This window comes from Microtus pennsylvanicus, chromosome 10, assembly GCF_037038515.1.
Source record: "Microtus pennsylvanicus isolate mMicPen1 chromosome 10, mMicPen1.hap1, whole genome shotgun sequence".
NCBI lineage: Eukaryota > Metazoa > Chordata > Mammalia > Rodentia > Cricetidae > Microtus > Microtus pennsylvanicus.
Window position 1 is genome coordinate 77440406 of NC_134588.1, and position 72089 is coordinate 77512494.

General features: G+C 39.5%; 1 pseudogene; it reads right to left on the reverse strand.

The window, feature by feature from the left end:
* Nucleotides 1-1639: 1639 nt before the first annotated feature.
* Nucleotides 1640-50999, reverse strand: LOC142858144 (protein SET-like; annotated as a pseudogene).
* Nucleotides 51000-72089: the final 21090 nt, after the last annotated feature.

Genomic DNA, 72089 nt, shown 5'->3' on the forward strand with positions numbered 1-72089 from the left:
GACTCTTAAAGTAGATACATCTGCAGCGTGGCTGGCAGGCAATTCCCAGTGCCTTGTAAAAGGGACTTGTTTACTCATTCCCACAAAAGAGTAAAGAGGCAGCAGGTTGTTATTTGGTGACTTGCAGAAGGAAGGACAAGAAGGCCCAATCAAAGGAGCTGATAACCTAGATTTCTTCCCAGTTCACAACTGTCAACTCCTTCGACCTGGCCAGAGGATGTGGGGTCCATGTATCCTAACAGTGAGATACAGGGAAATTGTTCTCTGCATCTTTGTGCTTGACCATGATTAGAATGGCATCCTAGTTCAGAATTTTGCATATAAAATCTCCTTTCTCTCCAGACTGAAACTCTCAGTAGCTTATTACTTCCACTAGTATGCACAGAGTCTTGAAGTAAGTACATGAGCCTCGGACGTGCATCTATCTTTGGTCTAGAAGTGAGTGTACCTTTAGTCTGTAGGCCCCCTCCCTGGCCAGTGACAGCTTGGCATGAGCAAGATCCCTCAACTGGTTCATCCCTAAAGGTGGTTCACACTGTTCTTGTAAGGCCTGCACCCAGTACTTGGGTCTCACCACTCCACTCGGATAGGGATTCGTGGGCACGTGTGGCATTTCCACCTGCAGCAGCCTGGCATAGCAGCTACAGCTGTGTCTGGACCATGCTGGTCAGGGCCATTACTATTTCATGAACTCCAGAAGGCCAAGGTTGAGAAAAACATGAGTGTAAAGTGAGAGGAGCAGACCGTAAGTAAGATGCAGAGGAAGATGGTGCTGAGGCAACGTGTGGAGAGACGTGCCAGAGTGCTGGATTCTCTCTCTTTATAGCAGTTCTGTTAGTGATTGGGCATTGGCTAGTGTTAAGGTGGGCAAGGGCGGGGAGCGGTGGCTGAAACAAGGTAGACATGTTGACCACAGGTACAACTGAAGTGCCAAAATGCTTGCTATAGCAGCCCTCATCCATGCCTTCTCGGTTGCCACTTCCTATCTAAGTAGTAAAAGAAAGGATTCAGACTCATTACCGATTTTCATTCCATACTCCAGACCCTTCTGAATCATGCAGTAACATCTGGCCCTGTCTCACTTTTGAGGACCTAAGATTGATTTCCATTTTCTCTGTCAATAACCATCTCTTATTAAACATAAATGTAAATTTTTGCTTTATTTCCTTTTTAAGCCTCAATCCTTTACATTAATGAAACCTTTGTTGCTGTTCTTTGTTAGAACAACTAGTACTCTGCTCCGATTCAGTAGACATTCAAAGAAGTTTTTTAAAACTTGCAATAAAATTTTCACATATTATTGGGAATCATATAATGCTTTAATATGTGTACACATGGGGGCATGTGTATCTTCTCAATCCTTTAAATATATAAATATCCTTAGAATAATATAAATTTATCCTTTCTTTACAGTGAACACAGTAAAGAAATTCTTTCCCATTGTATTTTGCTCAGGGTATTTGCCCCTAAATAAGTAGAGAACTATGGTGTTGAGACGAGAGAGACCTAAAAAAACAGGGCAATTGAGCATAAGAGGGAAAGAGCATGCAATCATTCAACTTGCTGCCATGGGCTGGAGAAAAATTAAAGACTAAAATGAAGGCAACATAAGAAGGTTGATTTCAATCAGTGTTCCATGCTAATCAGACTTGCCTTCATCCTGCTCTTCTTCCTCTACATCATCACCTTCATCTTCTTCACCTTCACCTCCTTTTCATCAGTATCTTCCAATTATTCATTTTTTTCTTCATTATTATCCCAGCTTCGTCTTCTGGCTCTTCCTCATCTTCATCTATTATCAGAAGCCAAAGAATGCTATAAAGGACATGGTCAAACATTGATGACCTCTCTTAACTCATCAGCACCTGCATCAGAATGGTTAGTAAGCTGGATAAGGCAGCTTTCTTGGTCCTTACACCACCTCTTCCTCTTGGTCTCATTCTGCATTAGACGCAAAGGTTTTATCAAATCCTCTACAGATTTCCAATTGATTTCAGTGAAATTTGAAGATGGGTTGCCATTCTCATTCAGATGAAATTCTTTTCTGATAACTTTATTTTCCAAGTAACTATTTCTATCAAAATAATGATCTATTCTCTAACTGTATTTTGTGTCTGTCTCTTCAACTCTGGTCAAATACATCAGAGCCTATTTGTCCTCCTGTGCAAGCAATGCAGACACTCGTGGATGGTTGGCAATTGTTACACCGATATGTGGGATTTTGGCAATAAATTCTGTTCTAATTTCTGTCCTACTTTCAAAATTTCCTCGTTGGTCTGTTCATTAAATCCATCTATTCTATTTTGTACTTTGTCAATATGTTCAATTGCTTCTTGCTGTTCTTTTTCTCATTGTGGCAGGCCAGGAGATGTCAACATGTCCTCTCGTTGGGCAACAGAGTGTCTGGATTTCCTGGAATGAGATAGGAGTACAGACTGCCAGTTCAGGTCCATGTCACAAGGGGTTGTCTAGAAGTCAGAGGCCGGAGCTCCTACCCTTGTGCTCACCACAGGAATAAACTGGCAGGAGCTGAGGTGGCCTCAGGTGTGGGAGGTTTAAAACAGCATATATTATAGTGAAGACATTTAAAATCCTTTTTTGGAGCTTTTTGAGATATACTAATTCATTATTATCTATAGGCTCTCAGTCAGCTTTGTTGAATAAACAAACACACCAACTTTGTGCCTGTTCAGAATGTAACTATTCTTATTGTCTAGAATGCATTTTTTTGTAACTCCAGAGAGATAGACCTATGGAACTTTTTAAATTCGTTTGAGCTGAAGAAAAGTGCGAACCGAAACCAATTTCCTCTAACATAATGAAAGGGCACCTCCTTCTCAGTTGGCCTCCAATCTAAAGAAGCCCACTGTGAGTTGCAAAGCTTGTGAGGAGTCCTGCGTGTTGTCATTGTGGTACTCATGCCTCATCTCTATGCTACACACTGGTCACATACCTGTTCAAGGCACAGATTCCTGAACAGAGCAGTGGTGCTGATTAGGCCCTTTCAATACTCTCAAGGTATAGTTGTCTGAACTCCTGTCAGAGTTAAAGCTGTGTCAATTGGGCTTCACTCTATCACTGATAATCACTAACAATACCTAAAAATGTGGATAATAATTACTATCACAAAACTTAGTTGAGAAGCTCACCAAAATCACACACATACACACACACACACACGCACACACACACTTATTTGCACTTATACATATACACACAATCTTTAATGTGCAGGTTTTTTTGCATTACCTTTATTTTTCTTTACTTTATTTCCATATAGACAAGAATACTTTGTGAGTAAAACAGACACTAAGTAAATTTAAGTTAAACACACTTGAGTGGAATTTAGTAGTCAAAGGACATGAAATGTCAAGGAATAGATTTGACTCAGGTACGAATATACTCAAAATACCAAAATATTATCAGGAAAATGATCAAAACACAAATCTAAGAGTTTTCTTCTGTGTTCTCTGTTGCCTGTGAGGTTTTTTACACATCCCCCAGAAGGGTTGCCTCTGGGTCTTTCTTGGGCAGGTGTTTTCCACATTTAGACAAGATGCTTATGAGAGTTAGACTTATAACTGACTAGCCCAATGTACAGGCAGCAGAAATTCTCTTCTCAAAGCCCCCCAGGGAGCCCTCCAGCTTGGTCTGGAAAATGCACGGCTGGGTTGCCAGGCTTTTCCTGACCTCTGGTACGGATCCACCAGACCTGATAATATGCGCGCTCATGACTTCATCAGAGAAAGCCCTCAGTCTCACAAAGACGCGTGTGGTCAGAGGGAGGGAGACATTGTGAGGGAAAAATCAGAGTTCCTGAAGAAAATGGAAAACGCTGCAGATAAAAATAACAAAATCACATATTAAATAGCTCTATTCAACCTCCACCCATTTGTTTTCTGTGATATTTGGGGTCCTGGGGTTCTAGGTCTAGCACACAAGTCTGTTTTCTGTTTTTTGCTCTTTGTTTTGTGAGGATTTACATTTTCTGTCTTCCCAGAATGGAAACTTTGTTCCTCCTCTGGGAAAACACAACACATTCAGAATGTGTAATCCTAGACTGAAGGGTGCTTCCTGCTTTTCCAGAGCTTTCCCATGGCTCTTGCCATCCATAAAGATGCCTGAATCTGGTAGTGGAAATGAATTCCCATGGTTAAGGCACTGAAACCACTCCATTGGGCAGGGCATGGGCTTTATGCATTACCAAGGAATTTTGAGAAGATTTTAATTCTACTTCTGACGTCTAACTGTTTTCCCATCTAAAAATTATCAGTATGTGTTTCAATATAAAATGAGTAGATATTCATTAAAATATTTGGAAAACATAGGAAGTTAGGAGGGCAGAAATAGCGTTGGTAATCTTACACCCCCAAACAACTGCTGCTAATATATGTTTCAGAGTACCACCATGCTTCAATTTCATCATGAATGGCTTTTAAATTTTTTTGTTTGCTTTACATAGCAGTAATCATGCTGTATACACAATTCTGTATCCCTAAGTATAAAATTATACTGATCACATAGCAGAAGCCTTCCCTGTGTTATTATAAGCGGTTCCTAAATATCCATTGTGAACACTACAGTTGATTGCATCATTTCCTTTCTATTGGACATTCAGGTTATTTGCAATGTTTGAATAAAGCTGTGATGAACATTTTATAAATAAAAAAAATTCCCCACATGCGGGATTTTTTTTTTTTACTTAGTGTAGGTTGAATGGAAATAGAGCAACTGTGTTCATGTATGTACAGTGCCTTTGCCAATCACTTGTAAGATACAGTGCAAATTAGAAAATTATGTCCTTTTCCACCAGAAACTGTACTGCCACCTGTACTAGAAGTATCTCTTAAATGATACCTGGTCCTTACAAACGGATGCCACCTCTTGGAGCTGTAGAAAGCACAACTTGCACACCTCAAGGTGAACGATCTTTCTAAGGTTCCCATTTTTTCCCCAAGTTGTATGTTGATTTATTATTTTTAATAGTACTCTATGAGATACATCAATCACCCTATTCAGTGTGTAGAATTTTAAAAATTCTTATTTTTATTAAGGAGGTGGTACTTATTTTTAATCTACTTATCTTTATGTAGATAACTAACGAGACTATGGGTTCTCATTTTTATTTGTTTTCTAAACAACAAAAACAACAACATTCTATTTGACTACAGATAGCCTTTTCCTTTTTCACAACAGAGACTGTTAAATAGAAGTTGACTATGGCAGATACATCTGGTTCATACATAGACTGAAGGTATCTTGTGGCACACACCCACGATTTATGCTTTTAGTCTCTGAAGCTGGCCACACGCAATTGGATCATTCTGCTTCCAACCTTCCCTTGAAAGATAATCCCATTTTGTGTTTCTCTGTTATTTGTTGGATTGACGTCTGCAGAAGCCCATGGCACATTCTGAGGGATCTAGAACAGGAGGATTTAGTATGACCTGACCTGATGAAACTCTTTCTCTACCTAGATGCCCACCAGAAGTGTGGGGTAAGATGGTCACATACCAAAGCCAATTCTGTACTACAAAGCTGCTGGCCCCTGTTCTAAGGCCACTGCTGAGCAGAAAGCCGTGGTGTATCTGTGACCCTTTTCAGAAGCACTGTCCCATCACAAAGTCAGTTCAACATCTACTTGTCCACTCTATGAGAAAAGGTGAGGTACTCTTAAGTGGTTAGGGTTGCAGTGACTTTTGAATGATAGGTCAGGTGATCACTTCTAAAGAGATGAGCCTTGAGTTGAGACACAAATGACCTTGTAAATGACTACATATATAATGAAGGAACAATTGTCTATTTAGACATTATGATATACTTTACAGAGATAGTTTTATTCAGCTCATCACTCAAAATGCAAGGTTGTGCCTGGAGCAGAGATAAGGGTTTTGTGGCTTTTTAAACAACCAGAGACAAGTGAGTGTGAGTCTTCAGCTTGTTCCTTTTCCAACATCCACATTGTATCCTATGGTAGATAAGATGGGAGCTGCAGTTTTAGGCACTGGTGAAAGATGACAAAATCAAGGATAGAGGTATTACTCCCCACTTCCTATTTTAATCTGAAACTCCCCATGATTGTAACAGGAATGGACTTTAGTAGGAATGTCTGAGTAAGGGGAGAAAGAAATATTATTTGTTGGCTCAGGAAATCTTGTATGTGACCTTCTCTACTTCCAGGGACAGTCGTGTACTGAGAAGACAAATGAGAGCTTTCTGTTTATCATCTTGGACATTAGTGCATGGGAGGCTTTGTCCTAGTTGGACTACCCAGTTGGATGGGGGCTGGTCCCATATGCTACCCGTTCTGGCAGGGCTATGATTTCTAGGTGTGAGTTTGGGTATGGGCTGCTTCTTACATTCTCTTTTGAAAGAAAAAATCTGGAAGGGATGAGGGACGAATAGCTAGATGGACAATATCAACGGGGGACCGAAGTTCTGGTTTCCTTCCAAAGTAAACCATATATTTACCAATGCTTTCTCATACAAAATGTAGAAAGGATGGAACCGGGGTCACCTGACTTGGCAGGCACTGTGGACAACAGGAGAAATAGGAATTCCTGAGATTTACTGTGCCCAGACCCAGCAGGGTCCAGCAGGAACTTTGACAACTTAATTGTGTTCTTACTCAGTCACCCACAGCTAATGCATCTTCCTGGCAAAGCAGGTGTCTTCCATAAGGAGCACCACGGGGCAGATTGTTATCATAAGAGCCTGCCAAAGTCTGCTCTAAATTGTCCCTGGACCAGTTATAATAAACCAAATAGCTACAAATAGACACCAATTTGCAGAAATGTGAACGGTACAAAGTGTGCCTTCAGCTTGGGGATGAGAGGAGAATGGGTGGTGAATATCAGCCTTGTAGGGAAGAAACTTCAGGTGATCATGTGGGATGGCAGGTGACACCACTCTGAAAGAGCGAATTGCTCCATCCTTTGTGCTTTCTTGAGTTTGTCTGCAACCTGCCCAAATAGGTGTGTACTATTACATTGGGTGATTTAAATCTTGGGATGCTTGGACCTTTGAGAGACAAAGTATTTGAATTCCAGTATGAGCAGTGTGGAGGGATGGGATGCAGTGCGATTTTTTTCTTGTTCTGCATACAGAGGGAAGTGAAACTCATGATCCCTTTCAAAGAATGCAGTGGATCCAGGCAACATCATTCAGTAACACTCTGTTCAGTCCAGACTTTACTCAGTATTAAAAAGCTATTCTGGGTCTTGATGGTAGAAAAGGGTAAATCCTACCAATTGTCTAGATGCTAGCAATTTAATTAGCTAGATGTGAGGGCACTCTACCTCACTCACCAGCAACGCACCAACAATGTATGTCCTGCAACACAGTCACTCTAGTGGGGGCCAAAAGGAGAGAGGGGAAATTAATGCTGTTTCCTTTTCCCCATCAGCTCATATATTATCATGTCTTCCTTTTAAAAAAAGTAAAGTCAATTACTTTATTAAAATGTGTTTTAGAAAATCTAGAAAGAAAAGAAGAGAAGAAATATTGCCCACAATTGTACTATCCAAAGACAGGAGATAGCATGTCAGTAAACTCCCTTTCATTGCTAATTAATTTTTACCCATATTTGATTTTACATTATGTGTTGTTACTATCTCTTTATAAATAACTTTAGTGACTACAAAATTTCACAGCAGATGGGGATAATATAAACTAGCAATTACTGAGCACATAGTCTTCAAATCTCCATTTCCACAGGTAAGTTAGAATGCACTGAATACCTGAAGATAAAATGTTTTTGTGGATTTGGAAAAATTTTCTCAGGACAGAGTTTTAAAAATGTACAGATACTGCATCAAAGTGAATTAAAATACCTACTATTCTTTCTTCCTTTCTGTCTCTTTCAGAATTGAGTATATTATGGTATTTGATTCTTACAACTAATCTAACTTTTGACATATACATGGTGACATCATCAATATTCAACACCACTGAACCAACTCTAGTCATCAAGGACTCATTAGGTTTCTGGAGTTATTTGTCCTACAATGCAACACTGTATCCTTCTGCTTAATATTCTTGATGTAGCAAAAGGATTGAGAGTATGTTTGTGCATGTATATATGCATATGTATATCTAACCTGTCTTGTGAAAGTATATCCAAACATATATACATTTTTCTAACTTTGTATAGTACAATGACCACAACTATAACAGCCTCAATGTTGGTATGAAATTGATTTTTGTGTTGGGAAAGTGTGAAATACTTCTTCAGCATTTTACAGAGTAAAGGACAAGCACACGTGACAGCTGACTATGCTTGTGAGTCAACAGCTTTCACGTGCAAGCCTTGTCTGGTGGGGAACGGGTGCTATACCAGAGTCTCTGATCTGTAACCCACAGAAGTGCAAGGTTTGGGATGTCCAATAGATAGAGCATGGTGCCCAGCAGACGGAATGCAGAGTGAACATATCTCATGTGTACTCATCCTGGTCAGGAAGAAGCTCCCAGGCAACACTAGTGTGCAGAACATGCAGACCATCCTCGCTTCCACACCCATCTGATCATGTGGCTGGTGTGCTGGTTAGATTTCTGTCAATTTGACACAAATTATGATCATCTGGGAAGAGGGTGCCTGGCTAGCTCAATCAGTAGAGCAACGTGGGTTCGAGCCCCACGTTGGGCGCCATTCTGTTGTATTGAGCGGTGGGCTGCATTCCCGCCCAGCTCTTTACTAACGATGAGTGGGGGAGGGCCTAGAGCATTGTGGGCAGTGTGTCCAGTAGGCAGGGGGTCTTGGGTTATGTAAGAAAGCAGGCTGAGCAAGTCAGTAAGCAGTGTTTCTCCATGGTTTCTGTCTCTGTTCCAGTGCTGGCTTTCCTTGCTGACAGAAAGCTACCAGGAAGAATGAAGTGAAATAAGACCTTTCCTACCTAAGTTGCTTTTGGTCAGTTTTTTTAATCATAGTGACAGAGAAGTAAACTTTAAACAAATTATAAGTCAAATAAATAAAAATTTAGACTAATATTTTTGGTGCATTAAGTTATTGGACACTCAGGAAATTCTTCTAAATTAGTGACAAACAATATGTCTGTTTGCATAGTATTTCTATTTAAGCAATGATATATAAAGACATATTTAATTTTAATTACTGGCTCATATATATATACATATATATATATATTAGTCAGAGTACTTAAAGTGTATATTTACAAGCATTTAATTCTGTCATAAGCATAGGTACTATATATAATATATACAAATACATACATGTATGTAATATTCATGTACCTACACAGAGAAAGGAACCAGGAGAGAAAGAGAGAGAGGGAGAGAGAGAGAGAGAGATAGAGAGAGAGAGAGAGAGAGAGAGAGAGAGGAGAACTTTTTGTCTCCTTTTCCTCAGGCATATTAAACATTCCATTTTTCTATTAAATTATGCTCTTTTAGTAGCTGAGAATTCATTACATTGCTCTTACGAGCTTTTTCTGAGTTTAACTCCCACCACAACTACAGCATCGAGAATGAGAATGCACAGCCTGCATTTACCGTGTACTGTATGATGCATGAGTATTTCTGTGTATTTCCCCGTTTGATCCCCTTTGGCCATTTGGCATTGTCTCCAGTCTATAGCTGAGTTGACTGATATCTTGAAGTTAAAAGATTAGCTCAGGTTATACAGTGAGTAAATGCTGCAGCCATGGGCACCATTCTCGGTGTAAAGAAATAATGAAGAATCTTGTGGCTCCATTCCTGTGTATCCCTGCTTGGAAATTTAGAAGACTTTCCGGGAAGAGCTTTACTAATTGAGAATGGGGCTGATGTCTGTGTGGCACTGACCCTTCAGGGCTGCTCTTTAATTTAATAGGTCCAATCAGTGTCCTTTAGGGTTAGTGTGCCCCATGGCTGAAGCTTGGAGAAGGGGATTATTTATCTGCCAGTCATCCCAGAATAAAATATCGAGGATTATGTGCACTTGTGAAATTTATTCTAAAAGTTTAGATTTTTTTTAAAAGAAGTAACTGTAAAGATAGAACTTCCTTAAATCATAGAGAATGCAGGGGGAGCACCCAGGAACAAACAGCCTTCTTAGGAGCAGTGGCGGCACCTTGAGGGTCCCTCCTCAGGCTCTCATAGCCAATGGCAGACACTAAGAGAAGCGTCTCAGTGAGCTGAGGGGTCTCCAAGCACAGGTGCTGGGTTCACAAGTCAAATGGCAAAGCTATAGAAAAAGGCATTGAGCCTGGTGTCTATGCTGGTAAATGACACCCCGAGCTTCAGCAAAGGAACCCCTTAAACTGTTTCCTAGTTCTGCTATGTGGACATTCCAGCATGAAAGTTGGGAGCTATGTTTCTGAATGCTGCATGTTCTATTGTTTGTAAACTTAATTTTGGTCTATTAGAGTTCACATGATGCTTCTTACCAATAATTCAGTTTAACTAATATTTCCAAATGCCTTTGGAAATGTATTACAAGAAATATGTATTCTATGTTCAAAACTTAATTATCAGTCAATCAAGGGATGAAATGGGCTAGACTATGCCGTTTCAGGCGAGAAAGCAATGATCACCTATCATGCCAGACCCTATGATAGATGCTGATGAGGAAATTTCATAGCCTCGAGAACCTACATTTTTAAAAGTGAAGAGAAAAATAAAAGCATTATGAATATTAAAATTTAAGAGAACAACAAGCTACATGAAAATGCTAACAGAAATGGTCCTGGGGGTGTAACTCAGTGTTACTTTGTTTGCCTAGCATGTGCAAGGCCTGGGGTTTGATGGCCAGAATGGAAAACAAAATTAAGACGTGAAGAAAGGAACAGAACAGAACAGAACAGGAAATAAGTAAGTTGTCTGGCCCACAGATTGCAGAAGAGGAACACCGTGCTGTGGAGTCAGCCTTGAACATTCCTGGAGTTCTCTGCCTTAATTTTGCTCTGTGGAGTGTGAAAGACTCACATTGATCAGAAACATGCTCTATTTCTTAACAGATAAATTCCAAACTTCAAGTTGAAATTTAGTTACCATTATGGTCTTAAATGATAGGATTATGTTATAATCTCAAACAATTTAAAATAAGGTTTTTTAAATTTTTTCAAATAGAAGTGATTAGGCTATGGAGGCAGACATGATTAATGTGGTTAGCATAAGGTAGAATTATCTTGAAATCAGATTTCTGATACAATGTTGAGTTCAGTTCAATTCCTTATCTCTCTTACATGCACATGCCCTCCCATCATGTCATGGCACAGCAACAAGGACCTTATCATTTGACCTCATTCTCAAACTTGTAATGCACTAAACTTAAGAAGTATGAGCCACATAAGTGTATATAGTTTATGAGGTACTCTGCTATGGCCCCAGAAAACTCACTAAGACATGGGGCTCCCCTGAATGCCTGAGCCTGAATCAGCGGGTTTGCCTGAGTGATGATGAGCTTGATAATGATGATAGCGGTATGATCTGCAACTCCTATATTTACTGAACAGGACTTGGTGTCAACAACCTTGCTCCATTATTTTAGCGATCTCATAGCATTTGATACCATGAAAACAATAGGCTGAAATCTCTGCCTTCCTGGGTTTTCAGTCTAAAAGCAGCTGCTCAAAGTCCTATGGAGTACAATTTTGAGCCTTGTCTATACTTTCCATTACTTTTAACTTGCCTCCATTAAAACTGGAGGCAGCAGAGGAAAGAGACTATTTTCAGTATTAACATACATTGACTACATGGCTACGTGGCCCCCACATGCAGTTATTTCTTTCAGGAGGTGGTTTATTAAAGGACAGTACAATGTCTGCTGCATAAAAGAACTTTGTAAACACCACCTAGTGATGTAAATACTCACTTTCTAGTCATCTGTTCTTCACCTCTTTCGCCTCCCTATATGTGTGTCTTGTACACTGGAGTCTTACACTTCTGCATGGTGAAGAATTTGATGTCTGGCCCTGGTCCTTGAATTCTGAATTCTAAACAGTTATGTCAAAATCTTTGAAAAACCATGCCCACATGCCTTAAAGGACTGTATTTTTGAGAACATTGAATATGCTTATGAATGAGTTAAATGGGGACTGGTCATATTTGACAGTCACTGAGTTGGAAAATATCAACAATATATGATGGGGAGTCTGTAAACCGACTTTATAAGTGCTGGAGACTCGGAACAACTATATAGATCATATACGACCATGGCAACTCTTATAAAGGAAAACATTTAATTGGGTCTGCCTTACAGTTTCAGAGGATTAGACCATAATCATCATAGCTAGATATGACAGTGTGCAGGAGACGTGGTGCTGGAGAAGGAGCTGAGAATTCTGTATCTTCATTCACAGGTTGCAGAAGGAGACTGTGTCACACTGGGCATAGACTGAGCATATAAGACCTCAAAGCTTAGCTTTATAGTGACACACTCACTCCAACAAGGTCACACCTACTTCAAAAATGCTGTAACTCCTTATAATGCCACTCCTTATGTGTCAAACATTCAAACACATGACTCTATGGAGGCCACACCTATTCAAAACACCGCAGTGTGTGTGTGTGTGTTCATATTCACATGTAATTGTCGAGAGAGAAGCAGTGTTCTGGCTCCACAAGGAGAGGGAGTTGGACATTCTGTGCCTCATATGCCTCTTGGACTCTGCCCTGTGTGCTCTGCTTAGCTTGTCCAGTCTATCTTGTCCTCTTGTTAAACCCTAATCTTGACTATAACAGCTTCAGCGAGATACCTACTTAAGCATAAGAGTTATTTTTGAGACCCCTTCTGTATTTTGGCTGCTTTTTTCATTGTTGTTTTCGAATACCTAAGAAGCAACAACTTAAATGAAGAATGGTTGTTCTGAGTTCAGGGTTTTATGATGGGGTTCTGGCCTTGCTGTGGGAACCTACAACTGGTCACTCTTCAGCAGTAGCTGGGACACAGAAACTCAGGTAGCGACCAGGGATAGGTCATAATCCATAATCTGACCTTAGTCATGCGTTTCCACCAGCTGCTACTTGCCCTCTTAAGATTCTCTCACCTCTCCGAACTGCCACCCATGGGAGGAACTATTCAAATCGTTGTTGGTGAGTGGCATTTCTCAGTCAAACCATCAGCACATGCCAGTTTGTGATCAGTGTCAGAAGCGAGGACAGTATTTTAGAACATCTGCCCCACCCCCATTGTGTAGTTGTCCACTTTCACTACTCCCAAACATTCCCAGCCTCACTCAGGAAACGTTAGATTGAAAAGGACCATTCATAATCTCTAAAAGACACCTATAAAATTCAAATATTGGAACAAAAAGTGAACCAAGTGTGAAGAAATAAAATACTCCACTTTCAAGTAGAAGCTAAAGGTCAATGATGTGGAAAACCCCAGTAGCGGCCAAGACAAGCTGTCTTGGGAGTAGAAACAACAGGGTTACAAGTTCTCAACCCATCCCTTGGCAGCTGGGGCTGTGTGTCTGATAATGGTGATGATGCCTCTTGGGGTCTGCCTCTCATTCTCACATCTCCTTTGGTGATAATCATTTCTTCCCCACTTTAAAATGCTTTTCTTATTCGACTATTTATTTACATCCTTCATCATTCTGAAGGGATTTGAAGAAACTTGGATATATACACACATATCAGTTTTCTTGTTTCCTTATTTTTGAAGGAAACAAGAAAATGATGTGGAAGCAGAAAGTGAGGAGGTGTGACAATTATGTAAGTTAGGAGGAAAGGGGAGGCGGGTTAAGATTAATGTCTAAAGTGCACGCTATAAAAATCCCCTGCACATATTCATTACTCCATGGGAAGCCTCTGCGTCTTTATTTATTTGTTTGCTTGCTTATTTCCTTCCTTGTGCATTTGTTTTTGGGTTACTTGAGCTAGCTGACATTTCATAGCTCCGAGACCCTTCTACAGCAGTTGCTGCTGTCAGCTTGCCTCTGCAATCCTAATGCTTGCTGCTCTAAACTTTGATGCTATGTAATTCATTTTCAAAGGTTCATGATTGTTAGGTCTTCATTATGGGCTGTACTTTCTATCTGTGGGAAGTAACCTTTTCTCCATTTAATGCATTTTGCCTTGATTTCTACTTTGACACAGAAATAGCTACCCTGGAGTTGTATTTACTTGTGGACAGCCAGTATAACCTTTTAATGTTAATGTTTCAGATTCATTTGGCTTGGGTGGTATCTTGTAAAAAGCAGCATGTATTTGTAGTTTGTTTTTGACCTACACTGAGAGATGTTGATTTTGAGAGGAAAATTTTAAATTGTCCCATTTTTAACAGACTTGTTGGTTGGTGTTTTCTTGTAGTCACGAGAACAACTCTAAAAGGGGATGCTGGCTTACTCCTACCTATTTACCACCCATTTATCTCAAATGAATATACCTTCATCTTTTTTTAATCCATAGCATCTGTGACATGACATCCAATTTAGTATATCTTTTTGGGTGAAAGTGAGTATGATTTTCAAACAAGAATTTCTTCACTGGGCACAGATTCTCCCGTGAACTGGAGAAGTATGGATGTAAACTAATCTCTTTGTTGGGTTTGTGGACATAAAACAGGTTGCCAGACCCCTCAACTGTCAAACAGTACCAAGGGCTTTTCTTGGTAGGTTAAGTGTCTTCTATCCTCTGTGTTTCCTTTAATAAATTCCATTCCTTCCTCAGTGTCTACTCATAAACCTCATCATTGCTTCAATCTACAGCTTCTTGTTCAGAGATTGCCGCATTTGTATTGGGGACACTTTTCTTTAGAGTACTCTATTGACATTGGAATGAGGTCAAACCCTTTCGTTTCCAGAAGCTCTGGCTTTTGTGGGAGGGGATATTAGGAAAGAATTACCTCTACAGTTAGGTAAGATTGAAGGTCTAAATCAATCCCCTAGAGCATTGTCAGCATTTCTGTCTCTCTGGCTTTCTCTGTGTGTCAGCATGATTTTTGTTTAATCCTTAGGTATAGAGTCTCCTAGGTTATGTAAATATAGATTTTGATTGCTTCTATTGTTTTGGGTAGTTGACTATTATTTATATTACTCTGATTCCTCTTTTAATCCTCTTTCAGATGGCTCTCTATTTTTGAAAATTAAAATTCAGTCCAGTGAGGGTGATGTCTTGTTTCTAAGAACTGTTTTGTTTAATGCTACTAATGGATGTCATGTCAAGGTCAGCTTTTGTGTTTCTCTGTACAAAAACTTGTTATTATCTTAGACCTGCCATATTTTTGTATTCTATTGAGAATATGAAAAGTAATATTTAAAAGCTGTCCTCTGTTCTCCAGAGACAATCGTGTTGAGAGAGCATCTTTCTCTCTAATACTCTTATGACTTGCAGTATGTCTTAGTCCATGTATTGGCTCCTCACCTTATCTGACACCTGTGTTTTTTCAATTGCTGACCATTCAATGCCAAGCCATTTATTCAGCCAAATAATTTTTTTCTGAGAAAACATTCATTTTTGAACTAGTTCAGGTCATAAGAACAATATTGCTTGGCCAGAAAAGTTGCACATAAATTTCCTAATTCCCTTTCTTTCATTGGCTTGGCCATCCTGAACTTCAAGTAGCTATCCAGTACCTTTCAGCTGTTGTCAGCAAGTTGTACTGATAAGCCTATAAGAAACAGAAATATAACATCAGATAATAATAACAAACTTAAAAATCATGAAAGCAATGGACAAGTGTGTTTTTCTCCAAAGTAGGCTTGTTTCTCAAGGCTTTCATGGAATGAGATAAGTGAGGCAAATTCTACAGGCATTAAGTTCTTTGGGGTGAAAAAATGATTCTGTATTTTTTTCTGATGGGTCCAGTTAAAGTCATAGATAACTTACAGATAAAAGAAGAAAGCTAGAAAACTAAAGAGATTCAATGGTATACTATTGGCCCTGAAGATGATGTGTTGTTTCTAAAGAAGGAAGTGGATCATGAGTCAAGAATATGGGCAGCCTAAAGAAGCTGGGAAAGGAAAAAAAACATATTCTTTAATAAGTACAGATTTTGAGACTAGGAACATGAAAATGTTCTGTACATAGGTGGTGGTAATGGTTGTAAAATAATGTAAATTTTCAACAGAAACTATACCACATGCCTAAATATAACGAAATGTTAAAATTAATGTTAGTTACTTATATGTCATCAAAATCTTACATGTACCAAAGAAATAACTCTCTCTTAAAGTTTTCATAAAGTTGTCTTGATTTTAGTCCATCCATGCTTCTGATCTCCCATATTAAAAGATAATAAAGCACTGATCGTGAATTCTTGATTATAGCTTTCAATACCAGTAAGTGGGGTGGGGATGTGACTCAATGCAGAACTTGCCTGGCATGCTGAAAGCCCTGAATTGGTTTCCAGAGCTGTATAGACTGGGCGTGGAGGCTCATGGTTGTAATCCAAGCATGGAGACAAGGTTAGGAAGGCCATTTATGGTTGCATAGTAAGTTCCAAGCCAGCTTGAACTTTAACTCAAAGAGCAAAACCAGAAACAAACCCAATTTTTTTTTAGTATGTTTTCTCACTTGTCAAAATCTTAAACGGGGTGCCATTATTAAAGCTAACATTGGCATGATATTCTTAACTAAACTTCACCTTTATTTTGATAGTCCCAAATTTTGCAGTAATGCCAATTCCCTCTCCTATAGCCCAGTTTAGTACACGGCCTTTACACTTAGCTGTTAAGGTTTTTTGACCTTACAACCTTTGCTTTTGCAGAGTCCTGGCCAGTTATTTTAAAGGCTGTTCACCAAAAATGGTATGATTGATATTTTCTCTTGATTTCCTCCCCAAGTTGCTTTTGGTCATGATGTTTCATTGCAGCAAAAGTAACTCTGACTAGGACACAGGCACACATAAAAATGGCCATACCCATTGTTTTATGTTGATGATGCTCTCTGAACTCAGGCTCTCAGGCTTGCATAGCAGGTGTTTTTTCTCACCGAGTCATCTCTCCAAGTCCCATGCAAGAACGTTTAGAGTCAACAAAACTAACTGTCAATGCCAGATATGCCACTTTCTAGCTTTAACAAGCTGTAAGCCCTTCCCCCAACAATCTCCATACTTTTCTGGCCCTCCTCTATAAGACTGAGAGGGTGATATCTGTTCTCACTGTCCTATGGACCAAATGAGATAGCAGAGCTATTTATCCAGCCTGCACTCATTAACCATCCACAAACTAGTAGGAGGCATTTTTAGTGAAAGTGATGCTGGAGTCACCCTCAGCAATGAACAAATGAGGATAGAGACTTTGCCCATGCGTGATCATAGCATGACAGGAGAAATGAATTATTGAATGAAGACTTACACGTGTTACAGCTGGGGAAGCGCAGAGTACCTGGCTGATGCATAGTAAGAGGATCTTTTGCAGGTATTGGGAAAGTCACTTAGCCCAACGCCGGGTAGATGTATGCCCTTGAAGGTGTAGGAGGTCTACGCGAGTTCCCCTTTCTTCTCCCTGCCTGAATCTTTCCCTCATCTCTCAAACTAACAGGGTCAGATAACAAGGTGATTGTCCTTTGTCCCAGTAGGACTGAGCAGCGTCTTTAAAGTGCTAATGTGAGGAAAAGGACTTGCTTCTTAAGTGCACATGACAGACGGTCGAACCCATTTCTTCCTTGTCACTTGTCCCCAGCTTGCTGTTGTATGGCAAAGTGTTACCAAATGCCACTTTAGTGCATTGGTTTCTGGAGATGGCCGAGATGAAACTCACCTCAAAAACCCCAAGTTCCCAGCATGCAAAGACTTTCACAGGCATTTCCCAAGGACGCTTCAGCCATGCACATTCTCAATCTGCTCACCTATGAAGGACAGCTGAACCTTCCCGACTATTATTGAGATATATGCACACAATAGCTAAAGCCTTTTAAAAAACTTTTAGATATAATATAAACTAGGAGATAAACAAAACTTTAAATAAATCCTTACATATTCCTCACCAAGTTTCAACAATTACTGTGTTTGCTTCATATATCATTTATCTCTTTTTAATTTCTTTGGGGGCTAAAATATGCCCTTGAAGGGGTAGGAGTTATATGTGAGTTTCCTTTTCTTCTTTCAAAGGGTAAATTTGATCATATAACTCTAATTTCTTTGATACATACTCCCAAACCATGCACACCTATTGACCATCTATTATCTAATCTAGCACAAACCCAATAGTGATTGATTGGAACCATCTATGAAGAGTTCAGAGCTTGGAAAGTCTCACTCAACTGTTCTAGAATTAAGCACAAGATTGGCCTACTCATGAGATATGGACTGTGACTGTCTTTCTTATCTTCTGTGCATGGGAAGATCTTTAAACACTACCTTACTACATCTACTTCTATCTCGACTCTGAAAAGGGAGCTCATTAGCAATTGTGGGGCAGGCTGAGGAAGATTGGAGACAAACATTCTGAGTTCATAAGAAAGGTAGGTTCTCAAAACAAAAGAGTTACTTCTACATGGAAGATGGATAGGAAACCATGAGAAAGACAGAGGGCTCACTGTTATGCCCACAGGATTCTATTTTTTCTCAAGGGGAGACTGACAATATAATTAACCTAAATAGGAACAGGGCAATTCAGCAATAAGCTTGCTTCATCTAAACTATTTAATGACATGACATTCCAAAGTAAGACTTGGGGGCTTGAGAGTTTGCTCAGTGGTTAAGAGCAGTTGCGGCTCTTACAGAGGACCAGAGTTTGATTCTCAATGCCAATATAGTAACTCAAAATTGTCTATAACTCCAATTTCAGGACACTCAGTGCCCTCTTCTGACCTTCATAGGTGCCAGGCATGCATCTGATACACAAGTAAATATTCATGCAAAACACCCGTGAATATAAAGTAAAAATAAATATAAATAATGATTCCACCATATGCGTTCTAGAAAGAGGGGCAGCCAAACAAAATGAGAAAAACCTGAAACCCTCTCTAGTTTGTTCTTCTTCTCCATATTATTAGAATAAATGTGCTTTTTACTCTACTACATTTATAAATAATAATAAGAAGAAAAATAAAATAATAATAATAATAGTTATTATTTTTAGTTCTAAGCTTGAACCTTGGCCATTGTACCTGAGAGAAAACACTGTGTTCCTTCCTAAGCTGTAATTGCAGCCATCCAAATGTGGTTGACATTTGGGTGACATGGAGTCTGGATGCAAGACTGACTTAATTATTCAGATCCTCCTTAGTCCACAGAATTTGTCTGTGGGGGTTTTGCCTTTTCATTTATGATCCCATCACATTCCTTGAGTCCGTGAGCCAAACCGGTTAGAAAATCACTGGTCTGGTCAAAACAGCTGGGCACTAAAGAAGAGAAAGTTGTTTGGGGGAAATTCTAAATTGCTTTGCCTCACTGAAGAGCTGAGGGATGTGGCTGTATGTCTTCTTCCTAAAGGGTCTGGGTTGACCCACCGTATTATAGACGTCTGGCAATCTGACTAATTTCCTGCTGCCTGGCTGCACCCCTAGACCATCATGTGGTTGGATTCCAAGCTGAAGGACGAGCCACTCCTCTGCCCCTCATCTCTCAATAGAAGAGGCTTTGATTGAGTGCTGCCTAGCTGTGGGCTTCACACTGGAACAGGACCTCCTGACCAGGCAGTCTATTTAGCTGACAACTGAATAAGCCTGGTGAACAATGCTTAAATTGCTTACTGTCCTGGACAAACAGGAAAATTATGGCCTTCATATGTATACACTTGTAACTTCTGTTATTTACCTTAACAAAGCAACTCAACACAATTAGTGCAAACGACCAAAGGCTCCTGGTTATATTTAGCTAAAGGATTCCGTTTAAGGAGCATGTAGCTAATGATCTGAAGCACAGGCTGCTCTCACAACATCCCTAATAAGCTGGAAACCATGGGGGAATAAGCATGGGACATTTACACGATGGGGGAGAGATTGGACCTGGAAAGGCACCAACAGGCTCCAGTCAGTGTCCTCCACCATTTCACAGAGACTTGCCTGAAATCTGGTGGACACACAAGACTTTCCCTCTCTTGCTTTTTTTTACAAACAACCATCACTTTTCAAATTGCAGGAATCCTGGTATGAATCTCCTGGATTCAGGCTTCAAGAGGGTAACGCAGTCCTGACAGAATTTAGGGAAAAAGGAGGGGTCATGGGGTCAATAACACAAAGAAATTGGTCACTGTATGATACTCAGATGTTAGGGAAAAAGTGCTAGGGAGATCAAAGATGGCGGAGCTTAGAAGAAAGACTTGAAAAAGTGGCTTTATCACAGCTGTGGGAGGGAGTATCTAGTTGTGTAATACAGACAATTGTAAAGTCAGGACAGTAAGAGCCATTGGCATGAGGATGTAAAGCAGTCCAGGACCAAAGGCTTTTGTATTGGAGAAAGATCAGGGCTTTGCAGTTAGGCCAGTGTAAAGTTTGACTCAAACTCTAATTAATTTGGGGTAGTAGTGGAATGTTTGCAGGCTCACATTAATTTTTAGAGGAGGTCCCATATGGTTGTCCCTACATATCCACATTAAATGGTTAAACTAACCTCAGATAAAAAAAATATTCTGGATACTAGTTCCTTTTGTTCATGATCTGTAGAATAATTTTTGTCTTAAGACCTAAACAATACAGTATACAACTACTGATATTGTATTCACACTATATTTGGTATTTGTCTTAGTTAGGGTTTCTATTTCTGTGAGGAGACACTATGACCACGACAATTTCAATAAAGGAAAATATTTAATTGGGTGGCTTACAGTTGCAGAGGTTTAGTCCATTATCATGGTGGGACATGGCAGCATGCAATCAGACATGATGCTGGAAAAGGAGCTGAGAGTTCTACATCTTGTAGGTATGGGAGGTAAACTGAATGTCACATTGAGCAAAGATTGAGCGCAGGAAACCTCAAAACCTTCCCCAACATAACACATTTCCTCCAAAAAGGCCACACCTACTCAACAAAGCCACACCTCCTATAGTGCCAGAGCCATGGGATAACTAACGAGGAAACCTGCTTATATATAGGAAGTAGAACCAGTCCAAAAAAAAAGAAGTGTGCTGCAGTCAACAAAACTTAAAGGAGTTGGAGAGCCAAAGATTGTTCTGACATCAGACATGGCGATTCAGAGTTTGGTTTTGCCCAGATGGTTTTCTGTCTTGCTTTAGTTCAGTATTTCCTCACTATACCCCCTTCCCTACTTTTTGGATTAGTAATGTATATTCTGTGCCATTATATGTTGGAAGTATGTCATCTATTTTTTATTGTAATTTTATAGGATATTGCATTCAATACAACTTCAAATGTCCCCATTGTCTAGCACAGTCTCAACAATGTTTTAAAGTCCAAAATTCAAAGTGCCTTCAGAAATTCATGCAGACTTTTAACTGCAATATCCTATAAAATTAAAATTAAAAAAATAGATCATTTTGGAGTCTCCAAGGCAATCCAGGCTTCATCTTCACAACTTCACACAATGACCTCTCGAGGCCTCCATTCAGGGACACCCCTGACATATATCTGACCTCATTGGCCTTCCTTACTAGTGAATGAAGGTTCCATAATGCCTTCCTTCTGCCCCTGAAGCCAGAACCATGTGGCTAAAGCTACCATGTTCTGCTGCTTGCTGGGATTGGAACATGGGTCCCTCGTTGAATTACCTCTTCACCAGGTTTCTGATTTCCTTAACTGACTAAGCTTGGTTGTTCTAGAACTTGTTCTGTACACCAGGGTTGGTCTCAAACTCAGAGGTCTGCCAGCTTCTGCAGTGGTAGGATTAAAGGTGTGCAGTACCATCACCTCACCTAAGTTTTTCTTTAATTTCTTTGCACAAGTTAGAAATTTACCTGGGTGGGATCTTGTCCTGAGGTCACCACTCCCTTTAGTCCATTTTTTAATCTGTGTATCCCCTTGAACACAAGTTTTAGCCTGATTCCACTTCCTGGTGCCCTTTTTCTCCTAAAATTTGCAGTTTATCCTGCTCAGCTTGCTCCTTTTCATTATAAATCTTCATTAGCATTATCACTAATATCCACATGACAGAGCCTATACCAGGTTCTTTTGAGATTTTTTTTCTGCCAAGGAAATTCATCCAAAACTCTTCACTTTGGCCTCAGGCAGACTCTTTTGGCAAGGGCAAGGGGTAGACACATTTGCCTCTAAAATATCACAAGAACAATCTCTAGGCTAAATATTAATGTTCTTTTCCCCTGAAATCTCTTGATGCAGGCACCCACAGTTCAAATAACTCTTAGTATTACTGTCTTCCATGCTCCTACTAGGTTGGCCCATTAAGCAGTGCTTAAAGCATTCCACTGCTTTCCTAATCTAAAGTACTGAAGTCCAAATCCCTCCAAATAAACACATGGTCCAGCCTATCACAGCAATACCCCACCACTAGTAACAATTTATGACTTAGAGTTCTATTGCTGTGAAGAGATACCATGACCATGACAACTCTTGTAAATAAAACCTTTCACTGGGGTGGCTTGCTTACAGTTCAGAGGTTCAATCCATCAACACCATGATGGGACAAGGCTTACAGGCAGACATGGTGCTAGAGAAGTAGCTGAGAGTCCTACATCTTGCAGGCAATGTGAAGTGGTTTGATATTACACTGAGTGAAGTTTAGGTATATATGAGATCTCAAAGCCCGGCTTCACAGGGACACACTGGGACATACCTACTCCAATAAAGACATACCTTCTAATTTGGGACCATTTTCTTTCAATCCACCACATATATCTGTTGTCTTTGATCTTGATTAGTTTCAACAAGACTTTGTTTCTTTTACCCCTGTTTCTGTAGAGCCAAGTTTAAGATTAATTCTGTCATTTTCTATTTGCTCATGTCTTTTTGTTTGTTATTAGCCTGTGTTGTTTCTCCTGTTTTTCCCTACAACCTTTAGAGGAACACTTGCTTGTGTTATTTTTGCCTTTACATTTTTCTACTGTAGAGATGCTTATTGCTCTAATTTAACAAATGAAGTTTGTTAGGCCAGTAAACTATAAGTGTTACTATTAAAATATTTTAATCATCTTACAACTTTCAGTTTCTATTTTTTTATTTTCTAGGAATGCAACAAAGTATCTTCATAAAGGATCAAGGATGGTTTCGTTCAGTTTCAGAGAAGCAGGAGCATGGTGCCAACATTCTTGGCATCATAACATGTTGGAGGGCATCACATTTTAAGACAGAGAAATTTGCCAGCTCACATCTCTTTTCCTCTTTTTATAGACCTATAGGTATGAACACAGGGTTCCTATTTTCTATAGTGCACCTATTCCTAACCCCCAAAGACAATCAATATGTAAATTATGGTATTTGTTGTTGGAGGCTGCTTGTTCCATTCCCAGCTGCCCAGACTCGAAATAACCAAGCAGAAACTATATTATTTGCAAACCTGTTTGGCCAATAGCTTAAGTGTATTTCTGGCTAACTCTTCTATCCTAAACTAGCCCATTTCCATTAAACTGTGTATTGCCACCTGGCTGGGGCTTACTGAGTAAAGAACTGTCCCAAGCATTTGCCTGCAGCAGGTTACATGGTGTCTCCTGACTCTGCCTTCCTCCTCCCAACTTTCAGTTTAGTTTTTCCCCCACCTCTATTCTGCTCTGCGCAGGCCCAAGACAGTTTCTTTATTAACCAGAGGTATTCACAGTAGATGGAGGGGAATCCTATATCAGGTATTGTATTAGAATTGTCTAATAAATGAACTTTTGGGGGGCACAATTAAACCCTATTTCTAATTTGTATATTCTTTCCCTCACTTTTATTATACAGTACACCAGTAAAGTTACAGACATGGCTTCATAAAAAGACTGGGGTTGGGATAGATTTCAAATTTCTATGTGACCTTTAGGGATGTGGGATGAAGACTAGGAGAAGCGTACACAACAAGGGTTCTGTTGAAATCACTCTGCACGCACATAGAGTAAAGTTTCTTGTAATATACTGAAGGGTTTTTAAATATTTGGGGGTAGTGCTGTGTAATTTAAAATGCAGGGGTTACACAGATATTTGACAGCTTCAGCTTTCCTTGGATCTAGGATCCCTTACTCACAGCTACTCTCATTGGCTTTTCTTTCATGTTTCATATCTGTTCAAGTGTCTTTGAGAATATGATATCCCCACCTAAATAATGTCTTCTTTCTGCACACAAATGACACTACATCTTTCCCTTTCTCTTTCCTACTCTATCCTTTGTTGTATGTGCCAAGATTTTCATATTCTTTTACTGCAGATTCTTGTTTTAAATAAGGTGATTGCTTGAAGCCATTAGCGAGCACTCTGATGAAGTCACTCAGTTTGGGGGCACTGGTTCTTCTCCAGGAAGAATCTGCTTTCAGACAAAGTGTAGAGACTCTGTATGTAACACCTGGTATTTCTACACACAGATTTTGAGTGTCAAAATGGATGCTACTTCCATTGGTCTTTCCCATCAGACTCCATCTGAAGGCTTCTCTCTGTGAAACTCCTCTAAAAGACAGTAGTTCCTTGGCTCGAATTGCTGTCTGTCTCACGTGGGAAGCCCAATGAACCCATGATCCAGGGCCTATCCTATGTTTTCATGTCTTTTTTTATCATCTCCCTGACTCGCTGTGACACACCCGAAGTCACAAACCATTGCCTTCCTCAGCGGGGTACTCCATGCTCTTTTATCCATGTCCTGCTGCTCTTGCTCTTCACACTATCTGTGCTCTCTGGAAAACCGTCAAAGACACTCTGCTTCTCTGGATTTTTCTTGCCTCCAACAATGCTAAGGAGTTTGTTTGGATGTAATTCATCTTCATCAAAGGGCTTCCCTGTTTTTATGTTGTTGCCAGATCCAGTGCTGGAGCCTTGCTCTTGTGGCCTCTGTCTAGACAGTTCTGCTCCGTGCTTTCCCTTTCTATCTTTTTGTGCTGTAGACAGGAGTTCTCCAAAACACCTGGGCAATCTGTGCCAACTGCACTGCTCTTATCGAAAGTGTATTTGCTTTCTCTTTTGCAAGCTTGGTTTTCTTTAAGTTCTAGACAAATGATGTCATTTTTAATCTTCCCACTATATTCCTACTTCAGCAGACTCTTTTGAAATCAACAGTGTAGACAATTCTTTGAAGCTATAGTTGTCTATAGGCTCCAGAACTTTCCATGACTACCAAAATCTATAATGCTTATGTTTCCTATATAAATTGCATAGAATATGTATAGAACCTACATATATCCTCCTCAATACTTTAAGTCACCACTATTTTAATAAAATACCTATGGTAGCTAAAAGTTGCATAAATTGTTATATCATATTATTTAGGGAAAATTGAAAGAAAAAGTCTGTTCATATTCAGTAGAGAAACACCAATCCCAGCCCAATATTTTAAACTGTGGTTGATTTAAACATGGATGATAAACCCGTGAACAAAGAATGCTGACCCCTCCTTTCTTCATGGTACAGTAGATACAGTGAGTTTCCTGGAGTTGTCAACCCTGTGCAAATTGCCCATCAATGGAGAATGTTACTTCTCTCAAGGCTATGCCTCTTTCCTGGGAGAGCTGAGAGCTCGCACCTCACAACTAGTAGATCTACAGGTACAGAAGCTGGCATCCCTCCCTATACAGGACTAAGCTGAAGAGCCATCTAAACTTCAGAGCTTAGTCCTTTGGAGTGACTATTTCATGGCCCAACTTCTCCCTTTATTCAACCTTGCTCTTTCTACTTTCTGCCAAGGTTTAGCAAAGCCCAGGTGGGCCTCACACTTGCTAAATAACCAAGGGAACCTAGAATTTCTGTTCCTCTTTCTACTTCCTTCTGAGCTCAGGGATTATAGTACTACACCACCATATCCAGGACCCCTTTCCTTTTCTAAGCATCAGTCCTAAGAACACTCCTGATGTAAAGTTCCTTCATGATAATTTTACTCCCAGAATCTGCTTCATTGGGATCCCTCCCAGCCTATGCCACTGAGTCGCTTCTCTCAAGACTCTTGCTTGTCTGTCACAGTGCCTAGCTTGACAATACCTCCATACCTTTTCCTGACCTCTATCTGTTGACTTCTTGCTTTTCTTTTGTACATCATGATAGCTAACTTTCTCACTTCAAATATCTTCTCAATTATTCTCTCATCAAGTTCTGACTGGGGTTTCTGTCCCAGCGGTTCAGTCCCAAAGGAACACACAAAGGTCTACATTAAATATAAACTGGTTGGCCTAGTAGCTCAGGCTTCTTTTTAATTGTTATATCTTCAATTAGCCCACTATTGTTGTCTATGTTAGCCATATGGCTTGGTACCTTCGCCAGTGAAGCATTGTCACCTTGCTTCCTCTACATCTGGGTGACAACAGCAGACTCAGTCTTCCCCTTCCTGGGATTTTCCCCTTCTTGTCACCCTGCCTCTACTTCCTGCCTGGCTACTGACCAATCAGCTTTTATTAAAAATAATATAAGTGACAGGATAAAAGACTGTTGTCCCACAGCCATCAAGCAGGGCTTTACGGTTTCTATTAGACTAAACCCCCTCCCCTTAGTTCCTTAATTTATTTTCTAGCTCCATTTTGGCCTTCGTACACAGATAGTTTTCTGTTGATTGTGGCCTCTGCCAAGAGAGCATATACTCTATGGGAATATTTTGTTTATTGCTTTTCCCCCAGTGTCTCGCCCAGAGTAAAACCTGAATAAATGTTTGCAGAAACAACGAATAATGAGTGAATTCATTTTTTTCTTGTTTTATACCTGCAAGTAAATTCTCATCTCAGGCTCCCTGCATTTGGGTGCAGTGGGATGGCAGAGATTTGAGTAGCGAGCACATCCTGTGCTATATCCCTGACTAATTTCGTTGGGTTGCTCGTGGCAGGGTAGGATTCCTGGAAGGTTGCCTGGACATAGCCCTTTTCCCCAAGATACAGGGGAAAAAAACTATTGGTTTCTTTCTTCTTTTTTTCTTTTTCTTCTTGAAAAAGAAAATAAACCAAACCTGTTCTGTGCTATATTTGAGTTGTTATATTTCAAAGCATTGGGTAGTGCTTCCTGCCTCCAACCTTTTTTTAACCTTGAACTTCATCACTGCCTGTTGTGTGTGAGTTATGAGGAGAAGTCCTCAGCTATCACTCACAATGGGTGACCAGCAGCCCTTGGCTTGGCCTTAACCCTAGAAATCTCTCCTTCTGGGGACCAGTTAGTTATTGGTGAAATGACCTGATTTGCATGAATCTTAAGGTCATAATCACAGTCTTTTTTTAATGTTATGAAATCCTTCTTCATTAGAAAATAAACATGGGCCAGGAATCAGCTTAATCAGTAAAGAGCTTGCCATGTAAGCACAGGAACCAGAAACGTTCCATCCCAGCACCCACATTCAAGACTGAGTATGGTAATGTGTGAGTTATCCTAGTGCTGAGAGGTAGAGACAGGTGGATCCCTAGAGCTTTCTGGTCAACCAGCATACTCAGCCCTGGATCCCAGTGAGAGACATGGTGGGCAGTTCCTGAGGGAGCAGCGCCTGAGGTTGACTTCCGCCCTTCATGTGCACATGTTCATACCTGCACAAGCACCCACACGTGAACATGCAAACACGTGCACGCACCTACACAAAATGAACACAATGCTTGTGACTCAACATTTCAGTTTAAAACAACAGAAAGAAATAAGCGTGTCTTGGGCTTAGCAAGCTTCCCTCTTGTTTTGGCTCTCTATTCATTTTCCCAGTTGGGAATATGAGACCTGAGCATTCCTTCCCCTTGTGGAAGGATCTAATATCTGGACGATCATTATTTAGAAGCGTCATTGGGAGATCCCCATCAGAGGTGACCAGGTAAATGAGCGGCGAATGATTCAATTAACTGACAAAAATTGAATAGCAGAGATCCAAGCCATCTTGTCTGAACACAGCGTCTCCTGTTCACGGAAGCAACCACCAGAGCGGTAGTTTTTTCTTAACACAAAAGTAAGGAGTCAGTGCCTACCACAGTCCAGAAGGTGGCGACATAGACATTTAAGGGACTGTTGAAGGGTAGGTAGTCATTTGTGAGAAAAAAATCCTTAATTGCAGGGCTTTGCAGCAGAAGCCACCCTTTCTGTGACCCACAGGTTGTACCCCCTCGAAGGTCAGGCCAGTCACAGTATGCCTGTTTCTTTTTACCATCCAGTACAGTAGGGAGAAAACGGTATGGAAGTTTGAAATACCGCACCTGCCATTTATAAGTTCAGTGGCCCTGAGAATGGCACTTCACCTTAGTTTTGTTCAATATAACTTCGGATGAATAAGAACTCTGCCACTGCGATCTGAGGAGTCAATGAAATAATGAGCCTTAAGTATTTTTTTTTTTGTATTTATTGCAATGGCGAAACTCTATGCACTAGAAAAGGGCACTCACTGTTCAGGGTGAGGCAGCCCCTCAGAGAGACATGGTGAGTTCAGAGCAGGCTAGGACTATGCTTCCAATAGCTCGGAGCCAACTGCTTATGTGGCAGGCTTTGTTCCCTTCTCCCTTAACCTGGTGATCCTGTGGGCCTAAAGTTTTCTGATTACTCCAATGTGTTAGCATGGTTATTATCTTTCAAAGGAGGTGACAGGTTTGGGTGCCATGTCACTCTTCTGGAAGAAACCAAAAGAGAGATGATTATGACAGTTTCTAAGCCTTACCAAAAAAAAAAGAAGCATAAATTGAAAAAAGATTTCTTGAATATCTGAACTAGAAGCTTACATGATTGGAAAATTGGATTTCTGACCCTGTAGGTTGGTGAAATTCCTGGATAACTTAGGGTGTCTAAACTGTGGGTTCCCGTGAGTGATGGCTATGAACAGCACCGCTCCAGCAGCAGGGACATGTTGCTATGGCAACCTGAAGCTAGAAGTTCCTCCAAGCCTTAGAAAGGCTGTCAATTAGATCCATGCACTTGGGGAGTTTAATGAAAACAGACACTTGTCATTTTTCTAGCAGCCTTCCAACATTCTATATGGTTAAAATATATCCACAGAAGGAAAAGCCCGCGGTTAAGTTTAGCTGTTTATTTTAAGAGAATTCCCCTGTGTGGCTTTGACAGGGCAGATATTTTTCCCCTCTCCACACTAAAGGAGAAAAGCAAGGCCCTCCAGTGTTGAGCAGAAATGCGATTAGGAGAGTCACTTATGTGGTTCAGGTAAAGTGATGTGAGGCAAAGGAACCTCAGCCCTACATCCTTGCTTCATTGGGGTGGGAGGCAATCTCCCTTCATCTCCACACACCTTAAGCTGATCTCCTACAGTTCTTTGGAATGGCACACCCACACTGACTGATAGGTACGTTCCATTAATGGGGCAGCTTGGGAAAGAAAACTTTATTAGACATCAATCTTTCCAAATGTCAGACACTAAAGAGAAAGGAATCATAATCTTTTGCTTAGACTGACTCGCTGTCTGAGGCTGGCTGCTGAGATCTGACTCTCCCTGAGAACACAACTCAATAGTCGGTGTAGAAACCACAGTTGGAAACAGGAGATTATTCCAAGACTGGTTAGGACTACTTGTTTCCAGCAGAATATGTGTGCAAGTGTGTGTGTGTGTGTGTGTGTGTGTGTGTGCAAGTATGTGTCTGTCTATTTGTTTATGTCCACCCAAACCTGCCACGTATGTATTGCAATTTGCAGGGAAAAAAAACTACCTCTTATCTTGGATATGACAATCTGTGAGACAGGGGACAATTTTCAAAGGGGGCTGAAACCTGGTAATGTCAGGTACATTCTAACAGCTGAAGGCATCTATTTAATTGAGTCCTTCTTTGCTTAACACAACACTCAGCCAAATGACAATAGAAAATTCAGTCCTCTGCAATGAGAACCCATGACTGGTGTCTCCTTGAGGTCTGGGTGCAGGGCATCCTGCTCTCTTTAGCTTCCTTTTAAATGTCAGTTCGTAAGTAGGGCAACAGAAAGTTGAATGTTGTTAGTTCTCCCAGTTAAGCTCAGTTCATATAAATGTAGGAAACTTAGCTTCATTTGGTTCTCAGCAATATTTGAAAATTGCATTTTATAGTTGGGCCTGATTGCATCTGCTAATTATCACATCTCTGCTTGTGGCAGAGAAGCTAGCAATATTGGTAGGCAAAGGCATAGATATTGTTTGCCCTCACTGATTGAATGGAGAGGCAAGAATAAAACAGTTCCCCAACGTATGTACGTTATGTGGCCCCAGATGAAGATTATTCTGAGAAATCCCTTCTTTGTCTCTCTTACAGTAATTGTGGTAATTAGCGTACTGAAAACAAAAAGCACAAAGATGGAGTCAGAGCTTGTCCTAGTCTGCTTTTTCCTCTGATTCTGAACATTGCAAACAAGTGGTTGCTGGAGTTATTTTCTGTCGATTGCATTAAGATAGGCATGGTGGCACCATGCATGATCAGAACATAGGTGTTGCCACTAGCTGGCCATTTAATCTTGGGAAAGTCACTCATGCAGTTTGGCTTTTGACTTCATTATTTGTATTTAAGAGAGTCAAACTAATTGAGTACGAGGTTTCTTTTTGTTTCTGTAAGTTTGAAACCTGCCCTGTGGCCTGGAAGGAGCACCTTCTTGGTTGGGAACAACTCCCATTGCTGCTTAGGCAGCATCTGTACACAGTCTTCCAGCCTAGCCATGAGTGTTTGGAGGACTAGAATTCACGTTCTGCTGCCCGAGCATGCTCATACCCTTCCCACAAGCCAGCAGCAAATAATGCAAAGCACGTCAGCTAATATATTCCATTAAATGTTCTTGCATAAAAAGGACATGAATGGGTCTTCTGTTGTTATGTAAAAGACCCATAGCATTTGGTTTTTCTTTGTTGTTGTTGTTTCTTTGATTTTTTTTGTTTTGTTTGGATAGTTTTTTTTAAAATATATTTTTTAAAAGAGAAAACCAACTCTCTTTTTCCATTTTACTTACCAATCCCAGTTTCTACTCCCTCCTCTCCTCCCATTCCCTTCCCCCCCTCCACTGCCCATCTACTTCTCAGAGAGGGTAAGGCACATTGCTTTGGGGAAGTTCCAAGACCCTCCCTACTATATCTAGGCTGAGCAAGGTAGACATCCAAAGAGAAGGGGTTCCCCAAACACCAGGACAACTAGTAGGGATAAATCCTCTTACCACTGCCAGTGGCCTTGCAGTTCCGTCCCAGCCATACAACTGTCACCCACATTCAGAGGGTCTAGCTTGGCCCTACGCTGGTTCCTTCCCAATTCGGCTGGAGGTGGTGAGCTCCCATTAGGCCAGGTAAACTGTTTCAGTGGGACTCATAGCATTGTAAAACTGGGAAATGGTAGAAGCTTAGGTTCTCCTAGATTTTGTGCTTTACGACTTGATATGTAGCTCAAAACCAGAACTTTGAACAGAACAAAGGCTTGGTCACCTTTTCTAAAAGCTTTATTAATGACAATAATTTTACAGGGAAAATTACTCCTCTCTGGGCAGTGCCTCATCTGATGTAATGCTCTCTGCAGAAGACAAAATTACAGCAATTATGATCTTGATCTTGCCTGGGACCTCAGAATTGACCTTTGGAAGGAACCTGGGTTATGCCTGTTATCTCGCCAAGGAGAACGGCTGCTTCCAGAATTGCTTTGGGACCCTGTACTGTCAACATGGATTCGCAGTTAGTAATCTTGCCACGTTTCCCAGATTGGGCACACATAAGTTTGAGCACATCTGGCTCTCGGGTTTCCAGTGTTATTTAGAGAGCTGGATACTCCGAGCACTTATTTTCTTCAACTCAATTCTCATCATAATCCATCAACATCACAGTGTTTTTATTCTCCATTTCTTTTTATATGATCCTATTAGTTGGGAGATGCCTGAGCAATATTTTTCTTTCCTCTGGCCTTGTCTCATCATTGCTTTTGCTCAAAACCAAGGATTTTATACCTTTTGCTTGATAAGAATTCATCGTGTAACCAACAGTTTCCATAGCGCAGTTTTCTCCATCGAGCTTCTTTAGGAGAAGAACGACAGCAGCTCTTTCTGTTCTATGCAAATGACATTTATCATCTGTTCCTAAATCGGAAGCCAGGAATGCCATTCTGAAATCATAGAGGATACCTTTGAGGTTAGCTGCTGTTCAATCGGAGCTTCTGGTGCCTGTGTTCTCGCGAAGATGCATGTGATGTCTTTGAACTAAGAGTGAGTGATGCTTCCAAGCCCTAGCGAATATGGCCCTGATTGTCTCATATGGGGTGACCCAGCTGAACTGGACTTTTGAGCACATCTGGCTCTCGGGTGTGTAAGGGCATCAAACCTTGGAGACGGTTGTTTTCCATCTGCAGGTGAAGTTAACTCTCCCTGTTGTTAAGGAGCTATCAGAGCTGAGTGAGCTCATGGAGAGGTGGGATACTTGCCTACTTTAGGCACATTTGTGCTTCCTAGGTTTGATTTTCCTCTGTTTGGGAAGTCTTGCTCATTGATTCGAGGCCTGGATGGCAGGGCATCTCTGTTGTCTATTTAGGTCATATGAGGAATGGAGGCATGGTAATTTCTCCCGTACAACCTTTCCCTCTGCCACAGCAGCAGAGAAAAATGTGATAAAGTACCAGTCTTTCAGTTTAATTTGACAAAACAGTCTTTGAGAGTCTGCTGCACTGGGGCTGGTGAGCTGAATAAGAGATGTAACAGTGCCTGTGCCTGAGACTCCATAATGAACCTGGAAGTGTTCTTTCTTTTTCTTCAGGGATCTGAAAATCTTAGAGATCTGGGGGAAAGGCAGAGATGAGGAGGAAACTGAGGAGCTTCCCCAAGCTAAGCATTATGGGCTTTTCCTTTCAGAAGGTTGCCAACGTTAGCCCATGCTGCAGAAGGTGATCTGTGTTGAGTGTGTAAAGGAGGGTAGCTAGGGGCCAAGCTGTCCCTTAAAGCTCAACAGATAGCACCTTGAGCTGCTGCATGACTTAGTCCTGCTCAGGGGAACTGAGTCCAGATCTTTTTTCCAGAAATAAGGGCCGATGTAATCTCTGAATACAATTAATAGTTTGCCCAAAGAGGTGGGCATTATGTTATCATCCCCCCTTCCTTTATAGCTTTATTTCTCTTAGCTTCAGAAATAACAAACAACTGAAGTCTTTGTTGGTTTGCTTGCTTGCTTGCTTTTCTTTTGTTTGTTGAAACAGGGCCTCACTATACAGTGCTGCTTATTACAGAACTAACAGAGATCTGCCGGTCTCTGTCACCGTATACTGGTACTAAAGGCTTGTGCTGCCAGGCCAGCCTGGCTTAGCTTTTTGGTTTATGTTTGTCTGTTTGTTTCTGTCTTTTACAGTCTGCAGTTGTCTTCTCCTCTTCTGTATTGCTCTGGGCTCAGGGTCGGATTCGCTCTTGCTGCCACAGTCACCCTTTTATTGAGTCTCACGGCCTTAGACGGCATCAGCCTGACAGCTCACTAGTGTTCCCTCTCTCTGACACCTCCTTCCCGAACTGCAGACTCAAGCATCTCGCTGTCTTCCACTCAGTGGGGTCCAAAATCAAAGGCCTCTTCCCACCTGCTCCTTCTGTAGTTTCCTGATCCCAACAGGTAGCAAATCTGTTCTCGTGGTTGCTCTATCCTAGGAAGGCGTCTCAACATCTAGCCTCCTAGCTTTCTCTCATCGATATCCATTCTGTCTGGAAAGGCCGCTTGCTTTCCCTCAGTACCCTGTTGCAATCCAGCCCTTCCTACCACTTCCTATTGTCGCTGGCAAGCCATCCACATATCCAGCCTGGATTATCCCCAGAACTTTCAAACTGCTCTTGGCCCTGACCCTCTTATAAAAATTTCAACACTGCAGCCACAATGATTAGAAGCACTTATGCCAGATGACCTTGCGACAGAACAATCTCATTCACAGTAAAAAGCTCGAGTCTCAAACCCTGTGGACTCAATAGTGTCCACTCCATTCCTTTGTGCCCTCTGTCTGGACACTGACTCCCACTTGGGCTGGATCAAAATACAGTGAAAACTACAGGGGAATGGGAGGGCAAGTGAGCCCCTCTCAGTGAGTCTGGTTGAAGCCTCTTGCCAGCTGAGACCCAGAGTCTGTCACAACTCACATTTCCGTGGAGGTTGATGACATAGCAATGGTGTTCTTTTTATATATAAATATCTTACATTAAAATAGCAATGAAACAGGCTTATGTCTTAGCCCGTGTGACATTTGAGACTGTCTGGGAATCACAGTGAGACTGTTTGCGGTGGGGATGCTTGACCTTCCCACATCCCCGTGGCCCGAGCTTTACTTTACTTGTAATCTTGTCAGGTGCACCCCGAGAAATAGCTTGTGAGCTCTTCTAAATTCCTTAGCAACATTTTGAAGTTAAATAACTTCAAAAATCTCAAAATCCAGTGTATGACTGTGGTAAAGGCAGTGCATTGTGGTTCCTTCAGAAAGCTGCCCCCTTCCTCCTTCTTTGAGACGCCCACCCCTTCCACCAGCTCTCGGGTATGCCTAACTTCCTTACCTTGCTTTTACCTCATAATTTCTATGTTTAAAATATTTATTGAAATTTCTTTTTAAAAATTTTTATTTAAGCAGGGTGGTGGTGGCACTGGGGAGGCAGAGGCAGGCAGATCTCTGTGAGTTTGAGGCCAGCCTGGTCTAGAAGGGCTAGTTCCAGGACAGGCTCCAAAGCTACAGAGAAACCCTGTCTTGAAAAACCAAATAAATAATAAAATTTTATTTAATTTTAATATTTTAGTTATATTGAAAATAGATTATTCTCTTATAAAATATACCCTGATGACATTTTCCCCTTCCTCCATTCCTCCCAGCTGATCCCCCACTATCCCTCTCTCGGGGCAGATTCACTCTGTCTTACAGAGACTGAAACAGCAAACGCGGGGGTCAGTGAGGGCCTGCACCAGTTCCTCTGTGTATGTTATGGCTGTTAGCTTGGTGATTCTGTAGGACTCCTAACCATGGAAGTGGTGTGTGTCTCTGACTTTTGCCTGCTCTTGGGACTCCTCTTCCTATAGGGTTGTCTTGTGTAGTCTCCTGATGAGGGCTTTTCCTTGTCTTACTGCATCTTGTGTTTTCTGTCCTGTTAGGCTGTGTTTCCTTGGAGGTCTGCTCTTTTCTGAAATCTCTCCTTAATGAATTCCAACTCAACTTCATACCACCTCATCCTGAAATGCCGAAACCACACACCCTGTTTTACAGGAGTCAAGGTCACTAGGGAGATGAAGGAATTCTTGGCAGGGATGTGGGTGACAGAGTGGAGCTGTACGTCCATCACTCTACCACCAACTCTTAGAGTATCTGTACTGTCCTTTCTGCTCTGCTCCAATTGTCTGAATGTCCACTTCCCATGTTTCCCTATGGTCTGTACTCTGATTACATTCTTTCTTTCTTCATTTTACATTTGACCTGCAGTTTTCCCTCCCTCCTCATCTGCCAGTTCCTCCCCACACCTCCTCTCTGCCTCACACCTTTCTCTCCTCCTTAATTTCTATTCAGAAAAAGCAAACCTCTAATAGATATCAACAAAACATGGCATATCAAGTTGCAGTAAAACTAAGCACCTCCCCTTGTGTTAAGGCTGGGCAAGGCAACCTAATATGAGGAACAGGGTTTGAAAAGCCAGCAAAAGAGTCAGAAACAACCCCTGTTCCCTATGTTAGGAGTCCCACAAGAAAAACAAGCTACACAACTGTAACATATATGCAGAGGGCCTAGGTTAGTCTCATGCAGGTTCTCTGGATGTCTGTTCAGCCTCTGTGAGCACCTATGATCCCAGGTTACCTAATTCTGTGGGTTTTTCTATGGTGTCCTTGACGCGCTTGGCTCCTACAATCCTTCCTCAGGGTTCCCTAATCTCTGCCTAATGTTTGGCTGTGGGTCTCAGCATCTGTTTTCTTCAGTTGCTGGATTAAGCTTCTCTGATGACAGTTGGACAAGGCAACCATCTATGAGTATATCAGGATATCATTACACATCATTACATTGACATTTATTTCTTCTGTCATGTTTGGTACTATTCTAGGCCTCTGGCTGGGTCATCAGCCTCTGGGTCCTGGCATTCCGGGCAGTGTCAGGGGTCAGCTAATCTCATGGCATAGGGCTGAGGCTGGAACAGTCATTTGATGGGCAGTCCTACAACCTCGGTGTCATCCTTACCCCAGGACATCCCATAGATAAGACAGATGGTAGGTAAAAGATTCTGCGACTAGGTGTCCCAGCCCCTCATCTGAAAGTCTTGACTGGTCATAGGAGGTGGCCAGTTCAGACTATGTATCCCTTCTATTACTTGGTGTCTTAGCTAGGGTCATCCTTGTAGATTCCTGGGAATTTCTCTCATGCTAGGTTTCTACCTAACCCCTTTCCAGTCCTCTCTTTCAGTACATTCTGCCTCCATCCCTCCCCACCTGATCCCTCATGTTCCCATACCCACCTACCCCCACTTCACTCATGAATATCTTCTATTTCTCCCTCTCAGGGAGATCTGAGTGCCCCCCCCCCCCTTGAGCCCTCTTGTTACCCAGCCTCTCTGAGTCTGTGGATTGTAACATGGTTATGCTTTACTTTATAGTTTTTATCCATTTATAAATGAGTACATGCTATGTTTTTCTTTATGGGTCTAGGTTATCTCATTCAAGATAATTTTTTTCTAGTTTCACCTATTTCTTTGTAAATTTCACAATGTCATTGTTTCTAATAGATTAGTAATACTCCATTGTGTAAAATTGCCACATTTTCTTTTCCATTCTCCAGTTGAGGAACATCTATATTTTTTACCCAGTACATCCAGGTTCTGGATACTATGAATAAATCTTCTATGAACAAAGTTGAACAAGTATCCTTATGGAATAATTGAGCATCCTTTAGGTATATGCCCAAGAGCATCTTTTGGGTATACGTGCAAGAAAGGTATAGTTGGGTCTTGGCATAGACCAATTCCCAATTCTGAGAAACTGCCGTATTGATTTCAAAAGTGGCTGTATAATTTTGCACTCCCAATAGCAATAGATAAGTATTCCCCTTGCTCCATCTCCTCTCCAGCATAAGCTGTCACTTGTGTTTTTGATTTTAGCCATTCTGACAGGTGTAACATGGAGCCTCAGAGACGTTTTGATTTGCATTTCCCAAATGGCTAAGAATGTTGAACATTTCTTTAAATGTTTTTAGGCCATTTGAGATTCTTCTGTTGAAAATTTTCTGTTTAGATCTGTATACCAGTTTTAGATTGGATTATTTGATTTTTTGATGTCTACTTTCCTGAGTTCTTTATATATTTTGGAAATCAGCCCTCTGTCAGATGTGAGGTTGGTGAAGATCATTTTCCATTCTGTAGGCAGCCATATTATCCTATAGACAGTGTCGTTTACCTTACATAAGTTTTTTCAGTTTCATGAGGTCACATTTATTAATTGTCAATCTTAGTGCCTGTGTTATTGGTGTTCTATTCAGGAAGTTGTGTCCTGTGCCAATGTGTTCAACACTTTTTCCCACATTCTCTATCAGGTTCAGTATATCTGGATTTATGTTGAGGTCTTTGATCCACTTGGGCTTGAGTTTTGGGCAGGGTGATAGATATGAATCTATTTGCATTCTTCTACATGCTGACATCCAGTTAGACCAGCACCATTTTTTGAAGATGCTTTTGTTTTTCAATTGTATAATTTTAGCTTCTTTGTCAAAAATCAGGCATCTGTAAGTGTGTGGATTTATGTCTGGGTTTTTTATTTGATTCCATTGATTTATCTGCCTGTTTTTATGCCAATATCATTTGGTTTTAATCAATATAGGCCTGTATTACAGTTTGAAATCTAGAATGGTGATACCTCAGGAAGTTCTTTTATTGTACAGGATTGTTTTAGCTCTCCTGGGCCTTTTGTTTTTCCATTTGATGGTGAGTATTTTCTTTTAGCATCTGTACAGAATTGTGTGGGGTTTTAATAGGAATCACATTGACTCTGTTGATTGTTTTTTGTAAGGTCATTTTCTATGTTAATATTACAACTATATCAGCATGGGAGATCTTTACATTTTCTGATATCTTCTCCAAATTTTTTCTTCAAAGACTAGAAGTTCTTATCATACAGGTCTCTAACTTGCTTTGTGGAAGTTATACCAAGATATTTTATATTATTTGTGGCTACTGTAAAGAGTGGCGTTTTCTTGATTTCTTCCTCAGCCCACTTATCCTTTGTATATAGGGGAACTAGTGACTTTTTTTAGTTAATCTTTTATTCAGTCACCTCACTGAAGGTGTTTATCAGTTATAGGAGTTCCCTGGTAGATTTTTTGGGGTGAGATGTATACTATCATATCATCTGCAAATAGTGAAAGTTTGACTTCTTCCTTTCCAATTTGTATTCCCTTGATCTCCTTTAGTTGTCTTATTGTTCTACTCTGAATAGAATTTCAGACTACATTGAATAGATATGGAGAGAGTGGAGAGCCTTTTCTTGCTCCTAATTTTAGTGAAATTGCTTTGGGTTTCTCTTCATTTAATTTGATGTTGGCTATTGGTTTGCTGTATATTGCTTTTATAATGTTAAGGTATGTTCCTTGTATCTCTGACTTTTCAAAAACCTTTATTATAAAGGGATGTTGGATTTTGTCAAAGGCTTTTTCAGCATCTAATGAGATGATCATGTGTTTTTTCTTTCAATTTGTTTATATGCTGAATTACATTGGCAGATTTTTGTATGTTGAACTATATCCCCTGCCCCATCCCTAGGATGAAGCCTACTTGATCATGATGGCTGATATTTTTGGAAATGATTTTTGGGTATTTTATTTAAGTATTTTGCATTAATGTTCATAAGGGAAATTTGTTTGTTGATTGTGTGTGGTTTAGGTATCAGAGTGAAGGTGGCCTCATAAAAAGGAATTTGGCAGTATTTCTTTAGTTTCTATTTTGTGGAATAATTTGAGGAAGATTGACATGACCTTTCCTTTGAAATTCTGGTAGAATTCTGTGCTAAAACTTGGTCTTTCTTGGTTGGGAGACATTTAGTGATTGCTTCTATTTCCTTAGGAGTTATAAGTCTATTTAAATTGTTGCTCTAATCTTTATTTAATATTTGTAGGTAGTATCTATCAAGAAATTTGTTCGTTTCTTTTATTTTTTACAATTTTATGGGGTAAAGGTTTTTTAAGTATTACCAAATGATACTCTGGATTTTCTTAGTGTCTATCGTTATGCTCCCCCTTTCCTTTCTGACTTTTTAAAAAATTAATTCGGATATTCTCTCTGTGTTTTTTAGTTAGTGTGGATAAGGTTTTGTCCATCTTGTAGATTTTCTCAAAGAACTAACTCTGTGTTTCATTGATTCTTTGTGTTACTATATTGATCTCCAACTGCAGTTTTGGTTATTTTCTAGTTTTATTGAGCTCCTGGGTACATTTGCTTTTTTTTTCTTTTGCTATTGTTCTAGAGATTTCAGGTGTGCTGTTAAGTTGCCAGTATAAGATTTCTCCAAATTTCTTATTAAAGTACTTATCGGTATGAATTTTTCTCTTAGCACTGCTTTCATCGCTTCCTGTAAGTCTGGGTATATTGCACATTCATTTTCATTGAATTCTAGGATGTCTTCAATCTCTTTCCTTATTTCTTCCTTGACCCAATGTTAATTCAGTAGGAAGTTGTTCAGTTTCCATGAGTTTTTAGACTTTCTGTAGTTTCTGTTGCTATTAAAATACAGCTTTAATCCATGGTGGTCTGATAGGTTGCAGTGGGTTATTTCAATTTTCTTATATCTGTTGAGATTTGCTTTATGGTCAGTTATGTGGTCAATTCTGGAGAATGTTCCATAAGGTGCAAAGAAGAACGAGTATTCTTTTATGTTTGGGTGAAATGTTCTGTAGATATCTGTTAGGTCCATTTAGGTCTATTATCTCCAGTATTTCTCTGGGAGATCTGTTTATTGGTGAGATTGAGGTATTGAAGTCTCCCATTATCAATGTGTGAGAGTCAATGTGTGATTTATGCTTTAGTAGTGTTTCCTTTACAAATGATGGTGCCCTTGTGTTTGGAGCATAGACACTGAGAACTGAGAGTTCATCTTGGTAAATTTTTTGATGAATATGCAACGTCCTTCCCTATCTCTTTTTATTAATTTTAGTTTGAAGTCAATTTAATTAGATATTAAAATAGCTATATCAACCTATTTCTTGGAGCCATTCGCTTAGAAGATGCTTTTCTAATCCTTTACTCTGAGGTAATGTCTACATTTGATGTTGAGGTATATTTCTTATATGCATCAGAAGGATGGATCTTGTTTTCACACACATTCTGTTTGTTTTTTTATTGAGGAATTGAGTCCATTAATATTAAAAAATATCAATGAGATATGATTGTTAATTCCTGTTGTCTTGTTATAGTTGATAGTGGTTGTGTATGTAGTTTCTTTCATTGAGTTATGCCAGTATGAAATTGGTTTTTGCCTTTTGTTGATGTATGATTCCCCTCTGTATGCTATGAATATGTTTTATTACCATTGGTTGATAAAGAAGCTGTTTCAGCCTATAGCAGGATAGAATAATGTCAAATGGGAAATGCAAACAGAGATAACTAGAGAGAATAGGCAGAGCCAGAGAAATGTCATGTATCTGCTGAAGGAGAAAGACACCAGAACCTTACTGGTAGACCACAGGCCCATGTTAATACAGAGATTAATAGAAATGGTTAATTTAAGATGTAAGAGCTAGCTAGGCATGCACCTAAGCTATTGGTCAAATGTGATTATTTGGGTCTGGGTAGCCAGAAAATGAACAAGTGCTGTCTGTCTACAAATGACACTAACTTGGGCCAACTATATCCACATAAAACCTGAGAGAACTAGAGAAGAGATTCTAGACATAAAAGAACAGAATTAAGTTTAACTTCTTGATAGGCACATATTTTCAGATAGACTCTGTTTGCTGGTGGCAAGCAGAGGTATGTCTTCTTTAAGAGAAGGCTTCCTGACTCAGCAAAAATGGCAGCTTCTTTAAGAGACAGCTTCGTGGCTCATGCTGGTGGCATGAATGGCTATGACTCTTTCAGAGTCTGCTGCAATTTACTTGATGATAGCCTGGGCCAACTGCTTCCCAAAGATGAGGTGGTGAGCAAGGTTCCTACCTAGTGGTTCCAGAACTGGTGGTGAACTGCCTCCACCATGTTAAAAAACTGAGAGTGGCAAAGCGGTATCCAGGGCCATCACAACCACACTGCTTACCATTTTAAAGTGCTCCTTGTTATAAAAGGATTTCAGATACACAATAGGACAGATTCAGACATAAAAGACCTCTAAACAAGACACAGTGTGTTTGAAAAATGTACATAGGCCTTGGAGAGAGAGGAAAAAAGTATAGACAGTTATAAAAAGAAGTAAATAGTTTTAAAAAATTAAACAAAGTCTTGAAAGAAACGGTAAAAGTAATATTTAAAAAGCCATGTAAAGATGGACTCTGTGTAGAAGGTCTGAATTATGCACACTATTGTGTTTTCTTTGAATTTTTTGACTGTTAATGTGTTAACTGCAGAGAAACATTGGATTCTGGGGCTGCTAACCTATACCAACATATATACTTTAAAGGTATCTTGACTTCAAAATTTGAGTCTAAAGATATGTTACTTTGGAAAAGAGGTTCTGCTTTTGTTTCCACAGAAGATAAGAACCTGTGGATTCCTTCCAGGTTAAAGTGGTTTAATAGACCAAGTTCCCCTGAATAATCTCTGTGAACCTTAAAAATATTTTGCCCCCAAAACAACAGGAATTATTTTGGAGAAAACTACACCCAAATTCCCAAAATTACAGTTTATAAATGTTTAATGGGGGTTGATTATAAGTGATTAATGGTTACAGTAAACCTCTTCCTAAAAAAATAAGGAGGATATGATATAGAAATGAATATTTTGTATTGGTATGGATCTTGGTCTATTGATTCAAAGGTAAGGTTGATTTGTTATATTGTGTATATGTATTTCTACTTTTATTTAAGGTATTATGCTTGTGCATCTTATTTAAAAATATAATGTATAAATAAAAATTACAGATTAATAGATAGTCATCTATAATAGTCAAATTTGTAGTCATGTTAGGATATATATATATATATATATATATGTATAGTTCAGTTAGATACTCTTCAAATCCTTCAAAGACCTACAGAATATGGCATTTAAAATGTTTTAAAATTTTAATCTTTTCTCTATAGTGAGATATGTCTGTTTCTAGCAGCATCAGTCACTTCAGAGGGGTTGATGGGCATTGAATAAACTCAACATGGAATTTGCCTTCAATATGATAAGGCTAGCCATTTAGGGGAAAATGCTCTTGACTGGACTGATGGTATGCTGTATGGACTGTCTATGCAGAACCCACAGAAAAGTGACTGCTGAACTTGCCAAACAAAGGTGAGATAGTCCTTCAGAGTTCCTGCTACACAAAAGAGTATGCCAGACATTCTGCAGGACATAAAAGAAAGTGACTGACAAACTGAAACATAGGCTAAATAGTCTTTTAAATTTTCTGCCTCATTGAAAATCTAGTGGATATTATGTGCCTATAGGCTGAAGATGGATGCTCCAAAGTTACAGGAGAAATTTGGGTGACTCTCCAGGCAGTAAGATAGGTCTCTGTCAATTCTAGAGTTTTGGAAGTTGGTTACAACACACTTCCTGCTTACTTAGATAATTTTATATCATTCTGGGTTTGTTGATGGAGTTGAAGACAGATAGTTATAATTTTCCTTTGTTATGATAAAAGATAAATTAGATATGAAACTTTAGACTCACAAAAAATATTGTAACTATAATTTTTGCTTGCTACCTGTTTTGTCATATGTAATTTTACTTTGTTTACAGTTAAAACCTTCCAATTTATTAGGCAGAAAATGTCAGTGATGTGGGATTCCCCCTGTATGCTATGAATATATTTTATTACCATTGGTTAATAAAGAAGCTCCTTTAGCCTATGGCAGCAAAGAATAAAGCCAGGTGGGAAATTTGAACAGAGCTATATAGAGAGAATAGGTAAAATCAGGGAAATGCCATGTAGCTGCTGGAGACAGATGCCAGAAACTTACTGGTATGCCACAGGCTCATGGTGAATAGAAATGGGTTAATTTAAGATGTAAGAACTAACTAGGAATATGCCTAAGATATTAGCGAAACAATGTTGTAATATAGTTTCCATATGATTATTCAGGTCTGGGAGACCAGAAAACAAATGAGCAGTCTATGTCTATATTTTTTTCCTGGGTATAGTCAACTTCTTTGGGCTGAAGTTTTCTTTTAGTACCTTTCATTAGGGCTGAATTTGTAGATAGACATTTGACTTTATCTTGGAATATCTTGTTTCCTCCATCTGTGGTGGTTGAAAGTTTTGCTGGGTATATTAGTCTTTGCTGGCATCTGTGGCCTCTTAGATTTGTAGTACATCTGTTCAGCCCCATTTGGATTTTGGAGTCTCCAATGAGAAGTAGACTGTAATTCTAACAGGTCTGCCTTTATATGTTAATTGGCCTTCTTTTTCTTCTTTCTTTGTTTTGTGTGTTTAGTGTTTGATTATTATGTGGTGAGGGAATCTTTCTTTTCTGATCCAATCTATTTGATATTCTGTAAGCTTTGTTACTTTTATAAGCATGTCCTTTAGGTTAGGGATTTTCTTTCTATGATGTTTGTTAAAAATATTTTCTGTGCCATTGAGCTGGGATTATTTTCCTTTTACTACTTCTACTTTTCCTAGGTTTGCTTTTTCATAGTATTCCAGATTCCCTGGATATTTTGTGTTAGGAGGCTTTTAGATTCAAAATTTTCTTTAACGGATGTATCTATTTCTTCTATCATTTCTTCAATGCTTTGGACTATTTCTCCCATCTCTTGTATTCTGTTGGTGATGTTTTGTTTGCTTACCTAGATTTTCTATTTCTAGAATTCCCTCAGTTTGTGCTTTCTTTATTGTTTTTATTCACATTTTTAAGTCTTGAACAGTTTTATTTCCATCAATTGTTTGATTTTTCTTGCTTTTCTTGGCATTCTTTAAGCAATTTATTAATTTCTTTTAATTTTTTTATTTTCTCCTCAATTTCTCTAATGGATTAATTTATTTACTCTTTAAGTACCTCTATTATCTTGTAAAGTTAATTTTAAGTTTGTTTACTTGTGCTTCATCTGTGTTGGAATATCTGTGTAGTAGGCTGGCTTGGTGAAATATTTACCTGGATATTGTTGTTTATGTTCTTGCACTTATGTTTAGGCATCTGGATTTGGAAAGATCATAGGTCTAGGTGCCAGTTTCTGGTTTTGACTTTTTTGAATGGGTATTTTACTTCCTTGCTTTCAGTTTCTTCTGACTGGCATGGGCTGTGGTTGGGTAAAGGGTCTCCACCTTCATTCAGGGCTAGAATTCTGAAGGCATGGATGGCCTCTGGTCCAGCAGTTCAGAGCTGAAGTTTTGGCTATGTAGATAGTTTCTGATCTCTACGGGGTCTTCTGGGTTTGAGGACCCTGGCCTGGATTCTGGTGGGGTAGCAGGCTTCTACCCGATTTTCAGGGAATTATCCTGGTCTCTGGGGTTCAGGATGATGGTGTTGTCTCTGATCAAGTAGGAGACATCAGCCAGAGGTATGAGCCAGGATAAGGTAAGAAGGAGAGAAGAAGCTCTTAGGGTTAAGCTTGGTGGACACAGTCAAGGCAAGGTGTGTGTAGGGTGGATTACCTGGTTTTCGGGGAGCTGGCCTGGCCTTTGCTGGGGTGGAAGTCTTCCACCAAAAGTATGGGCCCAGATCACATGATGAGGAGAGTAGGGTCAGTTGGAGTTCCACTGAGCTAGCATGATCCAGGTGGAAGGCAGTCTTTTCTGGGGTTCAGGATGGTGGCCTGGCCTCTGTGGAGTAGAAGGCTTCTGCAATAGGTCTGGTCCAGGAGAAGATGACAATGAGAGAGCTTATCTGGTTTTAGAGCAGATAGCCTGGCCTTTGATGGGGTAGAAGGTTTTCACCAGAGCTGTGGGGCAAGATGTGATGATGAGGAAAGAAAGAGGAGCAGTTGGATTAGGCTGCGAAAATTGGGCTGAGTTGGGGTCACTCTTCCCTGGGGTTCAGGATGTTGCTCTGGCCTCTGGAGTGTGAGAGGCTTCTGCCAGGTGATATGGTCTGAGATATGGAGGCAAGTAGAGGAGTGGATATCTTCTTCTTCTTCTTCTTCTTCTTCTTCTTCTTCTTCTTCTTCTTCTTCTTCTTCTTCCTCCTCCTCCTCCTCCTCCTCCTCCTCCTTCCTCCTCCTCCTCCTTCTTCTTTTTCGAAAAACCCAATCTTTTCTCATTTTACATACCAATCCCAGTTCCCTCTCTCTCCCCACTCTGGCTTCCCCATCTTCCACCCATCCCACACTCCATCCCCTCAGAGAGGGGTAAGGCTTCCCATGGGGAGGCAATAAAGTCTGGCAATCACTTGGAGGAAGGACTAAGGGCCCCCCTATACCCAGACTGAGCAAGGTATCCCTCCAAAAAGAATGGACTCCAAAAAGCCAGTTCAAACATTAGTGATCAATCCTGGTCCTACTGCCAGGGGCACCACAGACTGCCCCAGTCACACAGTTGTCACCTACACTCAGAGGGCCTAATTTTGTCCTATGCAGATTGCCCCATTGTCAGTTGGGAGTCAGTGAGCTCCCGCTAGCTCAGGTCAGCTGTTTCTGTGGGTATCACCATCATGGTCTTGACCCCTTTGCTCATATTATCCCTCATCCCTCCTTTTTACTGGTTTCTGGGAGCTTGACTCAGTGCTTAGCTGTAGATCTCTGCATCTGCTCACATCAATTGCTGGATAAATGTTCTATGATGCCAATTAAATTAGTCATCAATCTGATTATAGTGCAAGACCAGCCCAGGAACCCTCTCCACTATTGCTTAAGGTCTTAGCTGGGGTCAACCTTGTGGACTCCTGGGAGTTTCCCTGGTGCCATGTTTCATGCTAGCCCCATTATGCTCCCTCAATCAAGGTGTCTCTTTTCTTGCTCCCCCTCTCTGGAGGCGCTCCAAAAGCTACACAGAGAAACCCTGTCTTGAAGAACAAAAACGTCTCTTGGATATCTTTGTTTTTAAAGGCTTAAAGGTTTTATTTTTGAGAATCTCATGCATAAATGCTATATTTACATTACATGTCACCTTTCTTTCTGTCTCTCTCCCAACTCTTCTTGTTTATGTGTCTCTGAATTTCATGCTTATTACACAGACCTACACACACACACACACACACACACACACACACACACACTACTGTGTCTATATAGTACTGCCCATATGCCTATGTGTTTAAGGCTGACTATTTGGGATTGAATAGCCTGTAGGAGTTCATCTGGCGATCACAAGGTAATTCTCCAGGTGCACCTGACAGGATTACAGTTACTCTAGAAAAGCTTGGGCCACAGGAACATGGGAAGGTAGGATATATTCACTCTAAATAGCCTCCTTTGGGAGTCTCAGAGAAAGGAGAATAACCATTCTCAAATGTCACATAAGGCTTAGCTCTTAAGCCGGGTCTATCATTATTATAATATTGAAAAATAGCAAAAACTGATTCTTTTTCAATAGCTATTGATTGCCCATAGTTCTTCATTTGGGGGTGGAGCCTTGTAAATTTTCTTCTATCGACATTGCCATGTGGATGACTGTTTTCATTTTGCAAGTCTTCTTTAGGCGACCATACTGTTGAGATTTTATGGGCATAGCATTTCTGTCATGTCTAGAAGATGCTACCTCTCAGTAGTCATCTTGGGTCCCCAACTCTCACAATCTCAGACCCCTTTCCTGTGATTTTCCCCATCTTAGGTATCAAAGCTGAATTGTAAAAAGAGCACTTGGAATTGCACACTCCATAGTCACTGTTCTCTGCATTTTGACCAGTTTTCTATGACTTTCTGTCATAGTATCCATCTGCAATTCAGAGAAGCTTCTTTAATAAGGGGTCAAAGCTATACATTTCTATGGGTATGAGGATAATTATTTAAAATACAGTTCAGAGGTACATTGATTAAGAAAATGGCAGTAATAAGTTTTCCTCTAGGAACTAGAACCTTTCCCAACAGGGTGTCTGGCTAGGTTTGCAGTATCAGGCATGAATACATTCTCAGTGAGTGGACCTTAAATCTAACTAGACAGCTTTTAGTTACCCCTAAGATGAAAAAAAGACTACTATTGCATGTTTGGGGATATCTTGCTGTACTGATCTTTGTAGTGGTTCATGAGTTTTATACCTGAGTACAAAGGTTGAGTACTTTTTTCTCTTGGCAGTTTGCATAGCACTTCCTAATACTGTGAGACCTAATCTTCAGGGAGAAGGCATAACATCAGTTCTGCTCAGTTCCTATAAGTCCCATGGCCAAAGTGTGTGGTCTCTTCAGCAAAAGGGTCTTATGTTCAAGTTCTAGGAGGCAACCAAGGGCAATGTCAGTAGCCTGTATTGTTTTCTGAAGATGTTTGGAGCACCTGTCCTACAACTTGAAGGAATGTTTTCCATGCCTGGCACTGCTCTCTCTCTCTCTCTCTCTCTCTCTCTCTCTCTCTCTCTCTCTCTCTCTCTCTCTCTCTCTCTCTCTGCTGGTCTTTGGCTGGGGGGGAATTCTTAATGTGATTGTTTATAATGTTCTAATATCCTACACTCAACACCCCTTCCTCGGCAGACATTCATTCATAATTATCCATATCTTGCTCAAACTTTCCTTTATAATTATAAAGACTGGCTCTATCCAATTTACTAGGCTTTTATCTAATAGCTTGTCATTTTATCTTCCTTCAACACTCCTATATCTACAAGAGCATAAAGTCAATGTGAGATATTTGCTGGCATTGTTCATTATTGCATTACTATATTGAAAAGAATCTAAAAAAGTCAAAAAACTTGATACATCTTGACTGTGTGTGCATGTGTGTGTGCGTGTGTGTATTCTCATATACTACACAATTTAAAGTTTCAAACTGGAAGATAGTAGCAAGTGAATTCTTAACTTGCCTATGATTTTCCACCTGTGGATGTACATTGTACATAAGTTAGATGTAGTTTTAGAAAGGACATTGGTCAGTTCTGCCCACTTGCCAAAGTCTCCCAAGAAAATAGATCCTCAAATATACTTTGGGGAAAGCCAGCTTATTGGTGAATATCAAACTTTGTCCCTCTTAGGAATTCCTGGGCATTTCATTCTCCATATAAACTAGAGGCTATTTCAGCTCTGACATCTTAGGTTCTGTCTGTTTAAGATATGTGACTCTATCACTGAAATGTGCCACTTTAGTAGGCCACCTGAAGTCACAGCAGTTGTCTTTGCTGGCATTATCAGTGTTGTGTAAAAGCTGCCTTTATCACACACTTCACTGCAGAGGCATGTGACCATCCTTCATCTTGGAACATAGCTACCCGTATCTTGTCCATTTCTTTGTGTAAAACACTAACACGGTATGCACTCAAGGGTTGACATAATCAAATCAGATCCATATTTTCTGTAATAATAAATGAAGTTCATGAAATAGTATTAGCCTCAACCCTTCTGTATGAATAAGGTGTGCTTTGCTGTTAGTGTAAATTCTCATAACTGATAGCTATCCTTAACAGGAGAAATCTGTTCTGCCTATATCTATTTTTTGGGAAGAAAGAGACAGAAAAATATGTGGGTTAATAACATTGCAAAATAAAAGACAGGAGAGGAAACAGCAGGGTCTTCCTACATTCCCTTTCTGGTTTTCCTGTGAAAAAGGTTCTGTGATTCCTGGTGATTCTTTCAAGATTGGGAGATTAAAGATTGTGTTATAGATGTGGCAGCCTCAATTAGTAAAACTGACAAGAAAATAATTGTCTCTTTATATTGAATGACAGGCAAACACAACTGAGGGAACGTTGCCTCTATGATGGCACAGGATCACATCTTAGTTTGTCCTACTTGACTCAACTGATTAGCTCCTGGGAAGGTTTTTGTTTGGCATCCAGAGTCATGAATATTCTAAATTCTTAGTTTTTCTCATCAACTAAGAAAAGCAACCTACAACCAAGGACCTGAACAAGCAGAGAAATTTAGATTCCAGGAACCAATTCTGTTTAATTTGCTATTTTTCACACTTGTATTTCCTGATCAAAGAGAGGCACTTTCATTAATTTATTTCTTAATTTTCTTAAGAAAAGAAGATGTGTACACTTCAATTTCATAATGCTAAGCCCGAAATACCCCTTCTATCTATATTGCCTTTCAAAAAAGAATCATTTACCAAAACAACCAGTGCTTCTGAAAAACGCAGGTGTCTGCCAAGTGCTTCTCCCTTATAAATACCCTTTGACTGGCAGGGGCAGTTCTTCCCCAGTGAGTTAGCACTGCCACCATCCAGAGGGGTAGCATTTCCACTGAGTGCCCATGGGCACTTGATGCTATGCTATAGATGGGCGGTAATATCCTCCGCTGGTCTCTGACCGCATTTGTCCATTAGTCAGTCATTCTGTGTTACTTCCAAGAATCCTATCAATAAAAGGAGTACTTATAGTTTTTTCCCTCTCACAGAGAAGGCCTTTTTTTTTTTTGTTTCCTACATGCCAAGCCTGAAGGAACTTGAAGGAAGTCCTGCCTTGCTGTCATTCTTCCTGAGCAGACAATACATCTCTGAAAATAAACCCCAACACTGAGAACATTGTGGTCCTCTACAGGATGGCTTTCCTCATAGTTTCTTGAGTTTTATTGAAAATGATTTTGGTCCCCGTGGAGTTGGAGGAAGACAAGGGTTCCCAATGACTAATGGAATATGTTTCTCCATCCTTTAGTAAGTTCAACTGTCTTAGGGTTTTTATTGCACTGAAGAGACACCATGACCATGGAAACTCATACCAAGAAAAGCATTTAATTGGAGTGGATTGCAGTTCAGAAGTTTAGTCCATTGTCATCATGGCAGGAAGCATAAAAGCATGAAGGCAGACATGGTGGTGGAGAAGGAGCCAAGAGTTCTACATCTGGATCAGCAAGCAGCAGGAAGGAAGAGTGCCACACTGTGCTTGACTTGAGCATTTGATATGACAAAGCCCTTCCTCACTGACACACTTCCTTCTCGGACAAGGCCACACCTCCTCCAACAAGGCCACACCTCCTAGCAGTTTCACTATTTATGGGCCTATGGGGGCCATTTTTATTTGAACTACAACAAGCTCATGTAACTATAAACCTTGCATAACTAGGTTCAGAAACTGAGAGGGTCATATTTGTAAATATTTTCTCCAGAGATGGGAAAGATTCTGGTTGTGTGGTTCTTCAGACTAGTAAGGCAAATCCAAGTGAGTAAGTAAATCAATAAGGCAGCAAAGCATGAGTTGTCTTCTTTGTACTTCTTTCTAGGCTGGAAGATTAGGTAGATCTCAGGAGCATATGGAGGGCCAGTTAGGATCAGCAGGATCTGTATTTTCCAGTAAGAGTGTAGACTTCCCATAAGATTGAGGCAGGAGAATAATAGGCAGAATGAGGTCCAGAAAGTCTTACACAAAAGCTACATCTTTGGCCTGTGAAAAGAAAATGTTGGCAAGGAGGAAGATAGGAAGCCCTTCCCCAAAGCCTGCTAAATCCAGCCATTGGCCAGAGACAAATGGGAGTGTCTAAAGTTGACCTATGAGTCATGATAAAACTGAGACATACATCTCTAGGTGGGAATTTAAGGTGTTAATGAGATATGTGATACATGAGCTTGTATATAGAATTACGTGTAACATTTTCAACACCCGAAAGAAACCCTGCCCTTTGAAAATGACCCCTAAAGCCATTGTTATGTGACTGGAATCCCCAAGTGTTTATGCAACATGGCCTTGGAGCTGGTAAACATCTTTTTACTTCATTGCCTTTCCTCCCTTTGGCATATATTTTCTTTTTAATCCTTTTTGAAAAATCTGTGCTCTTTTGGTTGTTTTGGTTTTGATTTTGTTTTTTCAAGATGGGGACAGCCCTGGCTGTCCTGGAACTCGCTGTGTAGACCAGGCTGATTTTAAATTCATAGAGATCTGCTTGCCTAAGATTAAAGGTATGCACCGTTATGTCCAGCACTTTCTTTACTTTTGTGCCTTTGTGTGTATATGTATGTAAGCACATGCGTGTGCATACCGTGGTATCAGAAGACAACTTACCTAGAATAGTTCTCACTTTTTACTATGTGGTGCCCAGAGATCAAGCTCAGGTTCTCAGATTTGATGGCAAACTCCTTTACCAGGCGAGTCATTGCGCTGGGCTATGGGTATATATCTTTCTTAATAAATGTTCTCTGATCCTGCTGCGGTTGTGTGTTTCTTCTTATTTCCATGTTCAGGAATGTAAGGATTTAGGATCGGCATCAGGACTTTGGGAGATCTATGTGCCATCTCTGCCCATAAATCCACAATCAGTTTCCGGAGCTGGGGCGATAGGTAAAGTATTAGGAGTTAAAAGAATGCTTCATTGAACCACTCCAAATTCTACACATTCATTATTCTAATTGTATTTTTATTTTATGTTTGTGCTCAGTCTGTGTAGATGGATATCCACTTAGCTCAGGATATTAATTATATTCCCATAAAATGACTTTTATTCTGTTTGCAATATCATTATTAGTGATCCTACATTTTCAAACTTTTTATCTTATTTGTTGTATTTTAATATGTATTTTAATTTTATAAATCAATATGTTTTTATATATGTGGCTGTGGAGGGGTATGCGTGTGCTTGCTTTGTCCATGTAACAGCTGAGATCAGGGGTCAACATTGTTTGCTCTCTTCAGTTGTTCGCTTTCCGCCTTGTTTTTTGAGACAGCGGCTTTCAAAATATTTTTGAGTAATATCTTGAAGTAGAATGATGACACATGTTTAGTCTGCTATAAAACTGTCAGTCTCACACATTACTTGACCATTTTATGTGTCTATTACATGGGTCCTAGACTCTTGATAACAGTCAGTCCTTTAGGTCTGCATTCTCTTTGTAATAAGTGTATAGTGCTATCTTACTGTGTTTTGAATTGCATTTCCCTAATGACTACCCGTGTTGAGTTAATGACTGTGATTGATGTGTGTGCACTTCCTTGTCATTAGGCATCGTTTATTGGCGAACTCTCTATTCACATATTTGGTACATTATAAAAAATGTTTAACTATTTTTCTTGGCTTTGGGTTTGATACATTTTCACTACTAGTTATGTTTCAGTAATAATGTAAAAATAATTCTCCCAGTCTGCGGTTTGTCTTTCTATTATTTTAACAGTCTTTTGATGAAAAGGAAGTTTTTACTTTGATGAAGCCTAATTTATCTTTATCTTTTAAGTTTGGATTGTGTCTAATCTAAGTTCACAAATGGTTTTCTTTCATATTTTCACTTAGAATTTTCTTTTATTGAAAATAGGTTTTTCATATAACATATTCTAATTATGCTTTCCTCTCCCACAAATGCCCCCAGGTCCTACCCACCTCTTCATCTACTGCCCACAAAGGAAAATTTAGTTATTGCCATTGGATTCTCACTGGATAAACAAACCATTCTTAAGGACAGGCCCCATGACCAACACAAAATGAGCTCAAAGGCATTTCTGGACATTCTCTGCCTCATTCAGAAATTATAGAGTTTTGGACTATATTTGTGAAAATTTTAAGGTAGTTTTCATACAAAGTGAGAGGAATGAATTTACTTTCTCACTCCCAATCTCTCAATGTGCACATGATCATCTATAAGTTCCATTTGTTCCTCGTCATCTTTGTCAAAAATTGAATGTGTGTGCATGTATGTTTTCACTCTCTTGTTTGGCTTTGTTTTAATTTTGAGACTTGTTCCTGCTATGTAGTCCAGGCTGATCTCAAATTCCCAGACTCAGCTTGGGTACATCTCTAGACCCACTGGTATAACTGATTGCTGTCTTTACCTAATTTGGTTGTTTTTTATAGACTATTGGCCAGTTTTGTTCACTGCACTTCCATATGAACTTTTAAAATAACTTTTCAATTTAAAGTCTTTAGCAGCTCGCTGGGATTTTTAGGGAACACACGGAATCAATAGATTAATTTAAAGCACACTGATATTTTAGAAATATTGAATATCCCACCCAAGACAGTGTATCACACAGCTATTTAGCTTTTTATTTTTACTTGGTCATATTTCACAATTTTCCATGTTCATGTTTTACAGGTCTTTAAAAATATTTATTCCTAATAACTTCAAACTTATGATTTACAAATAATTTATATTGTAATTTCTTTTTGTTGTTGTTGTTGAAACATATAATACAATGGACTTTTAGAAAGTAGATTTTTTTTTCATCCTGAAATGCTGTTTAAGTCATTGATTTTAGGATCTTCGTTAGAGATTATATAGAATATGAATCACATTACTGGTGAATAAAGACTATTTTATCTCTTATTTTCTAATTTGGATGATGTCTATTTTTCTTAAGATATCCCTCTAGGTACAACCTCCTAACAATGATGAATAGGAGAGCTTTACAAACAGTGACAGTTTTGTGTATCACTGATTTACAAGCCTTTATTCACTTCAAGTCCTTTGTTTCATTGGCTACAAGTTAGAGCACCGATGACTAACACATGCAGAACCAGAGAGTAAGGGAGGGGGAAGGTGACCAATAAGAAAGAGGCATCTCTGGGTGATAATGAAGTAGAAAGTAGGCGAAAGAGTGACAGTCCTGGGGGCAAGAGCACTGGATAATTAGAAGACTTTTGACCTTATTCGCTTATGAGTCTGTATCCACAGAAATTCTTCTCTCTACCAAAAGAGAAAGAAGCATTTAGGCTAAGAAACTGGAGAGCGTTGCTATAGAGAACTGTGTCAATTGTTGACCTAAAAAATTAGCACAAGGTTCCTAATGTAGGCAAATGGAAGGGAGAAATAATAGGAAAGAAGTGTAGATCATAGAAAATGAGACTCAATATTGCTAATGCAACAAGAACATCTCAAAACTAAAGCTAAAGAAAATGTAATACAGCCCTCTACCGAATGGTAAATATAATCAGATAAGCATTTGATTTTAAATTTAAAATTTTAAGTTTAATTTAAAAACACGAGGGGAAATGAAGCTAAAATATTAAAAGAATTAATGAAATGACAACTGATTGCATCTGGTAAGAACCTGAGGTAAAAAGATAGATATCTAAGAAAGGAAAAGTAAGTGGCACATTCTTAAAGGTCAAGAGAATGAAGTACTAACACAAAGGACAGTGAGTGCTAAAGAAGGGATCAAAGAATATCAAAAATACATAAGGAGAAAAGGCAACTAAGAATACAAGATATATAATACTAGAATTTCTAAAGAAGACAAAACAACAAATTAAATATTTAGAATTATGATAAAATACATCTAGATATAAATGTTTGAAAATGGACCAGGAATGAGCAACTTTGATAGACCACAGTGTAACTTACATGTTAAAAGTAAAGGAAGAAAATACCTTTAGAGCCTTTAGGCAAGAAACTTCATACAGGCAACGAAAAGTGGAAAATCTGTTTGTCATCCAGCTGCTTCCCTGACACATAGAAACTTAAAAAGGAAAGGTGACAACTGAAAACCAAGAACCTATTATCCATAGAGACCATTTTCCAAGTTCCCATACAATGGAAAGCTATCTTAATTTTTTGTAAGTTGAAAAAATGCTGTTCCCATCTCCCTTTGCTCATTTCTTTAGCAAGGTGTGTTTTCCCTGAATTCCTTCTAGAGTGATGGGTGCTAAAGATGACAGTCAGTTTAGTCACAGCAATGAATTGTGGCATAGGAAGTGACAAACTCCCTATGAAAATTACTGAACAGAATTTAGGAACTTGAGCCACACATGCAGGAGCATACTCTATATAAAGGAAAACCAAGGACCATTTGTTGTAGGGAGAAACCTGCTCGTTTGTCCTGGCCACCTGGCTAGCTTAGCCCTGAAATAACCATACAGAAATTGTATTAATTAAATCACTGCTTGGCACATTTGTTCTAGTTTCTTATTGGCTAATTCTTAAAAATCTGTGTATCGCCACTCGGCAGTGGCTTACCAGGCAAGATTTGGCATGTCTGATTCTGGAGGCTCCATGGTGTCTCTCTCTGTGTCTCTGCTTTCTTCCTCCCAGAATTCAGTTCCATCTTCCCCACCTACCTAAGTTCTGCCCCTATCAGGCCAAGGCAGTTTCTTTATTCATTAACCAATACAAGTAACACATAGAAAGAAGGACCTCTTACACCAACGGTTTAATGTTCCAACCGTTCCAGCCTCTTCGCTTAGGAATTCAAACCTCCATTAGTTGCCAAGGACAATGTTCCATACCCTTCCATATCATGTTAAATTTATGGGATTAAGTGTTCTTTGAGGTCACAGTGAGCTGGCATGGTATTGCCAAATTAATCCCTTGCAGGAGGTAATTAGAAATAGGCACCTGAATCAGTTTGGGGCCCCTTTGCCATAAACTCTAGCTACACAAAGGTGTTCTTGTGCCAGCACTGTCAGCATCATTGGGGACCTTGTTAGAAATGAGAATATGCTCGCATCTCTATTTTATATATACTTTTACACTATCTGGGGAACTTGCTAGAGGTGTAGATGGGGTTCAGAAGTCTTGCATGGCACCTGAGAGCCTGCATTTCTAACAGGCTCTCAAGGGCCCTCAGTGTGACTGACCTGGTATTCTACCAGATTCACATTCTCTTGAAAACTCCTTCTTGATAGGCCCTGGGAAACTAGTGTTTTATTTTTTTCTGAAAATTTAAAACAAGAACAATAAGGCTTTATTACTATGAGGCACTATGAAAGTGCCACACTAGACCACTTCACTGGTAGAAAGGCACTTTACTGGGGGACAAACTGTCATGTTGTCTCAGAGAGTAGAGAGCTCAATGGGCAGAGCCTTGTCACTTTATTGGGGCAGGTAGCAGCCAGAGATGCTATGCAGACCAGATCACTTCGACAATTAATGTTGGTACTTTGAGCTAATGTAGGCTGTTAGGGTTAATGGGGAACCAGATGCACTTCACTGAAGGGAGTTGTTTAAGTTTAGGTTTCTATTTACCATGAAATGTCTTCTGTTTATCTGGTAAGAATTAGGCCTAGTTCAAGTTCAGGTCATCTTCTTAAAATATTTTTGGTAGCATTGCCATTTTGGGGTCCTGCTTTGTGGCCATCCTCACAATAATTACAGAGAATCTCTTCTGAGCATCCAGGACCAGGTATTGTCTGCCATGATTGTTTCCTACTAGATTTTCCCCTATAGATGTTATGGGAAAGTTCACAGGGTCATGAATCATGATTGCTAATAAATTTTTTTATACTTTCTAATGATACTTCATTCTCTGTATAGATTCAGATGATACTGACTCTTAAAATACAGATGAATTTGCTTCATACATCTCCAGGAGAAAAATAATCATGGGTAATTAAATAAATAAAAGGACAAGTAAGTGATGAAAACAGTCCTATGTTATAATAATCACATGTGGGATTTTTTACTTTTACTATTTTTTTTAAATTTATTTTGTTAAGTGTTATTATTCTTTGTATGTGATATATGTATGTAGGTGCATGCATGTTTCTGGGCACACATGAAGGTTTTGTTTTCCATTTTGCATTTACTTGGGCTTCAGGAACCTAACTATTGCAAAGACAGAAAGAAGGAAATAGCTTTAGCAATCCACAAATGAAATGGAAAGTCCTGAAATATATATACATGTGCCATTATACAGACTGAGAAGGTCATATTTATATGTGTATTTAGGAATACACACACACACACGTACTTTAAGATCAATTCATGACAAAAAGGGCCATGAATTTGAAAGATTAAAGATTTAAGATGGATATATGGGGGGGGGCTGGATAAAAAAAAGGGAAGAAGTTATATTATAATCTCAAAGATACAAAAAAAAGCTTTTAAAAGATATCAAAAACATAGATACAAGGACTGGGAACACAAGAAGAAGAAATTAGTCACACATAAGTTTGTGATGAGATGATCAATTCTTAACAAAGATTCCCTCTCAAGGTGGTGCTCAGCTCCAAGGCTCCAGGTCCATCACTGTGACAATTAGGATTTCTGTCCACTGCTGTCCAATTGTCTGCAACTGTGAAGACTGAGAGCTAAACTCTCCGTATTTTAGCTTTCATGTTTTTCAGAAGTTACTTCTGTTTTCCTTCAGGCTGCTTGGCATCAGCTTCACAGAACCTGGGATTTTCTCCTTTATTTATGCTGTAATTAGAATATTTGGCCTCTTCATGGTGTCCCAAAGATCCTGCATATTCCTTTCCTGTAGTTTTCCTTTCTTTCTTCTTTTTATTTTTCAGTTTAACATTCTTTGTTTGTGTGATCTAACTCCTCTATTTTATCTTTGATCTCGACATTCTGTCTTCTTTTTGATCCATTCTACTTGTAAGGCTGCTCCCTGAGTTCTCTAATTGGATTAATGAGTTTGGGGGCAGGGGGTAGAAGGAAAGGGAATAGGGGAGGGTTGAGGAAATCTTGAGGGAATGGGATAGTAGAGATGAAGGAAGGACAGATATGAGAGCAAAGAAAGAGATATCTTGATTGACAGGGCCATTGGCAAAAACAAAACAAAACAAATCCTGGCTTTAGAAAAATTCCCAGGAATCCACAAGGATGACCCCAGATAAGACCCTAAGCTATAGTGGAGAGGGTGCCTGTACTGGCCTTGCCATGTAGTCAGACTGATAATTATCTTAAATATCACCATAGAACCTTTGTCTAAAAACAAATGGAAACCACATCAGAGCACTGGACTGAGCCCCCAAAGTCCAGTTAAAGAGTGGAAGGAGTGAGAATATGAGCAAGGGGGTCAAGACCATGAGGGGCTTGCCCACTAAGACAGTTCGCCTGAGCTAATGGGAGCTCACCAATTCCTACTGGACTGGGAGTGAACGAGCATGGGATCAAACTAGTCCCTCTGAATGTGGTTGACAGTTGAGGCAGACTGATGGGCCACTCACAGTGGCACTGGGATTTGTCTCTACTGCATGTACTGAATTTTTGGGATCCTATTCTCTTTGGATGTATACCTTGCTCAACCTATATATAGTAGGGAGGACCTTGGACTTGCCACAGGGCAGGGTGCCTGGGTGTGTGGAGGGAGTGGGAGGGGGGGGAGTGGGAATTTGTATTGTTATTTTTTAAGTAATAAAATAATAATAAAAAATTCAATCCTCATTCAACTTCATTTCTCTTAAGCATTTATATTTTTATTGAATTTAGTTTTCAAATATTAATTGTCTTGGTAATTTCCATCACTTTTATGTTTGTGGTTCTTGGGTACCACTTAGGTATTTATTCTTTTTGAGTTGATTCTCTTCAAGTTCATTGAGCTTTTTGTTTATGTCTTCTTTAAATTCTTTGATGAAGTTGATGATTGATCATTTTTTAAGTTCTGTGTCTGGGAATTCATCTAGATAATTCTCATAGAAGAATCTTTCTATAGATTTTGTGGGGGATATAGTGTCTTGATCTTTCATACTGTCTTTCTCTTTCTTTCTTTCTTTCTTTCTTTCTTTCTTTCTTTCTTTCTTTCTTTCTTTCTTTCTTTCTTTCTTTCTTTCTTTCTTTCTGTGTGTGTTGAGCCCTGGACATATGGACATTTTTCATTGCCCATGTGTCTGTTGTGACTCCAACAGGGTAGTGCATTATATATGCCATCTTCCCCAAACCTGGAGGTTGGGAAGGCCCAAGCTGGACTCACCATTCAGAGTGAGAACCATGGTATTCTTACCTCGACTAAGTCTGGAGACTGAGGAGGGCTCAGGTGAGATGAAGTCAGACATATTCACCAGCCTGGGTATGGCAAATGTGTGGGTCAAGCTGGCCTGGAGGTTGAATGTGAGTAAGATAAGATCATGGGAATGGGTGGGATGATATACATCCTGGTTCAAGTTCAGCTCTAGGTTGGGGACATAACAGGTGTAGCTCCCCATACTTGGATGGAGAACTGGGTATGGGAACCCCAACTAGGCCTGAGAATTAAGGAAGATGCAGGGATAGTAGGGTCAGACATATGGACTCTCAAGGCTGGAATGGAGCAAAAACCAGAAGAGGAAAAAGAAATAATGACCACAAATAAAGTGACATCATGACATTTCCAGGAAAATGGATACATCTGAAAGCCATTTAGCAAGATAAACCAGAAACTAGAAAGTGGATCATGAGGGGGATAGAAGAGATCTTAAGAGAAGGGAAGGTTAGCATACATGTGGGATAAAAGCAGAACTAGAAACTACTGTCATTAAGAAGAGGTCCAGAGAGCTGAAAGGACAGGGAATGAGGGAGGATAATGGGGGAGGAGAGGGTATAATGAAGTATAATGACACATAGCAATTATAATGACACAATTAGCAATTATTAAAAACTGGAAATAAACACAATCTTAGATATAGTATATATAGTAAGCAATATCCAAAAGCAAATATATCATATATTTAAAAAAGAATCAGGAAGTTGGAAATGTGGTTATTGATTTGATAACTGGACTCTAGCCCTATGTTTCATAGCCTGTTTTTAAACTATGTCTGATACTGAGATTTTCTTTTAATAAACTGTGTCTTCTGGGAGAAGCAGTGTGCACCTGTACACAGAACCTTTGTTCAAAATACTTGTTTTAAAATTAAATTTTTAAGTAACTTACAAACTATTCCTATCACCTAAAAATCTAGTGGGCTTTCAAAATGCTTCTTCATACACCTGTGAGGGTCAACTTGTCTCCCCTCCTCTGCTTTACCCTATCCTCCTCCTCCATTGCTGATTAAACCACTAGCCCCCATGTTCTTCTAGTCCTTCTTCCATTTTCTGTTGGGTTGTTGATCATAGGTTTCCATATAACTGTTCATACATACTTCATGTTGGTTAACCATTGCTCTAGTCCCTTATTTTGCCATACCTCACTCCAGACTTGAACCCTGCTGCCCCAACTACTAACCCTCTCTCTTTCCATTTTACCTGTATTTGACTATATCTTTCCTTTAATGCAATCCTTTTTTAGTTCCCTATTTTTCTTCTCTTAACCCATATTTTTTTTTACTTTTGCATGTATTCCAAATTATGAACATAAAGCAAAAGACTCAAAGCTAGGAAGCACGTATGAAAGAGAACAGCAGCATTGGCCTCTCTTGGCCTGGGTATAGTATATTATACCATTTTCAGTATTTTTTTTTCAGTTTCATTCATTTAGTTGCAAATCTCATGATTTCTATTTTCTTCATAGTTTAGTAATATTCCACTGTCTATAGATATATTTCCCCTTTTCCTTCTTTACAGGTTCCATCACTGCCCTGATATTTCCCTACTTAGAACCAAGCTTCGACACATGGTCTCCAGAGGACACACATACACACAGAAATGTATCACATCACACTCTCCTGGGCTCTACTTGCTTTTAGTGCTTGTCTTCTGGGATGGGAGAAAAGCTTTGCTAACGTTTTGGCTAGTGTATGATTGGCAGGTCTGTTGCCCTATGGGGTTGTGTAGGGCACAGAGTCAATCAGAATGGCAAGGTTGTGGGTGGTTTTCTTGGACAGAGAGCAGTGTCGGTAAAGCTGGGTATTTGGTAGTGGGAAAGGAGGTATACTGTCTTTTAAATCAATTCTAACCAGTTGCAATCATAGCTCTAATTTTTGGGCTAAAAGCATAATCATAGATTAATATAGCAGATTATTTTAACATTGAAGAAAATTCTAAAGAGGGTTTTAAAAGATTTTCTTTATTACAGTGGAGACATATTTCTAGCCTCTAAAATGCAGGGTAAAAGGATAAAGTCTATATTCCCTGGCATGACTTTCGATGTGGTTTTCTTTCACTCTTGGGTCAAAATTCCACACACTTTCTCCTAAACTCCATTAGCCACAGCTACACACAGCTGCTTCCTATTTTCAGACTTACCCACCACGGAACAGGCACAGAGGGACTGGTATAACTTATTACAAAAAAAAAAAAAAGATGTGCTTTGATAGAAATGCCACATTACAAAGCAGGGAAATGTAGTGGATGGATGGGGCCATTTGACATGGCTCTTACAGACAATTGGGAGAGATAATAAAGGGCACAGATTATAGTGAACCATCTCATAACTACTGATGCATTTATGGCCAAATGTCACTCATTCCGTGATCTCTGTTCTCCTGAAAAGAAGTCTTTAACGAAAAGATGCTGGGATGTTCCATCTGCTTTGTCTTATAACTGAGTGTATGGAAAACTACCTTAAAAGATCACCTGTGAGATAACCCTAGGAAATGGAGAAAACATTTGAGGAAGAAAAAAAAAACAGGATCCACGAATCCTCAGCTAAGAACAAAAATTGATTAAAATCTGCAAAAACAAACAAACAATACTCTAAATATCAGTTGCGGTTTTTACTCAAAAGGCAATAACTTTTGCAGCAAAACAAAGTTCACTGGGAATTTCCAGTATTCACAAAACAAAGAAAACTATTCTGAAAAATTCCCACCTATGTTTGGCCTCAGGATGTGACAACTTGATAACAGATAAGGAGACTCTTCCATCACCTACACTGGGCCTTCTTGCTCTCAGTTTGAATTTAAACAAACTTTGCAATGTCTTAGCAGTTACTGTCAACTCTCTGTAAAGAGGCTGACTCCATGTGGTTTCCATCTCTCTACACCAGGAGCCTTAAACTCTAATGGCTCAGGGGTCTAGGCAGGTGGCAATGGGGAAGAGAGGGCTGTGGATGCTGACCAATTCTTGGCTAAGCCTGGCAGCTGCTATTCATTTCAATCTGACAACATCTTTGTATATGAATACAGTACTGCCAGTACTGTTATTTTACATTAACTCTCTTGATTATTTTGCATCAATAGTGAATTAGACTTATTTATGTATTGTGGTAAAATATACATGTCTTAGAATTTGCCATAGTATCATATGCATACATTTAAAAGTATTAAGTTTATATTTGTGCAAAATACCTCTGGATCCTTTTCATGCTTGTAAAACAGAAATGTTGTCCCTTATTGAACAGCTTACATTCCTTTTCCTGCCTGTCATTGTCAACTACATTGTTAATGTACTTTCTGTTTCAATGATTTTTGACTACCTTAGGTATCGCCTAAATCTTATATAGCATTTATCATTTGTGACAAGCATATGTCAGAAGCATAATGTCCTCAAAGTTCAATAGCATTGTGACATATGCTAGGATTTTCTTCCTTTAGGTTGAAGAATGTTTCACCATATGCTTTGATCACATTGTGTGTATCTGTTCATCTCTCTGTGGTCAATTTTATATTTCTACTTTTGGCTACTTTGAATAATGGTGATATATATATATATCACCATTATATATAATTCCTATATTTATTTATACATCTCTCTCTATATAATTCCTATATTTATTTATACATCTATATATATATCAATGTTAAAACCCTTGATTTAATTATCCTTGAGCATTTATTAAGAGATGGAACTATTGAATCCATCAACATTTGTGCTAGTAATTTTGAACTAATTTGGAATATAAGATGTAGTGGACTCTATTTTTACCTACTAGAAATTGATCATTAGGCTTTCTTTTTCCCCAATGAATTTTCTCGGCACTCTTATTGAGAAACTATTTGACTATAGATGAGAAAAGTTAATTCTGGGATTTTAAATTGTATTACTTTTTTAATGCCTAGACTACATATTTGGTAGTGCTCTGAGTTGGAATGGAGTATGTCATATAAACATTACTGTATTGGAAGCCTTGTCCTCAATATGTCAGGATGTGGGCAGATCTTTAAGTGGTGTAATCTTTTGGCTGTTTGTGTGTCATTGGAGGAACAGCTGTTGAAAGCATAGTTCTCCTGAGACTCCTGGGTTGGTTTGCCTGTTACTGAGATGTTATAAGGGTAAGGCCAGTTTCTGAACTATTTCTCTGTTCTCTATGTGATAATGTGATTTTTAATTTTATGTGACCAGTATTTGATACCATTGATCACATATCCTTTAGTGTTTATAAAAAGTCAGCATTATGTCTGATCCTTCAGAACTGTAAGTTAAAGACCTATATTGATCAACTTTTCATATTTCTGCTATTCTGTCTTAGTGACAAAAATGAGCCAACACATTTAGATTTGTGGCTAATCTTGAAATCTTGAAGTACAAGGCTTTCAACACAATGTTCCTTTTAAATACTGGTTTTGTTATTTGGCTCCTGGAGATTTTGCATAAAGATTATGAGGATAACTTAATTTGTTCTCAAAATAAGCTTTGTAATTTTGATAGTGATTCCATTAAAAATGTAGAATTCTTTTGATAATCTTTACAATCAACACTCTTATTGATTCATATTAAAAGCATTGGGAAGACCAAATAAAAACCACCTATGATAGATGTGTCCTCTGTTCATTAGTCATTTAGGGAAAGCAAATTTTATAATTCAGCTTATAAGACAGTTATATATAAAAATCTGCTAGAATGTCCACAGAACAAATTTCATCATGGAAGGTAAAAACCCTGAAATTTATTGGCTAGATTATCTGAAAAACAGAAAAAATATATATGATAAACATATTCATGATAGATATATTTATGAGAGATACTCTTACAAGGAAGGTGAAAGAAGGCTGTGTCTATTAGTGTGGACAGTAAAGTGTAACTAAGGGAGACAGATTTATTATCTCTTTAAGTGAAGAGAAACCAGATCACAGTCAATCTACATACTTTGTCTGTGGGCATTACAATAACTTGAAACCGAAAGGTCAGAAAACGAAGGGAATTTAGTTCAACAGCTTATTTCTCAAAGAAGCAGAAATTACAGAGAAATAGAATGATAATTAAGAGCCTAGTAGAAGAAGCTTTTCTGAAGTTAAAAAAAATCTAAAATGCACTTTAATGTCAGAAGCTATACTTATTAAATCTCAGCAACATTGCTGTCTAAACCTAGCTGAACAAAGATGAAGCCAATAGAGGAGTAAACATGGATAGAAGAAAGCTCGTGGGGCCTCAATCCTATGGCAAAGAACCACAGGAAACTTGGGAATGCTCTGAGCAGGAGTCTTCCCCAGGGAGGCTCACAGTAGTGAGTTATCCAATACCAAAGTCTGAGCTCTGAAAATATATTTGTTAAAGTAACTTTTATACACACTGAGTAGGTTGTATTTATGTATTTAGGAACACACACACAATAAAAAGAGAGAGCAAGGATAGCTATATGGGAGAGTTTGAGGATGGAAAGGGAAGGGGTACAATGTGATTATATTACAATCTCAAAAACTGTTTTTAAAAGAATCAATATCTTCCATGAACAGTTATTCTGAAAAAATACCCACAGGCACACCTTTCAAAAAATAATCACAGTTCTATTAGTGTTTAAGTAAGAAAATACTAGTAGGTTTCCACACAAAAATGAAGGCTGCAGCTGCATTCCATTGCCTTCTATAGCAATAAAATTCAAATACAGTGGAGACATGTCTGTGGTGAATTGAAATGGAACACATTTTTTGTTTACAAATGTGAAATTGTGAATATAGCAGAATATCAGTAGGAATCACATCATTGATTTTTTTTTCTTTGCAGATACCCACATCTAAATATTAGGCAGAACTCATGGAACCCTGTGGGAAGAGGGGGAAAAAGGATTGTAGGAGCCAGAGGGGTCAAGGACACCAAAAATATATGGCCCATAGAGTCAGCTAAGCAGGGCTCTTAGGGAACCACAGAGCTGAAGTGGCAATCACAGAACCCATATGGATCTGTGCAGAGCTAGGTCCTCTGCATATATGTTATGGTTGTGTAGCTTGGTGTTCTTGTGGAACTCCTAACAGTGGGAGTGGGAGGAATCTCTAACTCTTTAGCCTGCTCTTGGGATACTTTTCCTCCTGCTGCGTTCCCTTGTCAAGTCTTCATGTGAGGGTTTGTGCCTAGTCTTATTTTAACCTTGTATGCCTGGTTGATATCTCTGGAAGTCCTCCTCTCTTCTGAGGAGAAACAGGAGCAGTGGATTTGGGGAAAAGGGAGTGAGGGGCAGGCAGGGGTGTGTTGAGGGAGGGGAAACTGCAGTCATACCTGAATGTAATATCTGAGAGAAGAATTAATTTTAAAAAGTAATGTTAAAATAAGTGCTAAGTTTAATGTTAAACTAAGCTTACTTCTCCATTAACTGGTAACAGAGAAGAAAGGTATTTTCAGATACAAAATATTTTCAGAAGTAACTATCAATTAATATACCTATTTATGTACCTCACTATGTAGGTATGTAAGTATCACCACACTACAAATATCTTCACCTATGAACTATGGTATTTGTAGAGGCATGCATATATAGACATTTGCAATATGTAGTTGCAGCAATATCACATGAATAGATATATAACTCCATGAAAAACTGTGACGGCACATTCTGATGATACAGATGATTCAAAAGTAGGAACTAAACACATGGAAGAAACAAACTCCATAGAAGGAAAGTATCTGACTTGAGCTGCAACCAGCTGGTTAGCCACAGAATTCATCCTGCAACCCCAGGGGATATGGAGAGAAATGGGCTCATTGTCCTGTGTGGATTTTGTGACATTCTCTAGCGAAATTGTGATGAGCTGCTGTAAAAAATGCTTGTTTCAGAAACTTGTGTGTTTGTAGGCAAAGTCAGGGTGTCATAGCACAGATAAAGATGGAATTGAGCCAAGCAAGACTCAAGGCTGCTCCTTTCTTTAGAGCACCTCTGGGGAAAAAATGCAGATGTGTAAAAAAAGTTACCTATTTGGGGTATCTCTCACACAGTATGCTAAGTGAGGTTTATTGTTAATTGAATTGAAAACTTTATACCTTTCCGTAACAACATATCCATAGTGGGTGACTGTTCATGCACAGAATGCATGAGAAGTGACTTGTCAGCTCTTCATGGGAAATAACCTGAGGCTGATCGCAGCTCATTATAGGTTAACAATTTGAAGAGACTGCTTAAGAATGCATACAATCCAAAGTAGCAAGGTAGGAATGAAGGAGATAGAAGTGTGGGGGCTAGTCTGGTTTTATTCTCAACTGGTAAAATCAGATCTAAGCCTTTGACTGTAGGGCGAGCAGTACTGTGAATATAGTGGGTATCTAGAAAGACCATGTCGCTCCAATGCATGGGTCATCTTAGGAACACATGCATTTGGCAACTGACGGTGTGGCCAAATCCCATGATGAAAGGGAATGAATGATAATTCCTAATTTGAAGACTGGAAAGATGTGGCATTTGGGCAATGACAGATGAACCACTGTAGGAACTAAAGGTGTTGGTTTCAAATAGAAACCCAGGTGAAGGAAGAATGATTAATACAAAAGTCATTTATCTGTAAATTTTCTTGTCAGTGTTTATCTTCAAAGACATCTGTGTTCTGCCTAACATAGGCACAAATTTTCCAAAGTTAGACATACCCGGGAGCTCTCTGGACGTTTCTATCGAACCCTACACACTGGTCGAGGGTGCAATGCTGACCCAGGACACAGGGATGTATACAGGCATCTGATATAGAAAATCCCCATACACTGCCAGTGCTGCAAACATTATTTGACATTTTTAGCCTGGCAAATGAAAAACAAATTCTGACACTTACACACAGTCCTTCAACGGTATTATTCGAGGGTGACAATATTTCTAACATAATGATGTGTTGATAAAACATCCTCTGAGTCATCTACAGCTACTTCTAAGGAAGTCTGTCCTATCTTTGCTGGGCAGCTAGTATGTTCAGGTTATTCCAGTAGATAGTAGTACCTAAATGCCAGATTACCTAAATGATGAGCCAAAGAATTCTGGGACAAAGAGAAGGTTCTTTGTATCTAGTTTCTTAAGACAAATACTGATATTTCTTCATGATCAATGGTCCTACACACTCTGTGCAGCACTGGGGATATCCATGAATCAGGCAGGAACTGACTGGATTTAGGTCAGGTGTGCTCTGCAATAAGTTGACTATAAACAGTTGTTTTTGTCCTTCCTGGTCCCACAGTAATTCCATCCCCACAAAACACACAGAGCCTTATATTGATTCTAAACTGGTTGGCCTATTAGCTCAGGTTTATTATTAACAAGCTCTTGCAACTAAAATTAACTCATAATTCTTATTTATGTTTAGCCACGTGGCTTGGTACCTTTTCTCAGAGCAGCATTTTGATCTTGCTTCCTCAGCATCTGGGTGGTGACTGCAGACGAGCCTTTCTTCTTCCCAGTATTCTCCTAGTCTGGTCACCCTACCTACACTTCCTGCCTGGCTATGGGACAATCAGCATTTTATTAAACCAATACAGGGTACAAAAGCATTATCCCACAGCAGGGCATTTTGTGTATGCTAAGGGGGGTTCAGAAGATTTGCTGGCCACCAAGTCCTGTAACTAGAGTTCAATCTATGGAATTCCTATGATAAAATCAGAGGGCAGAAATTCTCCTCCACATCTGTGCACACATGTGCACACACACACATATTCATGAGCACATACACATGTGGGTGTGCATGCACAAAAATAAATAAATAAAATGTAGCTTAGAAAATTTTTTTAATGTATTTTTTTATTGATAAAAGGAGAATAAAGAAAAGAAAGAAAAAAAAACAAATTTCCACCTCCTCCCAGCCTCCCATTTCCCTCCCCCTCCTCCCATTCTTCTCCCCCTCCTCCCACCCCTCTCCCCTTCCCCCCACTTTTCTCCCCCTCCCTCTCCAGTCCAAAGAGCAGTCAGGGTTCCCTGCCCTGTGGTAAGTCCTAGGTCCTCCCCGCTCCGTCCATATCTAGGAAGGTGAACATCCAAACTGGCTAGGCTCCCACCAAGCCAGCACATTGCGTTGGATCAAAACCGCGTGCCATTGTCCTTGGCGTCTCATCAGCCCTCATTGTTCGTCATGTTCAGAGAGTCCAGTTTTATCCCATGCTTTTTTTGGTAACAGTCCAGCTGGCCTTGGTGAGCTCCCAGTAGATCAGCTCCACTGTCTCAGTGGGTGGGTGCACCCCTCGTGGTCCCGACTTCTTTGCTCATGTTCTCCCTCCTTCTGCTCCTCCTTGGGACCTTGGGAGCTCTATCCAGTGTTCCAGTGTGGGTCTCTGTCTCTATCTCCATCCGTCGCCAGATGAAAGTTCCTAGGATGATATGCATGATATTCGTCAGTATTGCTCTAGGATAGGGTCATTTCAGGTTCCCTATCCTCAGCTGCCCAAGGAACTAACTGGGGGCCTCAGCTTGGGCACCTGGGATCCCCTCTAGGGTCAAGTCTCCTGCCCATCCTAAAGTGGGTCCTTTAACTAAGAAATGGGGTTCCGTGCTCCCCTATCCAACCTTCCTTTATCCCGATCCTCCTGTTTCCCCAAGTCCCCCCTCCTTTCCTTCTACCTTTTCTCTCCCCATCTCCCCTTACCCCCATCCCACCCCACCCCCAACATCCCACTTTTCTCCCCGGCAATTTTGTATACTTCCCTTATCCAAGAGGATAACTATATGTTTTTCCTTGGGTTCACCTTCTTACTTAGCTTCTTTAGATTCGCCTATTGTAGACTCCGTGGTCCCTATTTATGGCTAGAAACCAATTATGAGTGAGTTCATCCCATGTTCATCTTTTTGGGTCTGGGATACCTCACTCAGGATAGTGTTTTCTATTTCCATCCATTTGCATGCAAAATTCGAGAAGTCATTGTTTTTTACCGCAGCGTAGTACTCTAATGTGTATATATTCCATACTTTCTTCATCCATTCTTCCATTGAAGGGCATCTAGGTTGTTTCCAGGTTCTGGCTATTACAAATAATACTGCTATGAACATAGTTGAACAAATGCTTTTGACATATGATAGAGCATCTCTTGGGTAAATTCCCAAGAGTGGTATTGCTGGAGATATTCCATTGGAGATAAATGTACTTGATCAAGGGAACTGAGGTATTCCTGGTGCACCTATGAGGTACTGAATACTTGATACAGATACAGCCATTTATCAGTGTATTGCTAGGACAATATATCAAGCCAAAGAATAGTAGATTAAGACCTTGTGTGCAGTTCTGAGGCTACAGCTCAGTTTGGATCCATTGGTGCTACACTATAAAGCAAAACCAGTCATTTTATTAGCTATGCCACAGTTCCAGACTAAATCTTCTTCTAGAAACCACTGCCTTTATTAACCTTTTTATTTCCCTTATCACGACTCTGTCTACACTGTCTTCACCTCTGTTCCAGAAAACTTCCCATAAGAAAAACCTAGGTCATGCTGAAGAGATACAATCATTTTGATTTTGCCAGTTCTCTTCAAGCCTTTGTCTTCATGCTGTTCACCACTCATCAAGGTACTGATGGTCCTTCTGAATTAAACATGGTTTTTCTTCTTAAGAGAAAAAGCTCCAAGGAAACATCAGAGTTAAGTGATATTGTATCCTTTGGCAGAAAGAAACCCATCAAAGGTATTGTTAAGAGGGATCTCAAATAATCAAAGCAGAACCATTCTCTTGCAAACTGTGTTCTGTTTCAGCTTTTTAGGGCACTGGTTGTTCTGGGAACTCTGGGTTGAGTATCTATTCAGGAAGTCCAGGTTGAATACTTGGAGATAAACATTGCCTTTAATAGGTTGTCTATGGAGAAGAAGACCAAGAATCCCTCAAGGGAAAGTATTTATATTTTAATTAAGAAGTCATTCACTGTAAGAGGATTTTGTCCAATCATTGTCCTGTAGAAAGTTTGCACTCTGATGTAGGCAGATATCTTTCATATCTTTGGCCTCCAATATAAATTCACCTGTGGGCTCTCTGCAAAGTTCTTTGTTAGATTTCCACTGCTTATGTCTCTTGACAAGGTCTGTCATTGAAAGCCAAACCATTAAATAGACAGAAATTCAAATGTGGTGTGTGTGCGCGCATCCATGTGTGGTTCAAATTGGCAATTATTTTCGTACTGCTTGAACTGAGTTCCTTTTTGCTGCTGTTCCAAGACTGTAAGGTTGACCAAGTTTGCTTCCAGCCTCTTGTAATGTTCTTAGGTTCACTTCTCCTTGTCCCACTCCATGCTTTGGTTTTTCCATCAGCAGTCACTTTGTGACCATGTACTCTTTGAGTGACACCTAAATTTCCTCTTTTCATATTCTTGCTTGCTCCACCATTCAAACTCAAACCTTTCACCAACACTTTTCAAGTCTTACTTTCTTTGAATAGTTTTCAAAAAAAGGTCCATAAAACAACTATGTCTATTCTTTTAACACTATTTTACTCAGTGAGTTGGAAACCTTTTTCTGCAAAAGAGTTATGGGACCTCTGCCACAGCAACTCTGTCATGGCACCACAAAAGAACCAGAGGTAATACATGAATGGACATCACTGTGTGGCAATAAACCTTTTGTGGGAGTCCATAGTGACCCTATTTCTATCTTGACTTAAGTTCAGAGAGTTCAAGTCTGTCAAGGCCAAATAATAGGATGTTTGGCCAAAGATGCCACAGCTAGAAGTCTTGCTTCTCAAGGTCATATAACAGGATGTTTAACTAAGGGCATGGCTATCTGATGTTTTCAGTATTAAGGAGGTAATTATACTTGTTTGTTTCTTGTGTCATTGGTAATAAAGTCTTTTGCTCTCCCTTTTGTTTTGGGTATATAAGAACAAAAGAAATAATCCCTATTCACTGGAAGCCCTCCCAATTTTATCTTCTGTCATTTGTCTCTCTCTCTTTTTAATTGCACTCCCCTTTAGGCGGGTTTGAACAAGTCAGCTGGTCCTGACCCTTCAATTATAAAAGTCTTGTGGAGCCACCCCACTCCTTTAATCCTAGCACTTGGGAGGCAGAGACGGGCAGATTTCTTTGAGTTCGACGCCAGCTTGGTCTACAGAGCAAGTGCCAGGACAGGCTCCAGAGTTACACAGAGAAGACCAGTCTTGAAAAACAAAACAAAACAAGCCAACCAAACAAATAACAATAAAAATAAAAGCCACATGGTGACCAAGTTGGCCTATAGGCCACAGTTAACATCCCTACATTAATCTATACTTGTCTGTTTTTCCCATTTCTGTTATGTATTGAAGAAATGACATGCTTTGGTCTCTAGACTTTCTTCCAGCCTGAGTTTGACTAATTGCATATAACCTTCTGTATTTATATATGGTACATCTAAAGGCACAATAAAACTTAGTTTTGATCTTGTTGACAAACTAATTCAAATGTGATATATGCATCTCTTAGGATATTTAGAGCTGTTAATGACCAATCCCAGAATCATTATTTCATTAAAGATGTGAAAAAAAGGTCTTTTATAGAGACATCATTCCTTCATGATTACTTCACTAGTTGGATGATTTCTCCAAAGGGAACTTGTCCTTCATCATCTATTTTCTTATCTGAACAGACAATTTGAATACGAACGTATTTGATTAGCTCCTACTCACTGGTTTTCAAAACAAGGAGTTATCCTTAATATGATAAGACATTGACTGAAATGGGAATTGCCTTCTTAAGTATGGAAGACTCTTGTATTAAAGAATGTTTTAAGGGACTGGAACAGCAGCTCAGTAGTTAAGAGCATTCACTGGCTACTCTTGCACAGGACCCAGGATCAATTCCCAGCATTCACATGGTAGCTCTCAGCATGTCTGTGCCTCTAGTTCCAGTAAATCTGATGCCTTCTTCTGACATAATCAGGCACTAGGCATGAACAGGGTACACAGACATACATGTGAACAAAGCCATATACATACAATAACAATAAATAAAAACTCAAAATAATTTTGAAGAAGAATATTTTAGTGTCTTTTTCCACTGAATTGCCCTGCCATCGAGAGTCCGAAGAAATTTCTGGAAGGTGGACCTTTCCCTCTTCACAGTCTCTCATTTGGTTCACGTTAGCTCTCTTTCAGGTATGAGGGAATGCTCAGTTCAGTTTGTCTTCTCTTGTTATAGACTTGGAATCACCCAGAAGTCCTGGTTCTTTTTAATGTGAACTATTAAGGAGAAAGGACAGCTTTGGCTGTAATGGAGATGGTTTCTACGTTTGACCTTTATGTGAAGGGTTTATATATTTTTAATAAAAAAAGCTAGAAAACATTGTTTTGGAGTTAAAATAACCATAGGCTCATTCTTCTCTATGAATCTATAGAAGCTTATTCATTCATTCTCTCAGTTTTACATTTTTTGGTGATGTTCTCTTTTGTCTTGATCAAACACCTGAGTAGATAGTTAACAGCCAAATTGACTGCCCAAAGGGTAAAAGTGATCAGAACTTTCAGTGGTCTCCTGGGATACCCTTTGGTGCTTGTTTGTTTGTATTGTTTTGTTTAGGCTTTGATTTGATTTTTTCCATTTGGAATTCTCACCAACAATTTCCAAGAATATCTATTTCTACATAAATATCTTAACCACGTTAATACTTTGGAATTTTGT